At 39.3% G+C, this 65,000-nt stretch overlaps 4 protein-coding genes and 1 long non-coding RNA gene across 6 annotated transcripts; 2 read left to right on the top strand and 3 right to left on the bottom strand.

Moving 5' to 3' along the window:
- Positions 1-5,770: 5,770 nt before the first annotated feature.
- Positions 5,771-11,463, bottom strand: LOC135103054 (serine-rich adhesin for platelets-like). Its single transcript, XM_064008980.1, has 9 exons — positions 10,974-11,463; positions 10,624-10,848; positions 9,812-10,516; positions 9,476-9,700; positions 8,622-9,158; positions 8,259-8,483; positions 7,916-8,143; positions 6,869-7,432; positions 5,771-6,731 (listed from the first exon to the last, which is right to left on the bottom strand). The coding sequence occupies exons 1-9, from the start codon at positions 11,283-11,285 to the stop codon at positions 6,288-6,290; spliced, it is 3,465 nt and encodes a 1,154-aa protein (XP_063865050.1). The 5' UTR covers positions 11,286-11,463; the 3' UTR covers positions 5,771-6,287.
- Positions 11,464-15,635: 4,172 nt separating this feature from the next.
- Positions 15,636-25,063, top strand: LOC135103063 (uncharacterized). Its single transcript, XR_010269908.1, has 4 exons — positions 15,636-15,839; positions 17,957-18,107; positions 22,326-22,448; positions 24,907-25,063. It is a non-coding gene; the product is annotated as an uncharacterized LOC135103063 (long non-coding RNA).
- Positions 20,124-36,818, bottom strand: LOC135103056 (cyclin-dependent kinase 11.1-like). Of its 2 annotated transcripts, none has more exons than XM_064009006.1 (10): positions 36,635-36,818; positions 33,689-34,317; positions 33,287-33,414; positions 31,622-31,762; positions 29,362-29,578; positions 28,123-28,274; positions 26,782-26,874; positions 25,706-25,892; positions 25,081-25,164; positions 20,124-22,492 (listed from the first exon to the last, which is right to left on the bottom strand). In XM_064009006.1, exons 1-10 carry the CDS (start codon positions 36,694-36,696, stop codon positions 20,931-20,933), a joined length of 3,255 nt encoding a protein of 1,084 aa, XP_063865076.1. In that variant the 5' UTR covers positions 36,697-36,818; the 3' UTR covers positions 20,124-20,930. The 2 variants fall into 2 exon arrangements, with proteins under 2 accessions (XP_063865076.1, XP_063865066.1); XM_064008996.1 differs by having other exon boundaries at positions 33,524-34,317.
- A 2,303-nt stretch (positions 36,819-39,121) lies between these two features.
- Positions 39,122-43,604, top strand: LOC135103071 (T-complex protein 1 subunit epsilon-like). Its single transcript, XM_064009033.1, has 5 exons — positions 39,122-39,386; positions 41,341-41,566; positions 41,713-42,698; positions 42,884-43,064; positions 43,340-43,604. Exons 1-5 carry the CDS (start codon positions 39,282-39,284, stop codon positions 43,468-43,470), a joined length of 1,629 nt encoding a protein of 542 aa, XP_063865103.1. The 5' UTR covers positions 39,122-39,281; the 3' UTR covers positions 43,471-43,604.
- Positions 43,605-48,028: 4,424 nt separating this feature from the next.
- LOC135103065 (putative sodium-dependent multivitamin transporter) lies at positions 48,029-60,257 on the bottom strand. Its single transcript, XM_064009021.1, has 11 exons — positions 60,016-60,257; positions 59,329-59,550; positions 58,870-58,993; positions 56,969-57,182; positions 56,466-56,585; positions 55,829-55,979; positions 51,462-51,608; positions 50,925-51,146; positions 50,215-50,501; positions 49,456-49,654; positions 48,029-48,863 (listed from the first exon to the last, which is right to left on the bottom strand). The coding sequence occupies exons 1-11, from the start codon at positions 60,139-60,141 to the stop codon at positions 48,780-48,782; spliced, it is 1,896 nt and encodes a 631-aa protein (XP_063865091.1). The 5' UTR covers positions 60,142-60,257; the 3' UTR covers positions 48,029-48,779.
- Positions 60,258-65,000: the final 4,743 nt, after the last annotated feature.

Here is a 65,000-nt window from a genome sequence, read left to right on the forward strand (position 1 = left end):
ATAACCTAGAATTTTTTATTTATTAGAACATGGAAATAAGTTATTCATTATCAATTAAAATGAAATCAATTTACATGAATAATAAACCTTAACCATATGAAGTACATGAAAAGTATTATGAAAAGAAATTTTTTTATCAGCGTTAGCAAATTTCATATTTCATCGCTCACGTATTTTTTCCCCTCGTCGTATTCGGCTGCGAAGCCTTTAGGTCTTGCTCCAGTGTCAATATTTACCTTGAGATGGCTCTGTTGTCGCGTATTGCTACAGGTAACCTGATTTATAGTTGATTGATTCAGAATCAGTAAATGGCCAGGATAAAAGTTGTTAAGATATTTAAAGATTGCCATTCCTGTGTCGCGCGTTACTCTCTTTCATATTAAGTCACTGGATTTTATATCAAATATGTATGACATGATCATGTTTTGTCTTTCGTGTCAGCGACTTTAGCAGTGAAATTTTAAAATTTCTGGACTTCAGTCAGTAGACGTGTGTATAGTACCCCATATTATATCACAATAATTCAAAATGTTCAACATAAGAGATTATTATTATTGTGTGTGTCGTTTTCTTGAAATTACCTTTTATTCTTTTAATAAGCATGAGTGTCCATTGCCCTGCTATTGATTTCACTGATGTGTTTGTCAAGATCCTCTCCTCTAAGAAAAACCTTCTTGATTCCCTTTAGGTTATCCTCCCGTAACTCTATGTGTAGTGGTACTATGAAATTAATTTGCCTAATTTATCTATTAGTATATTTTATTAAATCTTATTTTTTTTTTTTATTCATTTTCGTGTTCTTGGCCACACTCCTTAACTCGTAAAAAAAAATAATAAATGCAGAGAATTTTTTTTTTTTTTTTTTTTTTTTTTTTATAGTTAAAATTAGCTATACAAGTTTCCTTCCGAAAAATGCTGCGTTGAGGTGTTTTTGTGTTCACTCTGTTGGGAACTGTGTACCTTATTACCCTGACCAGCAGAGACAGGGTAATGGCGATAATAATAATAATAGTAATAATAATAATAACAATAATAATAATAATAATAATAATAATAATAATAATAATGGCTGCATATTCATGTTAAATGCATTTCGTACAGTAGGATTCCCCATGAAGAGCGTGTCACCGCATCTCAAGAAAACATTTTAGCCTCCCATGCATACACGCAGTTTTCTTCTTATCTACAGAAAACTGTCAACCTCTGTTCAGTCTTGCAGACATACAGACATACATATATAAGCATTAAGACATACTACTGATTAACACGCACGCGGTAAGTTCGGTAAATGTTTACTGTATCTTTATGTTTATTCAGATTTATCTTTTGGTGTAGCCCGGCGTGGATGTACAGTCCTGTGCTGGGCAGAAGTTGAGTCAGCTCCCGTACTGACCTCGCTGTGCTGTGCGTGTTCCCTCAGTCTTCTTTTCCCTGATTGTCTTGGATTTGTCACTTGTTTGGTTCATATAAAGAATCCTAACAGCAGATAAAAAAAAAAAATTAGAAGAAAATGTTAGTCAAATTTTATGTATTGTGGAAAAGATTGTGTGACATTGGCATATTTGTGGGAAATATTTAATCCCACAGGAATAATGGTTAAATAATATGAAGTAATATAATATTATATGAAATCACAAAAGTGAGGCACAGAGAGGACCGAGGCGCAGGACCGAGGTTCAGAGTTGAGGTATCGACTCGTCTCGAGTCAACATTATAACGACTTACCCTCAATTACGTATTTATTGATGTACGTGTTCCATTTAGCACATAAGTACTATATTATGTATTTCAATATAAACGTAATTGAGGGGAAACAGCTATAATCACATTAATAAGTGGTTGTTAAGGTGAATAAATCTAGGATTACTTATTTAAATTATTTCACAATGGACTGTTTGTATAAATCAATGAAATGACTGTCCGGCTCGTTCGGAGCTTCGAATTGCACAGACGGCTGAGCGAGGAAGCGAGATTGTCCGGCCCACTCAAGCCTCTCCAAGGCATCATAAAAGCTTACCAATGGAATAGTCATACGGAGTGGACCATCATGAGACCGGCAGTACATACAGAACCTAGAGGCGCCGCTACAGTTACGTACAGCCTGCCAGGACTGCCCAAGAATCGCTACCCCATGGCTGAGTACACTGATGACACCACTGGCCATTAGGCAGATAAGGTGACTCAAAGGGTGGCGTTACGAGGCATGACATCCACTAAACCCTGGTGAGTACTACAGCATTACAGAGTCTAACTGATGATACGACAAATAGCTAGCGCATTTACGCCTCACACGGTAAAAGAATCATTTGGTAATATAAACTAATCAGGTTTCAGTATTTGGTCACACCTTCAAGTGATTTTTATGATTATTACCAATGCACTCTGTAGTGAAGAGCAGAGCCCATTCAGATTGTTTGTTGTGATAAATGTTCAGACATGGAAGGCCGACCAGGGCAGGGACGTCTTAAATTAATTACAGATCTTCAGTGGTGACTGTATTACTACTGAAGGATTATACATAGTTTTGTTTATTTGTTTACTTTTTTATTTATTCATTCATCCATTCATTTTTACCTATTTCCTCATGTGTTTATTTTTATCTATTTTATATTTTTACTTTTATTTCTTATTCTATTTCTTGCAACTGTTCTGTGTGCTTGTTATCCGCAGTGGTGTCTTTGTGAGCACAAGGTCAATTCCTTTCAAGTTTTTCTTTGTTATTCTGTGTGGTTGAGATCTTGAGTAACCTTTTCTTTTATTATTTTTCATAGGAACACTTCTATTATACACCTCTCCCACGGATGGTGTCGCTGACTTGTTGAGCATGCAGAGCGTGTTGAGTTGAGTAGGGAAGATAAGTAAGTAAAAGAGGAACTACGTATTTTAGTCAACCGTTACTTTATATTTAGTCGTAAATCATCCAGTCCTCTAGTTACGGTGAGGCAAGTACAATATTTGTTAAGTTCCTGTTGTGTTTTATAATGACAGAGAGAGAGAGAGAGAGAGAGAGAGAGAGAGAGAGAGAGAATTTTCCTCCCCAAAAAATGTTTATATAAATAGACAGAAGCTTAAAAATAAAACAACGGAAGCTAATATAAACTGGCAGTCTCTCTCTCTCTCTCTCTCTCTCTCTCTCTCTCTCTCTCTCTCTCTCTCTCTCTCTCTCTACTAACATTCCCCTTAATAGCATTCCTCTTGGCACGCCGCCGAGGGATACATGTATTATTTTTAGGGGCGTGAGTAGCACCCGTTACATTGGGCCCCCCTCCTCCCCTTGGCGAGTACTGTGCTGATAGAGACGCGCAGTGACGAGGGGAGCGCTTCACCGGCAGGGAAGGTGGTGGGAAGGAGGAGGAAGAGGAGGAAGAGGGGAAGCTGTCACACTGTATTCGTAGCCAAACATATGCGGCAATAATGAATATAAAAAAGGAGAGAAAGAAAGAACACACACACACACACACACACACACACACACACACACACACACACAACTCGTTTACGCGAAACTCCCTGCCAGATTTTCATGGCTAGGCACAGACTGTTTCCCCACCTACACACACACACACACACACACACACACACACACACACACACACACACACACACAATGGTCTTGAGATTGTTTGTGTTGCTTTTATTCATTTATCCTATTATCAATTCAAAGTATATTGGAGTTTATTGTGTATTTTCATATAACAGCAGCTACGTAAAATAACGGTTAGTCTTTGTTTCCATGTTTACTACTGTTCTCTCTCTCTCTCTCTCTCTCTCTCTCTCTCTCTCTCTCTCTCTCTCTCTCTCTCTCTCTCTCTCTCTCTCTCTCTCTCTCTCTCTCATTTTTGCGTAGATTCTGATGATTTGCTTTATTATAGTCGCTACAGAAAGAGAGAGAGAGAGAGAGAGATTGGCTGATATTGCCTCGCTTAATGGATTCACAGAAAACTGAAGAAACTCGGCGTCTCCTCATCTCAAGGACAACACTCGCACACAGATCATATTCACGGGTGTGGAGGAGGAAGGCTCGCTATATCTGGCCCGCGAAGGCAACAGATTATATTTGCTTGTGTGGCTTGCAGGCTTTCACACCTTGAGTTTTTTTATTTTTTTTCCTCTTTCCTTCTCTTTTTTTTTCTTGTTTTGGAAGTTCAGATGTTAGCATTAAAAACACAGAGAACTCACGGTATTTTTTTTTTTAAGTAGCTTTTTTTCTAGTTTGTCTGTTTGTTTGTTTTTTCAAGTCCATGAAAATATTATAGAAAAGACTAAGTTATACTGGATGTAAATCAGTTCAGTGCTATTGTTATTATTATTATTAGTGTTGTTGCTGCAGTTGTAGTTTACTTTCCAAATATTTGTTTTACTAATATGAAGGCTTTTTTTTTTATTATTTTTTTATCAAATTTTGAGAAATTATTTCATCATTTTACAGACTGATTAAAAAATTAAATAAATCGGAGTACAATTTTGTTTTAAAGTTTTCGGTACAAGTAACAACTGTCGCGAGGAGGAACCTTGAGGCGTCGGTTAGTGAAAAATAGATAAGTGTGTGTGAGTGTGTGAGTGTGTCCCAGAATATCCGTCAAAGACATTCTCGTGAAGCCTTGTGGAATTCTTGGCACCGGTGGGGTTCAATGTAACTATGTGGACGTCGATCGCTGAGAGGCGTCCGGCAGGTGGCAATATTTTTAGGTGGCGTCTTCATAACGAGGAGAGATCACTCAGAATTAATACGTATTCCATGTGCTGTTCAAGTGGAAGCGATGGTTCTCAAATTTTATGCAGTACTTTTGGTGAGCACCGTGAGATTCCGTGTAGCATTATTCACTGTTTTGTTGTATGGGAATGTGTATGAGTAGTTTTCATTTCTTTTCTTTTTTTTTTTCTTTTTTTTTTGTGTGTGTGCTTCTTCTGCCATCAGTTTAGCCTTCACCGCCTTGTTGTATGAGAGCGTGTATCGTATTTTTTTCAAGATTTAAAGTTTAAGTGTTTTGTATTTTTTTTTTTTTTTTTTTTTTTTTTTTTTTTGTGTGTGTGTGTGTGTGTGCGTTTCCTCAGTCATCAGTTTAGCTTCCACCGTATTTATGTTGGATGCGCGTATGAGTAATTTTTCAGATTTTTTTTTTTTTTTTTTTTTTTTTTTTTTTTTTTTTTTTTTTTTTTTTTTGCGGGGTTTTTGTTAGTTTTGTTAATCATCAGAAACATCCCCTATGCACGAGGCTGCAGTGTTGGGTCCCTCGCCGCCGCAGCCAACATGATCGCCTGCACTTTTTCCATTTCTTGCGAGGTTAATGTTTTGTGGCCCTCGCTGTCTGGCCTGGCCTGCTCTAGAATGCGAAGAGTAATTTAGATAACTGTTACAGGATTATATAAAACAGCAACAAACATTTCAGTCCTCACTAGGCTGTGTTGACAGAGAGGCTGTCTCGAAATTAAGACGAGGTGAATATCAAGTGCTTGGCTGGGCCGCTTGATGACAAGGAGCCAGGGCGTTTCATGGAACCTGTTAAATTGCTAACTAACCTCTCTTACCTCTTACGTAACCACAGGACAACACAATTGCCCTGATAGGGATAACAATATGAATATTTCACACCCAAGTGGGTTTGTTGTCATAGCAGGAATGTGTTTACAATCGCCTCATCTGTTAGATCCAGATTCCACACTTTTTAAATCTTGTCCATGATTTATGAATATGATTGTTTTCAGTTCTTTCTCTTCCAACATGAAGTGCTATTAAATTGATTTAATGAAAGCATTTAAAAACAGCATTACTATAATAGTGAACAGTTTATTTCCATAAATTATGTGAATCACAGACACCACCATAAATGAAAAGCCCAAGAAGGTTCAATAACTCCCTCGAGGCCACACAGATCAATAATTAAAACTGTCATTAGTTAGTTTCAAACGGACAAGTAACTTAAACAAAGATTAAAATTACATCTTCACATTATTTTCTTTACTATCAGAGGCAAGATTTAGTCGCGGTACTTCACATGATCACAATGTTTACTTGGAATGTTTTGGGTGAGAATCACCCAGCTGCACCTCCCCCACACCCTCCCCACAACAATCCCTCCAGACGACGGCATCGCCTCGCTACCGACTGAAAGGAAGGTAATTCGTGTAGCTACCATGTCCTGGAAGGGCTGGGCGCAGTTTTACCGCCCTCATGCAGGATTTATTCACACCAGTGTCTTCACGCGGCCTAAGCCTCTAGAGACTTACTGCCGTAAAACAGTAACGACAGGTACAGCGTGGAACAAGCTGCCTACCACGCGGCCGCCTCAAAACACATTATGAGACGAAAACTCTTGTGTGGTGGTGGTGGTGGTGGTGGTGCTGGTGCTACTGCTGCTCGATGTCTTGGAAAAACTGTTCCCGGACCTGGTGGTTTCCTGCTTCACCTGCTGCTCCCCCCACACACTCGCCGCGCCGCTGTCTTCCTCCTGACGAGAGTGACTTTGAACATTCATCTTGTGACTGGCAATGGAAGTGACGTCTTGCTGCAGCTTTGGGGTGAGAATGGTGAGGACGCCGTCTGAGGAGAGCGCCGAGGTGATGGCCGCCACGTTGGCTTGTGAGGGCAGCGAGAAGATGCGCCTGAAGGTGAGTGTGGAGGACGAGGTTCCCTCTTCACACGAGGCTTGGCCTTCCACCACGAGTGTTCGCTCGTTCTCCACCTCCACTTTCAGCTCGCCGCCGACAAATTCGTGGACATCGAGGATGATCTGCAGGAAGAAAGGCAGCGAGGCGGTGAGGGCGTGATCATCATCACCCAGAAAACGTCTCACCCTCATCGTCCATAGAAAAGTGAACACACATGTATGACAAACTAGACAGATTATAAGCAACAGTTGACCCTCACCTTGAATGAACTCATGTCCTCCTCTACGTGGACCGCCTGGTTTTCTAGTCGCCGGTTCGATCTCAGCTGGTTGCGGTAACTGATCATCTCGTCAGACAGGCAGGCCGCCTCTGACTGCTGCAGAACGTCCTGCACGGCGGCGGTGAACTGCTTCCTCATATCCTCGAAGAAGGAGTCGCTGAAGAAGTCTCCCTTGAGGCTGATGGGCACAGTCTTGCTGGATGGGAGACTGCCGGTAAGACTCCTGCTCTCCTCCGAGCGTCTTGTAGCTGTGGCAGAAATCCCCTGGAAACCTTTGCTGTTTGTCAACGCAGCAGCATTCTGCAGATGATTTTCGGCTACTGCAGTATTACACGACTTAGTCTCTGAGGACGTAGTCTCAGATGCCGCGGCGGTGGCGGTGGCGTTCACGGTACTGGCATGGGAGGACTCCAGCGATTCCCTGTTTTGAGTCATTTGAGTGTTCTCTTTCACAGAGGTTGTACTTCCCTCGCGGTGTGATCCTGAGACGTGCTCCTGCTCCTCAAGTACCACAGGAATGATGTGCTCCCGTGAACAAGCAACCTAGTGGAACACAAACTTGACATGAGCATTTGCTCTCTACTTTTTTTTTTTTTCTTCTTTTGTATAAGATGGGCTCTGGCCAAAAACAATAAAAAGGAAAAAATTGTAGGTCTACTGAGATACCAGTCCCCAAAGGAAAGAGTCCAAAGGATTACCGAAAATTGGAGGAGTGTCTTGCAATCTCCCTCTTGAAGGAAGGGAGAGTACAGAAGCAGGCAAGGCGTTCCAGAATTTACCGATAAAAACAATGAAAGAATAAGAATACTGGTTAACTATTGCATTAGAGAGAGGAACAGAAGAGGAGTGAGAGAAAGTAAAGAGTCTCGTGCATTGAAGCCGTGAGAAAGTGAGACATGCAATTCGCAAGATCAGAAAAGCAGCTAGCGTGAAAGTAGCGGTAGGAGAAAGGAAGAGATGGCGAAGAGAGAATGGCTGAAGACTGTCATTATGCAACCACTCGCTATGGAATGAAAGGAATGGCACCTTTTTTGAGGAATCCAAAGAAACATTCTGAGTCCGGGACCCTTCGTGTGCAGCAGATTTAAAACTTGTCGACACCTGCTGCTGCTGCTGCTGCTGCTGCCGCTCGTTGCGTGCCTCCCTGTGTGACTTTAGCGACTCCTCTGATATGTGGCTGAGACTTTCTGTCCGGTGCACTCCCTCCTCCACGGCCACTGGTATGATGGTTTCCCGGAAAGGCAGAGGCAGTGCCTGAAACAGTGAAGTTTAATACAATCATTGTACGTTCCTGAACGAATTCCTTCACTGTGGCATAAAACTGAAATACAAACTCATTGGTTACAAGTCACAGTGAAACGCTTCTCGCCTTCTTCGGAGCCGTAATGTTCAGGACTCCGTCAGCAGATATCACCGAAGACACGGATTCTGAGTAAATGTTGCTAGGAAGGACGAAACGACGGTGAAACTCTTTCTTGTACCGCTCTCCGCCCTGCTGTCTCTCCACATGACCCTCCACCACCAGCTCTCTGTCCTGCACTGATCTGACGGTGACGTTTCCGCCCTTCATGAAGTCCTCGACGTCCACAACAACCTGCAAGGACATTATTTCCCTGTAGCAATTTTTTGATAACATGTTGGAATTGGCACGAAGTACAACTTTTTTCCTAAGTCCTTAAACACACAAGAAATGCCAACAGGACCCGCAGCCCAGAGGACTCCCTCCCCTCACCTTATAATTGACTTTGTCGTCCGTGAGCTTAACTGCCTGGTTCTCGTCTCGCAAATCTTGTTCCCGCAGTCTCCGGTAGTGTGTGAAGTCGTCTGCAGGACAAGCGGGATCCCCCCACTTAGAGACCACGTCACTCACCGCCTCTTGGAAGTCCTTCCAGGCATCCTTGAAGAAAGAGTCACTGAAGAACGACCCACGAGTGGTGATGGGTAGCGTGACAGAGTCTGGCACGGACCGTTGCACCTCAGAGGTTGACTGTTTCTCACCGGCCTGCAGAATCGAAGACGATTCTTTCATCTCAGTTTTTGTTTCCTTACTTTCTTTCATTGCTGTGTGGCTTAACCCGCTGATGGGGGCGTCCGTTTGAGTAGAGACTGTCGATGTCTGCCTGGAGACGTTGGAAGAGGGGCAAGTCTCTGCAGGCGAGCAGCTGCCGGGGGTCGCCGAGAAGCTGGAAGTAACGTGCTCCTCGCGCTTCTGTTGCAGCCCTTTTGTCTTTATAGGGATTGTTGTCTCTCTGCTCTGGATCTGATTCACCTGTTGAAGGAGGTATTTCAGGTATTAGTTGAATATGGTGAAGTATATTGTTTAGCCTGTAACGTTAGTCACACCTGCCACGCATCAACAGAGTTCTATTTTTATTTATTTTTTTTCGGAACATATTTTCTAGTTACCGTTGATGTCCTTAACTCATGTTTGTTTATGATTATTAAATTATTGAACAACTCGCAAACTATAAATATAATTATTTCCCTGCTAAGCTAGCATTGGGTTGGTTTGGACTGCTAGAATGCATGATCTTCCTGGTCTGTCATGTCGTGACGGCGTAATGCCCTCGCGTCCTGCACACTTACAAGTCTTGGGACGGTGATGGTGAGAATACCATCATCGGATATCACAGCAGACATGGCTGCTGTATCGGTGCTGGCTGGCAGACAGAAGCGTCTGCGAAAGCTGTTGCTGGACACTGCCAGGTCATCTGTTTTGGTGTCTGTGCTTCCCTCAACCACCACCTCCCGCTCGCCCTCCACCCTCACCCTCACATCGCCACTCAAGAAGTTGTGCACATCTATCACGATCTGGAAAATACGAAGATCTATGAAAGAGCAAAACACGGTGATCTATAGAATAATGAACAGCACTGTAATCAACGTCACACAGACAAATGCCATGGTGGCGTGAGACTGCACCTTGTGACTGGTTTCGTCGGCGGTGATCGTCACAGCCTGACTCTCTACATTGAGGTTGTGTTCACGGAGCTGCTTATAGCGACCCAGGCAGCTTGCGTCGTCGCGATCATTCGTCAGTATTTCACTGTCACCCCAGTGGCCCAACACGTCGTTCACGGCGCTCTGGAAGTCTTGTCGCATGCCCGCAAAGAAGGAGTCATCGAAGAACAAGCCTCGTCTGGTGATTGGCAGCTGGTTCCTTATATTAATCGGAACATAATGGGTCGAGGACGATTGAGTCTGATCCTTCTTTTCGCTGGTGTCCTGAGAGGTGACACTGCCGGCTTGGGAGAAAACGGAAGAGCTTTCAGCACGCTGGGACTGTCTTGAACCCTCACATGTGTTTCTCTCAGAGGACTCAACCCTCTCTTGGCTCATGAATTCTCGGCTCTGTGACCCTCGCGTGGCCTGCGTGCCCATGTTGGCTGGTGACCTGCGGGAGGTTTCTTCAAGGTCTTCATCTAACTTAATTGGAATTATGTGCTCTCTTCCTGAGCGCGCGGCGCTGTTCTGAGCCTGCTGCCCGAGGCGACAGGTGCATGTGGACTTTTGCGTAGAGTTCGTGTTCAGTGAAGAGAAGCCTGCACGCTGATCACTGGAATTGGCAGCACGTGCACCTTGCACGAAGAGAGGCACCTCTGTTTCCTTCTGTCCCCGAGCCACGCTCTGAACGAAAACACAAATAGTGATTTTCTGTTTGCGAAGTGAACTGTGAATATTACACAAAGACAAGATGAATTTAAGAATGTTCATTATAATGTAGTTTACTGTACCCGGAGTGGCGCGCTGACGGTGAGGATGCCATCGTCAGACAACACGGCAGACACGGCAGCCAGATCGGTGTTGGGTGGAAGACAAAAACGTCGACGGAAACTGTTGCTCGACGATGTCCAGCTCCCTGTCTTGGTCTCGGTGCGTCCCTCGACCACCAGTTCCCGCTCGCCTTCCAGCCTCACCTTCACATCGCCACCCAGGAAGTCGTGCACATCCATCACGATCTGCAGCAGATATAGGAAATTATTCACAATAATTGGGACTTACTTGTGTCAAGAATAATATCCATCATGTTCGTGGCATCTCCTTCACCTTGTGCGCGTATGTGCACTCGCTCACGCTGACTGACCTTGTGGGTAGTTGCGTCCGAGGCGACAGTCACAGCTTGGTCCTCCTCCCTCAGGTTGTCGCGCCGCAGCTGCCTGAAGCGGTCGAGGCTGTCGGAGTGGCGAAGTTTTGAATCACCCGATAGATCACTAAGAAAGTCCGTCTCTCCCCACTGCTGTAGAATCCGCCGTACGTTGTTATTGAGCTGTTCATATGCATTCTCGAAGGCAGAGTCCTGGAAGAAGTGTCCCCGGCGGGTTATAGGCAGCTCGAAGGTCCAGAAACTGTCGGGAATGCCTTGGTCTGAAGAAGGTGGCCCTGATATAGGAGCCATGGCGCAGTCTGTAGTGCACAGTCTATAATATAGATCTGAAACCCTCGTCTGTGCCGCCTCGTCGCTGCCCGAGGAGCACACTGTAGTGGAGGGAGAGAGAGAGCCTGGCTTATACCCTACCTTCGCCCACGTCCCATTGCGTAGTCTACCCGTCACCGGATATTTGCGGAGGCTCGTGCGCGCCAAGCGATGGTGCGGTGGTTTAGTCAGCACACATTCCTATCGCTACTGTCCTGACATCACTCATTCCCATCCCCGCCAGTGGTGCACCAGAGGGGGCGCCGGGAACACTTCCACTGAGATGTGCTGCCACTGCTCTCTCTCACATGTGACCAGGAAGATAACATTGTGGAGAGGACTACATTAATGATTTATAATATACTGTGCTCACACATACCGCATATATTGAGAGAGAGAGAGAGAGAGAGAGAGAGAGAGAGAGGTCCCTTCCAGCTGTTTTCTGTGTTCATTAAATCATCTTTATTGTCACATATTTATGTTCTTTAACTCAATATAATTAACTTTACCGGTGTGTTGTTTCTTAGCCGGAGCGGCATAATCTCATTGCACTGTATAATGGCAGCATAACGATGGAGACGCGGCAGTGGTGAAGGTCAGCAGGTGCTGCAGAAAGGCTGCTGTTAGAATAAGGACGCGGGATTTTGTATTAGGTAGGGTAGTGAAAAAAGACAATTTTCAGTAAAGGACAGAAAGGGATGAAGGAAGGATTGAATTAATCAAACTTGAAACAGCGCGAGACGCGCGCCGCCCGTATCCTTAATATCAATTAGATGAATTTACGAATAGATGAAGTAATACATTAATAGAGGAAAACCATAAAGGTAAGATCAAAACATGTCAGAATAACCTAATTTGTTTAGTAATGGAAAGAGTCTATGGAAGATAGGGAGTGGTGGTGGTGCTGGTGATGATGATGATGTTTATTATGATTATCATTATTAATATTGATAATAATATTAAGAAGAAGTTACGGTTTATTTGTTTTGGCAGTCAACTGACTGAAAAATTACAGTGAAAGATTAGTTGATAAAGTATAAAGCTTCAGGACATTAAAGTATTGATGCATTTATCATCAAAACAGCTCGTGATGCTGGATATGGTCAGGACTCAGGAGTTCCCGAAGGTGTTCCCAAGCGCCGTGAGTGGACAGCTGCAGCCATTTCCTAGCTCAGAGTTTCACAAAGCAGAATGCTCGTTTATTCATTACGCACAAATAACATTTTAAGCGATGGCAAGCTTAATATAGATAATGAACGGGTAGTTACCATACGCGTATATAATGTATTTGACATCACTAATGAAATGATCGTGGACGTTCTTAGAATGACTCATCCACTGTCTCCTCTTCCTCCCATCTACACTTGCCTGGTGACTTCTGGTGGCAGTAATGAAAAAAAATAAAACTCACCGCCCACATGACACTCTCTCTCCACATGATTGTCACCACTACTCCCTTCTCAGTCCGACACTGTACCAGACTCTAGAGACCGGTGCTGATGGAGGATATAGGTGAGGGGAAACTGTTTGTTGTGTGAATCTGAAAATTATGTTAAGGTAAACATTTCGAATTGACAATTTATATTCTGCGGCGAGCGTGAGCATAGATACAGCAAGTACGAGCCACATCCGCGGATATGGGTTAGGGCACCGCACAGATCTGTGGTCTGAGGTGAGCGAGCGCCAGCGTGCGGAGATACACCACCGTGAGCCACAATACCAACCAGACGCTGTGATGTCAGGCTTGTTTGGGTGTCTGGGTGCACGGGTGTACTTAATGTAATTGTGAACATAAGGGAGGTCACAAGAAGCCAGTAAACCTACACGTGACATGGCTTGAATTAAATATATATAGAGGAAGATGGGGGAAGACGGACTACTTAACAAAAGAACGAGTCTAGAAACCACATTTTTTTTTTTTTCTTTTCTTTTCTTAGGTTTTAGGTTTTAGGGGATGTGGTCGTGCCTCAGGATGTTATGTTTACAGTACACACCCTGGTCATGGTTTTTGTAGGAAAAGACTGAAACACGAAATTTTCCAAAAAATGTTTTGTTTTTATTGTAACAAAATCAAATATGATAGTAAGACGGACCACAGGGGCTCATCCTACCCCTCAAAGGGTTCATCAAAAAACTCAATTTTAAAATAAACAGAAAAAATTTTTCGTCATCACTTTCTACCCCTATACATTGTTCATGTCACCATTTTACTCTTGTATGGGTCCTTCACAGTGCTGTACCATAACATAGAGAAACTGATCATTACTGGCATTAATCACACACAAAAAACTCTTCCTCATCATTTTGTATCCCTGCACATTTCTCATGTGCCCATCTCTTGCAAATGACACAACAAACTCACCCTTCACTTCTCAAAGAATTGCCAAATGCCACTGCAATTCAAGCAGACAGTTGAATGTGCCTCCTCACTCTCACAGTCACTTTCATGAACACAGAATGGTCCAGCTTTTGCTTGTTTTTTTTTTTTTATATATGCTCTTGTTAGTTGTTGTTGTTTTTTTATGCACTAGAGTTGTTGGTTTCATTTGGATTTCTCTCCTTTTACGTTTCTTTGCTAAAGTGAGATTTTTTTTTTTTTTTTCAGAGGGGAATTCATCTCATCACATAGGTCCGTCTTCCCGCACCTTCCCCTACCAATATCCATTATCATTCATAACCATAAATTATTTTAATCCTCTGCGGAGTCTATTTCATTTACGTATTTAACTTTGACAACCATTTTATATATATATATATATATATATATATATATATATATATATATATATATATATATATATATATATATATATATATATATATATATATATATATATATATATATATATATATATATATATATATATATATATATATATATATATATTAGCTTTTAAAAGTCTTTTACTAAATATGAATCCGTTACTTCTAGTCTTATCCTCATTAGTCATTACTTAGCCAAAGGACCGTATCTATGTATATACTGTATACCATTGTTATAGTCCTTAAGGTACTGAGATGCTCTGTATTTCAGTTTCACCCAACCAACGATTTTCTGATGTGGCTTATGTGTTTCTGGTGAGATGTGTAGTGTATTGATTGGTGGTCTACATCACTTCGGTCACAAATGCGTAGTTTTCAAATAATGAATTTATCAACTTATGCCTACATCTCTTCCACAACGAAACATGTGTGAAGCTCTAAATAAGTAGCTGTTAAAGTATTTCATTCCCAAACTTCAACTCCAATATTACGCTACTAATCCCGACTTTTAGTTTTTTGCAATACACTACCACCGCTATCACTACTTCAGTCAAATTGTAGCGACGCTACCGCTTCAGCTACTTATTTCTAAATGTATCGCACTAATTTGGGATTAGTAACCCTTGGGCGGGCCTTCGCTAAATGTAGCGGATAAAGCAAGAAATGTAGCGAATCGTTGGCAAAGCTGCTCAACAATAACAGCAACGCTCGCCTCAGCCGCTGCCGCCGTCAAAGGTATAATTTATGTATTTTCATATATTTTTTTATGTGATTTTGTTGATTTTCGACTTGTTTTGCAACGCGCGTTACTCGATTTAATGATCCCCCACCCAAAAACCCCCAGGTCCCCCAAGATCGTTGGGGAAGAGATTTAGGCAAAAGTTGATAAATTCATTACTTGAAAACTGCGCATTTTGCGACGGAAGTGATGTAGACCATCAATACACTACACATCTCACCAGAAACACATAAGCCACATCAGAAAATCGTTGGTTGGGTGAAACTGAAAATTGACCGTTCCCTTTAAAGACCCATCAAGTAATCGTTGTCCATGCTGCACTGGCTTGTTCCGCAGCTTCAGGTTCGTCTTAGGATTGCCTGTGTTGTGAAGAAGGTTCCAGCACTGAAGGATCTCCCTGATAACAAAATTGGGTCTCGCTGTTCCCGATAACAGGAAAGAGGAAGAAGAAAAGGAAGAATCAAAGGAAAGCCACAATTAATGCGTCAGTCTTGATAATGACAGTACCTATTTTTCTTTTTTATGTAGGAGGGACACCGGCCAAGGGCAACAAAAATCCAATTAAAAAAAAAAAAAGCCCACTGAGATGCCGATCCCCGAATAAGGTCCGAAGCGGTAGTCAAAAATTGAAGGATAAGTGTCTTCAAACCTCCCTCTTGAAGGAGTTCAAGTCATAATAAAGTGGAAATACAGAAGCAGGCAGGAAGTTCCAGATTTTATCAGAGAAAGGGATGAATGATTGAGAATACTAGTTAACTTTTGCATTAGAGAGGTGGACAGAATAGGGGTGAGAGAAAGAAGAAAGCCTTGTGCAGGGAGGCCGCGGGAGGAGGGGAGGACCTAATACACCAGTTAAATTATTTAGGACCGGCCATGTCTTATTGATCATTTGAAACATCCGACATGTGTTCTTTCAGGTCGAAGCAGTGAAGTGTTCGGAACTTCGAAGCGCCAGCAGACTGGTCACTGGAGTCGTTCTGAGCCAGTACCAGCGTGACGCCTCGGCAGGTGGTGGCGCAGCGAAACTCTCACCGGTAAGTTTATCTAATTCCGTTCCTTTTTTCTTCACTCATGATTTTATACACATTACTTGACGCCAGTTCTTCATTTGGACCACTTTCATCTCTTCCGAGCCTGGCAAGTGGGTGGGGTCCTTGCCGACAATGAGAGAGCTACTGCAGTGTGTAACCATGGCCAAGATTCCTTAACCCGAGAAACATCATCGTTGTATCTTCCCAAACTGCGGCTATAATAATATTTGATTCTCATATTCGTCTTTTTTTTGCTTTTTTTACCGAAATCAATACTGAATCAAAAGACCATATATGTTTCAAAATTAAAATCCAGAAAGTTTTTTTTTTTTTTTCTCTCACCTGACAAGATAACACCTGGTGACTGATTAGTTGCAAGTTTCATGGCCACACCAAGGTCACTGTGGACGTTACACATGGACGTGGGATACTGGAGAAAAAAAGCAGTAAAGAAAACGTGTTGCTTACTTGATTGATGGGGGTGATTAAACATTATACTTAATAAATGAAACAGCAGACCAGTATATACAGTTCCCCTTAGACTGAAGGAAATCACAATCTTTTTGGTATTATTATAGTTTAAGCCATTACACACTACGTGGTAATAACCTACCTCATTTTGTTCTTCTCACTATTCACATCATTTCTAATGATTACACTACTTGTCGGAAATTAATAATAACGCCACAATAGGCCTGGGAATGCACAGCGCTCTCAGCTTTTTCTAAGTCCACAGGTAAACATAAATGGTGTATTGTTGCCTGAACTTTAGTTGTTAGGTTAGGGTTAGGTTAAGTTAGGTTAGGTTAGGTTAGATTAAATTAGGTGCTTCTCAATGTCTTGTCAAATTGCGAGAGGGAGAGTTTGGGGTATTTTCCTAGATATAGAGAATATCCCTAGATTAAGGGAAATTTCCCTAGATTTCTCTAGATTTTGGGGAAATTACCCATTTATGTTTACCTGTGGACTTGGAAAAAGTTGAGAGCGCTGTGCATTCCCAGGCCTATTGTGGCGTTATTATTAATTTCCGACAAGTAGTGTAATCATTAGAAATGATGTGAATAGTGAGAAGAACAAAATGAGGTAGGTTATTACCACGTAGCGTGTAATGGCTTAAACTATAAATTTACCATCTTTTTAAACATGACACAGCAATTGTCCGCGTCACTGATGTAACGAGCTTAATGAGTATCATCCCTTTCGATAGTTGGGAGTGCGGATATGATAGTTGTTATAGAGATGGTTAGAAGTATATTGTGTAATTATAAATTATAAGTATTTACCTCAGTCCAGTGCAGAGTTGTGCGCCTCTGATTTGGATACGCCATCAGATTGGTAAAGTAGCACTTATACTGAAGGTGTATATTTTTGCTAAAGAGAAGTGATGCTGATAGAGGAAACGTAGATTAAAAATGTAAGGTAAGGAAACATATTTCCTTAACTGTTGTGCCTCCCACGGCCCTGCCGACTTACGTTAAATTGGCAGTGGTACACAGATGGCCAAATGTACTAATGTACTAATGTAAGAAGACCAATGCAGTGATACTCTTCACCGGCGTATTGAGAGACATGACCTCCACAACAAAATGCAAGCCTCATTTTTGTTTCGCTTTAGTTATGTTTAGTTAATGTTCATATCATAAAGTAAGAGGAAATAGATATTGACTATCGAGAGGAAGAATATACGAGAGAGATCAGTAGAATATAACGGAAGGAAGCACCTCCACCAAAATTAAGGAGTTGAGTGCAGGGTCTTGTGAAAGTGGAACTCAATCTGGTCTACTTCAAGCCCACCCATTCATTGTTCCTTAAGCTGACCTTGCGACTGATGTAGTATTCCTTGCCTTAAGGTAGAGGACAGAAACAGATGTCAGGTGTTTAGATGGAAAACTCTGCTCCACTCTGAGCCCACCCAGCGTTCCCCCAGCTGGTGGCTTCATTTGTAGGAATTGTGGCTTAATGAATATTGTCGTATTGTTTGTATTGACGTAAAGGAGAGAGGTAAAGATTTATGTATAGCTGTAGGGGAAGATGAATACATTTAGTGAGGAGCAACACAAAATGAAAGTAGCGACGCGAGTGAGTACTTATTTTATTCTACCCACGTGTTTCATCCGCAGTGTGTGGGAGCAGGATAAAAGGATTATCCAGGTGTTATTAGCAGCCTTCAAAACTTCAGGCTTAACTAACGGGCACTTGACTACTCCACCTTATCCATGAGGACGAGGATCTGAGGGAAGCTCCGAAGCACCCACTCCAGACCAGCTGATGGTCGGTGACGTATTCAGCCCATTGTAGTATTCTTTTTTAGTTTATTAAGTTGGAGTGTTTGTAATTAATTCCCATTGCATCTTGACTTCCTTCATATAATTATATAGTGTTCCTACGTCCTTTGTACTATACTGAGGTATTTTAGATTCATCCTCCTCAAGTTTACATTCTTCTTGGATAATGTCTCCAATGCATGCATCATTGTTGGTCTTACCAGTTTTAAATACTTCTCCTTTTACTATTTTTTTCTGGTGTTTTCTTATCATAATACCTTTCTCCAAATTCTCCACCTGCTCAATTATTGTATTTCTTCTGTTCAATCTACTGATGTAGTGATTTTCTTGTCTTATTCTGTCTGACTTTTTTTTTTTTTTTTTTTCATTACCCTGTTCTCCAGTACCAATCCACTCCTACAGGCTGGATTGTCCCAAAATGCTTTGCCTATCTGTTACATCAGCTTCCTTCTCTGTCAGCATCCTCTGCTCTCTTACTGTCTTCTTCCCCCAGTGTCCCCTTCAGCGTCCTCTTCTTGTTAGTTTCCTACTCAACTTCTCATCACCTTATTTTTGCATCATACACTATACTGTCAGCTCCTGTTTTTTTTTTTCTTTTTTTTTTATCATTATATTTCTACTCTGCAGCCACTTTCCACATACAATGGTGTACTTGGCTGACAACCACAGTCCATTCATCACTAGCAAAACAACGGTTGGATGGCAAGACCTATCTCTAAAAACATTTAAAAATGGAATTGTCACTTAAAGTGCCGTAACACGTCTGTAAAGAATGCAGAAGAAAAGTGTTTTTTACTCACCCAAGCGACAAGTTGTATACAAAGCTAGTCACTGTAAGCAAAAAAAAAATAAAAAAAGAGGAGGGGGGCCGGTTTGGATAGTGCATTGTGCGCAAGTCAAATACATTGTGTGCCCAGTGCCCCACTGTACTGCTACCTGCCTCGTTACAACTCCAGCCGTACTTCACATAACTCTTCACTGCCCTTTCTCAGTCAACTATCCATTTGTACTAAATTTTAAAACTAATTCAAAGATGTATGTAGAATATAATAAAGTATGTGAGGACAAGATGTGAGGGAATGCTTGTGGGTGTCAAACAATGTGTGCATGATGTGCTCATCTGTCTCCTATCACAGGGAATATGCTGAACATTGATAGAAAATCTAAGGGCATTTTTCTTATTCCATAATTATCATTTTTTATAAATCACTTTGTATGTGCAGAACTGGACCAGTTTTATAAATATCATATTAATTTCTCTCTCTATACCAGGTTGAGAAGGATGAGATATATGTCTCAAGAAATTTAAATACAGAGGAGTGCATCTGCAGTCCCCTTATTCTGCGTCTAGTCATCTATTAACATGTGCAAGCAATATGTTGACATTTTTACAACCTAGCCACAGAATGTGCAACAGCTAGGTCATGTCAACTATTATCACACAAGTGGAAAAAAATTAGGATGCAATATAAATCATTGCTCAGCAGCTGAAATTCTCAGTCATGTGTTTAGATGGTATTTACTGACACATTTCAGCTCAAGTTCATTTTAGGTCTTTTCTATTTTTGGATAATGAAATATATTTTTTTCTCAAATAATCAAATTATCTCCATCAAATACATGTACAAGACATTGGCAAGAGGCTGGTTTAAAATTATGTGAATTCTGGTGTAAAAGAATATTAACTATTACATAAATGGGCTTGACAAGAATTCCATGTTACATTGCACTAGTCTTTATACATAGAACACCAACTTTGACCATGTGGAAGTCATGTAAATTTCTTTAAATTTTAAAGAAAAATATCCACATAACCAGCCTTGTCACTGAACTCAAGTTCAGATTTCAAGAAAAAATACTTCCAGCTCGACATGAAAGACTTTAAACAAAAAAGCCTTCATTCCTCCTTGTACGCAAAATGTTGAGAGGAAGCTTCTTCTCATGATAAATCCACAAATGACAGACCCATTCTCACTTTGACATGAGGGCATGAAAACACTAATTTTGTTCTGTATCAATATTTGTATGAAAGATGAAGACAGTAGTACTGTTAATCTTCAGCTTCAGTATTATCTAAAATATCTAAAATATCAAGCAAGCAAGCCATAGTCTTCCCTCATTTACCATAAAAAAATTCATATATAAAAAGTTTAATATATTAATAAATACAATCTGTTGCTTTGTAATGATCCTACATAAATTACTCATACTGTATTTGTCAATGTCCCAAACTTTAGTTTCAAATGAAGTGAAACTGTAAACACAAAACAGACTGTACAAACCTGTACATTAAGCAAGAAAAAAAACTTTAAACATGGTACCAGCACAGCTTGGTGAGGTCAACAGTTCTAACATGAGAAAGTGAGTTTCATGTTCACTAATACCATCAACAGCTTCCTGCACCATGAGAAGTCACTTGCTCCAACCCCTAAACCTGCATGCATTGTACTCTCAGGTGCTGCGTGTTCTGCCAAGGGACTCGGACAAGAGCTTGAGTTACTCTTTGGATACATAAAGTTCACTATTGCCATTAGGTTTTTGTCTTTAATTCATCAAGATTTCTGAGAAGTAGCCATGTCTGCATTGCATCACAGTAAATTAATTATATTAATATTCAAAATTTAATGATGTACAATTTGAATTACAACTTGATTTTAAAATCCATGTATTCCATAAAAAAATTTTGTATAAACAGGACTAAAGTATTATTAATTTAGGACAGTTTTCAGTAGATGAGCCTGCATTTCTCTCAGTAACATCAGATCTTAGTTCCACAGTTTGGTTTAGTTTATCATGAGAAGCTTCCTCCTTACAAGTCTTCCATTTCTTCTTCTTCCCCATCTTCCAGATTTCCACTAAGGAGCTCTTTCTCTAACTCTTCATCTATCTCTTCTTCCTCCTCATCCTCAGCTGTATTGACATCATTAGCTGCTGATTCACCTACTGCTGCTTCTATAAGTTCACCTAAGGTATCTGCAGTTTCTTCCTTCCCATCATCTTTTTCTACATTTGTGTCATCAGCATTTACAGTTCCATGGCTTTTGTCTGCCTCTTTACGTTCATTTTCGTGGTTTGTATTATGATTGTTTTCTTGCTCTTCATCCTCCTGTAAGTGGCTAGCATTTTCTAAAATATCCCTTAACTCTTTAGTATCTTCATTTTCTTCAGCAAGTGGGTCATGTTCTGGTTCCCCTGAATGATTAGATGATGCTTGATGGTCACTGAGCTCAGCCATCTCCACGTTGGGAAGAAGGGGAGTTATGTCACTAGTACAAGAATCTTCATTTCCTTTATTATCTGCTCCTGTACTGCTTAACCTCTTGCCCTTCCTTGGAGACTTCTTGTTCTGCTGCCTCCTCTTCTTTCCTCGAGGATTATAGTCAGCATCATTCTTGTCATCACAGTCAATGTCAAAATCTTCATCAAATACTTCATCTTGAACTTCCTCAATTTCCCCAATTTGGCATTCTAAATATTTGGTCATGTCCTCCCCGTCATCATCAGAGTCCATATGGCTGTCATTTTCCATATCTGACTCACTATCCATCATACCTCCCTGTGGCCTCATTCCTGAAGCATTGCGTCGACAGGTGATGGATATATTGTAATTCTTTAGCCTTTTAAGCGTGTCTTGGACTGAAGCCTCTGGACCAATATCCTGCTCATGGTCGTTGCGGTAATACATCATGGGGCGAGCATTTGATCTCTTGGCCTGGGGCTGGTTGGTTAAGGGTCGATTTGGCCTCTTGGCTCCCCGATTCACCTGTACTGTTGTCCCCATTAGTTGGAATTGTTGAGGGAGCTTGGGTGCAGGTTTAGGCACATCAGGAGGATCAAGAATGACACAGTCATCATCATCATCCTCCTCTTCATCATCATCATGCCCAATATTTCGTGTGTTGCCTGTTCTCATATAGCTATACTTTGGAAGTTCATTAGATTTTACATTTTTCAGGCCTTTATTGGTTAGCAATGCTACTTTATCTCTACCCTGAAGATTATTTGGAGTTACTTCAACTCCCTGTCGTTTTAAAATTGCATGAGCTTGTTCCCTTGAGTATACACTAATTGTGAAGTCTTCACACCTAAGTCCCATTGATTTAAGTGTCTCCTTAACATCTGAACGTGTAGCTGTCTTCCCTCCTGCACCTGAAACATCCTTGCCATCCCTGTCCTTATGATTAGCACACTGTCCCTGTTTCAGTGATAGCCCCCCAGGGTTTGAAGACTGTGGTCGTTTGTGCCGGGAGAAGAGAGCAAGTCGCTTCCGTCCATGGGCAGAGGCAGAATCTTCATCATCATCATCAGGCAACCCAGGCAAATATGGGTATGTGGACATATCCAGCAATACTGTTGGGTATCTGATATATCCTGCAAAAGGAAATTTATGAAATACTTTTTATTTTTCATTTCAATAGGTTTTCAGTGCTAATCTTTAATTACCATATATTTTGGCATGTAAAATGACACCTGAATCATCCTAAAAAAGAAAAAAAAGTGGGTTGCCCTATATATCAGATACAAAAACAATGACCTTAAAATTGTACACAAAATAACATAAATAAACAGCAACCTTATATTACAACTTTTGGGGAAATTAGACAGTAAAAAAAATGCACTGAAACATATTCCCATTGAAAAGTGTGCAAACAAAATTTAATGTAGTGCAACTACAACTCCCTGCTGACATTGTATGCGAATGGACAAAGCAGGAAGCTGTGTGAATATTCCCGTTTTTCCCAAAGCTAAAGGAGGAGCTATGTAAAGGCATGAAATCCCGAGTTAAGCAGCAAAGGAAAGCAAACTGGGGAGAAGATGAATTTCCCCAGCTTGCAATGTTGTATAGGGATGAATTCCATTTACTGAGAAAAATTCAACAATGTTCAAAAATGTCAGTGTATCTAATAAAAAGAAACATGATATATGGAAGATTATGGCCGACAGCCTAACACACACAGGCGGTGCAAGACAAGGGTTTGTTTATGTTTAAGAAACCTGATCGTACCACACATAATTTTGCGGTCTTCATCCATCCATCCTTTTCCATGAAATTGTACAAAAACCCCCGGCGGGAATTTTATCTTAGGTTCAGTTTTACTCTTTGAAGATGGTACCTTATTACTGGTAATACATTTTATTCATTGTACTGGTATATCACCATCTCAGTTGTCTGCTGCTCACTGATCCAAACTTCACCACAGAAGGTTTGGTAGTTTGGGTGTCGTTTTATAACACTGATATCAGCTAAAACCATTAAATTCAAACTGAAATTTGAGGGTCGTCTTACATGAAAGTCATCTTATCTGCCAAAATATACGGTAAGCACTGAAAATCTACTTAAGTAAGAGTTTTAGTAGAATAAACAAAGGCAAATAAAAAATTAATCTAGACCAAAGCGAATAGGAAAAATACTTTATTAATTCATTTAAGGGTTGCTTCCAAGAGAAATTTTTTGCAAATTACTTCATCTTAGTTTCTCACCATAATTCACAATCCTTCTTTCTGCAGCCCACAGATGTACAGTATGTTTCCCCTCCCTCTGCAGAACAGGGTGTTTTGCAATTGTTGAAACAAAACAGTCAGGTACAAATCAAGGACTGCAGATATGATAGACTAATGGTGAACCATATTTTAGTATCTGCAACCTCTCAAACATTACCAAAGATGTCAAGAGGCACCCTAGAGGGCATGCTCCAGATGACCACAATTCAGTTAAAGGCGAAAGGCATTGATGAATATGACAACTGAAGTTGTTTGATAATGTGAGCTCCTTTCTCCAGTGTGATCACCTGAATCTTCTCTGTGATGGCTGCCTTCAATGAAGTAATGGTGAGGGGGTTACCCCGGAGGATACTGTCCTTTAGGAACCTACAAAGAGGAAGAACTCTAGGGGGTCAGGCAAGTGAGGTACTCGCTCCACTTCAGCTTTGTGACTGATGAGATGATCCCCCAACATTTCATGGAGCTAGACCATTACCAGAGTGAGGAGGAGCACCACTCTGCTGGAACCACTGCTCCCCCTCAAAATCCCTGCATTCCTTAAACTCTTGCTGGAACTGCTCAAGCACTGAGGTGGAGCAGGAACCTCCCTCACCTCACCTGAACCTATTAGAATTCTTCCTCTGAGGATTCCTGAAGGATGTCTAGCAGGGTAACCCTTGCACCAATGCTGCATTCAAGGCTGGAAAGCAGCCATCACTGAGGAGATTCAGACAGTCGCACAGGAGGAATAAGCACATTATCTATAACTTTGTTGCCCCATGTTCAATAATGTCTTAAACTGAATGGTGGACATCTGGCACATGTCATCAAGAGCTCCTCTTCACATTTTAGGTTCGTTTGATGCTAAATAGTTAAAAATGTAGTATTTAATTTTGAACTTTTCAGTACATTGTAATGTAGTATTTAACTTTGAACTTTTCAATACATTGTAATCACCATTACTCTACCATTTATAGAGCTTGATTTATGCCCAAATGTTTTGTTTCAACAATAGTTAAAACACCTTGCAGAGAGAGATTAGATGGGGAGGTGGTGGTAGATGATTTTCTCTCTCTCTCTCTCTCTCTCTCTCTCTCTCTCAGCTTCACAGTATGTCCTCCCACAGTATGTTAACAAACCCCACAGTCACTCACCACAGCCGCTCATCATAATTTTCTTCTCTCACCACACCCCTCACTTCATCTTACTCCACAGACCCACAGTATATTCATCAATTCTACAAACCACACACCATCACTCACAATGATCACCACCTATAACATATCATGGTTTACTTCCTACAGCTTGTTTTCAATGGACCCACCAAGCTTCAACCACTTTATAACACATGTTGAAGTCATTCATATCAGTGATGCTCAGCACCTCAGCACTACTACTACCCTGCACTGTAATCCTACAAACACAGTACTTGTATTTTAAGTAATAAAATTTTATAACTGATGACCAATATATCTTACCTGGGGAAGGGGTGAGGTATAGAAAGGGGGTTGAGCACGCCACAAAAGGATGACACGCTGCCTCAAATGGAGTAAACCGTCGATCTGAGGCAAGAGAAGTAAGCATTATTTTAAAAAGTGTGTATATATATTTTATTACATATAATGGTTATTTGGCCAAATGACTACAATGGACATTCTTTAAGAATGTCATATGTTTTCGAAAGAGATAGGAAGAAATTGGTTCTCAAACAGAGTGGTAGATAAGTGGAACGGACTCAGTAATCATGTTGTTAGTGCAGTGGAACGGACTCGGTAATCATGTTGTTAGCACTGGAGCTTTAAGAGAAGATTAGGCAGGTTTATGGATGGGGATGATAGGTGGAAATAGGTAGGTATATTTCATACAGGGACTGCCATATGTAAGCCTGGTCGCTTCTTGTAGCTTCCCTTATTTCTTGTTCTTTATATGCACAGCTTCCCTTATTTCTTTTGTTCTTTATATGCACATAGTCACATCCTGAACATTTGCATCCTCCTTAATTAAAAAAGGGTCAGCAGAGACAAAGCATCAACACACACATTTACAATCATGAAACTTAAGGCAGCCTTATCACCAACAATTCATCAACCTGTGGACACTCACCAGGTAAGTAGGTGAGAAGCCTCTCCACCAGCATGAGGAACATTGAATCCTTGCAGTCATTTAATCTCTTCCGTAAGTTCTCCAGCCGCTGATACCGTGACATTGGCCGACCAATAAATTCGCCAAACTCTTCAGCATACTCCCCATCATTAAACTCCCGAGGAAATGGTCCCATTAATTCAGTGATCTGGAAAGACAAACACAATAAGAAAGAAAGAAAAAAAAATCAATTTCTATCATTACAACTGTGATCAGAATTTCTATCATTACAATTGTGATCTGACAATTGAATGTGATTTCTTGTGGCACCCTTCACAACCCAGAGAAACAAGTTAACTTTCCCTTGTCTATAGTATCCCTTACTTATCTTTGTCTTTGACCACTATGACAACTTTGACAGGTTGCATTCTCAACATGATCCTCTAGAATCTTTCTGAACTTTGTGTCAGGTTATATTCTCAACCTGTTCCTCTAGAATCTTTCTGAATTTCTTTGTCTCTTCTTCCTGTTCCTTCCATTTTCTTTTGTTTCTCTATTGTATCACTAATTTCCTTGGTCAGTATTGATTATTGACTCCTGGCAGCTAACTTTTTTTTCCAAAGCCTCATACTTTTTTTCTTGTGTGTTGTCTTTACATAGCTCTTTTACCTCTGCTCTCTGTTCTCCCTCTCTGGTTGTTCACATTTTCCTTTTCTTTATAGGTAATCTTACAAGTTCATTGACTATCTCTTCCATAATCATAAATCCTTCAACATCAACATCTCTGTCAGTTCACTGTAACTTTTTGTGAATCTAATAAATAAACCTAAATGGTACCCCTCACCCTCATTTATTTTGGCTTAAATTCTCTTATTATTCTGTAAATATTTTCATTTCTGTTATAAGGAGATAGGACAGTAAACATCACATAGCTTCCCTTTGATATTTGTTTACAACACAAGTTCTGGCCTCAACTTTGTGGTGGTGTCATGGTGTAGTCTGCTATCTGGTATAAATACATCTGTTCTCTATGGAGGCATACACATCCTTCCACATATGTGTGTGTGTGTGTGTGTGTGTGTGTATTAATATCATACCTTGCTCAAAATTTCCTTCTTTGATTTACCCATGAAGAGAGGCTCACCCAGGTAACACTCAGCCAGGAGGCAGCCCAGACTCCACATGTCCACCTGTAGAATAATATTTTTTTTTATGAAAATAGAATGAAGTCAAAGAGCTGGGATCCAGATAATAGACATGAGTTATCTATACATCCAGACATGCCGTGCACAATTTGGGATGGTTATTGGCAGGATTACTGTATGCAGAAGTAACAAAAAGGGACAGAGTAAGAAATGATGAGTTGAGAAGAAAATTTGGCTTTCTGAAAGAATTGACTGACAGGCAGATCAGCGCGTGTTAAGATGGATTGGGCATGTGATGAGAATGAAGGACAGAAAACTGATCAAGAAAATAATGGTCAGAGGTGCACAGTGAAAGGTTATGAAGGCCACACCCAGAGTGAGTGAACTGCATGAAGAGGGCAAGAATGATTGTGCATGATAGAGGTGAATGAAGAGCAAAAGCTGAGTGCATAAAAATAATATGATCTTATCAGCCCCCAGTGAAGAGGTGTGGGAACATTTGGCAGGGTCCATTGGCATATGGACCTATTTACAGTGCAGTCTGTAGGAAGTACTCTGTATCTGCTGTGGTCTAAGGAGTGGAATAGTTGTGGGATAGGGCAAAGTCCCCACTGTGAAGGGGTGGGGGTAAACCAGTGTATGCTGTTGGACCTTGCTGTGGAAGATGTGGCCAGCTGTGCTATACCTAAGCTCCTGTGGTGTAGCAGAGCAGTCAATGAGACTGTCCCTTTCCACCAAGAGCCAATGGGGCTAAGAGTGTGAATGATGAGTGTACAAGTGTGTGCTGCTTTGTCTGGGCCACACCATGTGGGATTGCCGACCTGATACATAGATGCATATAGATAAATAGAACACTACCACACATAATTTACAATACACTACAAAAATCATCTCTTACATTTAAATAGCAGGTAACATTAATCACTTGTATGGGAATTCTCAGCCTATTCTTACCACCAAATTAATACGATCAACTCCCATCCTCTCCCTCAGTTCACCTAATGTTATCTCAGATCTGTTGTTCCGTGATGCACTACACGTCCATCTAATCATCTTCATCTCCATTCTAGAAATAATCAGAAGCCAGTTTGTAGCTCACACAGCTGAAACAGGATGTGCTTTCTACACAGATGCTCATAGAGCCTCATGAAGAAGTAAATCATAATCATGCCATCCCTAACACAATCTTGAGTGTTGATGTGGTTAACCCTCAATCAGAAGGTACAGCTCCTTCTCATTCCCAACTCCAGCTTTCTGATCTTTAAAGTACAAAGTACACATGTAAATAAATACCTCAAGACTGAACTTCATCCCAAATATGACTTCTGGTGCTCTGTAGAGAAGTGTCTGCAGTTCAAAGTCTGAGTAATAAAGGGAGAGTTCTTCATCTGTGTTCCTTAGGGCATTACCAAAATCCACCACCATCAGGGAAGACAAGTCATCCTCTGCAATGAAAACCAAATTACATAAAAATAATTATCTTACTGACATTTTTTAATTACATGTGTGCAAAATTAAGAATCAAACTAGACTGAGTGAATCAATTAATTGAATGGAGCAGACAATGTGTTACAGTTTGATCATAATGAGTGAAAGAATGACTGTGAGACATGTCAAATGTTTAAAAAAGAAAAAATGAAGAGCCAAAGTGCCAGAAGTGCAATAAAAAATACAAGAAATTGGATTCCGAAATGTAAAGGACTTGATGTACAAGTTGTTAAAAAAAGATGTGCCCTGGTGAGTTTTTTTGTCAATATTTACCTTAAACACCTTCTACTACATGTAGGAAATAAGATGTATATTATTACTATATTATATTATTACTGCTTTAAAAGGGAGATTTCATCTCTAGAGATCAGCCTCTGACAATTGATGATACCTTGCCAAGACAAAAAAAAAAAAAGTTTAGCAACTTTCCTATCAGGTTTCTATACCTGTAGGATCTTTACATAGGATTTCATCAAATGTTTTCACTTATCTTTCAAAGTAAAATGTTTTGTTTGACACCTTTCATCCAATCACTTTCATCCGTTTTTTCTACACGACTAACCATCCCAAAAATTGTTTTTCCAGTTTACTTTATTGTTGCTTTCTATTCAAAATCTCCTTTACAGTCCTAGATCATGTGCTACAGCAGCACTGTACATCACTTCATGATGTTCTTTTCACTACACTACAATCTGAGAGAAATAAATAATTTGCAAAAAATTAAAACTTTACAATCACCATCATTTAAATTCAAGCTTCCTATTCAGACAGAAGAAAGTGGATTTACACTTCAGGACTACTGGCAAATACCTGTTAAGTAAAATGTGCCACACAGCTGTACACATTTTTCCTCCTACTCTATAGAACTATGTGAACCCATTTGGCTTTAATGTGCTAGACAGTTATAGAAAACCTCATAATAGAATTCCTCATCTTTACCTATTTTATGCAGTATTAATTCAACTCACACATGTAAAGCACAATTTATGCAGCAACATGGAAAAGGGTAACCTAACAAACTGAACAAAAATATAAGAACATTACCACTTTTCAATAATATATTCTCAGGCTTCAAGTCAGCATGTATAACATTCTGCTTGTAGAGGAAACCAAGCACAGTGAGAAGCTTGACAGTGAGATCACGGATGTGAGGCAGAGCCGAGGCTTCCCGAATGTCCCTCTGGTCGTAGTGGGTATAAAGTGGTGTGGGGCTCAGGTACTCAAACACCAGGCAATAGTGTGGCCCATACAGAAACTGGTTCTATAGAAACAAAAGGTAAATTAGACCCAGATCATATTTTTAAAAAATGAAAAAACACCTATTGAGACTTAATCTTAAAAGACAAGCACACTTGTCACTTGACAGACACACACACACACACACACACACACACACACACACAAACCAGGAATGGATTACCTATACATATTTGGTATTTACATCTAAACAGTCAAATATGTATTCATTATTTTTCTGTAATATAATAACTTATTTGAAAACAAAATATTCTCATTCATATTTCAATACTTATGAAAAGTACATGTATGCTTGGAAGATGATAAACATTCCTAAATCTATGTTGTTTCAAACAATTTAAGTTTCCTAGCTGTCAGAGCAGCATCTGGTGAGTGACCCTGTTGCTATCTGCAAGTAGACGATGACTGGGTTGTTGGGTTAAGGTTGACTCATTGCTGGATTTATTCTTTACTGTCCTGTTGTCCCCAGGATATTATGAATATTACTGAGATTACAGTGAATTCAGAGCCTATGTGAACAGTATGCTGGTTGTATCAATGGCAAGATGGTCAGGTGTTCCCACAGTTCCCATAGCCATGATGAACCTGTCTAGTGTGTGTAACAGACAGCATTAGCCAAGAACTCTAATGTTGATACATAGTAATTCTTCCCACATGGCTTTTCTGTGGTGGATACTGTGGCAAAATAACAGTCATGGTGGCTGGCAACATGCAACTCACCGCAATCATGATGAGTGATGCAGACTCTACATTACTGGCAGATCGAGTTGAGTCCCACCAGTTAGAATCACCAGTAAATGGCCCACACCTCCAACTGCTATAAAATGGTGAGCACTGGTAATTCCCCAATAATAGTGTGATCACATGACAACAACAATGCTTCAATACCTCAAGGCCACACAAGGCTGTAGCATTAAACTTATGTTCCCGAATTTACTCACCTGTACATTTTTGCCCTGTGGATTATAAAGATCCACCATTTTTTCACAAAAAAGGACAAAAATGATTGGGACACTAAAGGCAAGGTGGAAAAAGCCTGTATCATCATCCTGAGGGAATGAGTCAAAATCAACAAGATTGTTGTCTGTGTTGACTGTCATAAAGAAATTTTACTGCAGCTTTGCAATCGAGCAGGTTAGGGACACAGTGATGGTGCTCAGTTGTTTTTCAACAAAGTATTCATGAATGCATTCCAACATATTTTCATGAAGTTTTCATATGTGAATTATCAGTATTTCTGAGTATTTGTATTTGCATCTGAAGAAATTTGTACTCATATTCAAATAAATAGCTCTTATATTTACTCCATCCCTGACACACACACACACACACACACACACACACACACACACACACACACACATAAATTAGCACAAAAGCAGAGGAAAAAGGCATAGAACTGATGGAAAAGAAAAGGAAGAAATTAGTGATAAACATGATAAAATAATTAAGAATAAATATGCAAGGATTCACAAAGAGCAAAAATACAGATTAAATAATAGCTCAAAGTACAATTGGCACTGCTAGGTGGGGTAGTCAAAAGAGCATTAATATCACATGAACATAGCTTGAGATGAAAGTCATAATAAAATTGCATATATTAGTACAGCTTCCTCATGTAATGACATCACAAACTAGTTACATAATTTCAGTTTATTACAGAATAAAATTTATAATAAAGCACAATCAACAGTTTTCTGAAGTTTCCCAAAGATCAAGAAAAACTGCTTCTCATGGGTGGAGGTACATGTCAGTTACTGATTTATTTCTGAAACATTTTGTACAATGATGTCATCACTTTGAGCAACTGTACACACCTACATATTCATAATCTTACATGCATAAAAGTCACATTCAATGTAATGCCAGATTTCCTCCTGAAAACTTTATATCAGGCATCCTTCACTGGTATTGCTGCTGACCACTGTGAGAAAGGGTTATTTAAGAGCAGTGCAGTCCAGCTTGTACTGAAGATCCTATAAAACTTGTCAGCTTTAATCACAAAGGTATTTCCCTGATCCTGAATGCTAGTTTCCAAGGTACACACCAGAAGCCTGGCAAAGGGGACATGCAGCCAGGGATCGGCACGATGCAACTCCAGCAGGATGTCAGCCTCTTGTGACCCAATGGGCTTGTACACACGATGCAAAACTTTGATCGCCAATGGCCGGTTCTTGTGAAATGTGTCCTGAGGTGAAAGGAAAAGGGGGACACTTTCAAAATCAAAGGCAAAAGTGTTTTTTATCAGATTATTCTTATTGTCAAAGATAAATGCAGCATTATAATCTTACTCTCCTTTCAAACAAAGACTGAACTTGCCTCACACTCATAATTCTTATATATATATATATCAGTAATTTATAGTCAGTACCATAATAAACAACCTGGCATTAGTCATTAAAGTTCACAAGACTCTAAGAGAAGGTATATTTGAGTATTTCAGCCCTGTGTTAATAACTCTAAATAAAAGTGAATTTGGATCCCTGATAGATTTAGGAGTTGCTGCCAGATGGAAAGCTAGGGATAAATTTGCTTGCATTGGTCATTCTGAGTTCAGGGTGTCCCAAAGAAGATTTTAAGAAAGTTTCAGGCACAGGTTTCTTACTCAGAATAAACATCAATTTGAACACAACTTTCAGAAGTTGCCATCCTCAACATTGCTGCCATTACTCATTCTATATCCAGGAGACTCTAAGGAAGGTTTGGGAAGAGTTTCAAGCATGTATTTTTCACTCTGACTAAAATTTCTTTAAAGCTTTTTATGTTAATTTTTTTATGTTCTGATCTGGCAGCAACACATTTTTGAGATGTAGATAGCAGGCACTATTTATCCCAAAAATCAAATGTGTTAAAAATTCAGAATAAACCATTTTGGTCCCTGCTCTATCAGCCAGCTAACATTCTTTCCATACACATTCTCTTTTCTTCTTCCTCATTTCTTGTTCTATCAATAAATGTTACTCCACACATATTCCTCAGGCAGTTGATCTCCATTATATTCAACCTCTTTTCTTCTGCTCCTATATTCCACATCCTAAAGTGATATCAAAGTTATATTTGGCATTAGTCATACCTCATCTGGTCCCCAAATTACCAAATGATATAGGTCTATTAAGTATAAAGAAGAATGACTAAAAGGACACAAGGGATGCAAAATTATTCCATACACAAGGAGATTTAGACTTTTGAATTTATGCTCATTAGAGAGGCACAAATTAAGCGATCTGATAAGAGGCTTTTAAGTGGCATGAGATATAATAAAGGTGAACAAAATCCTCTGAGTTATTAATTAGGGTAAGACTGGAAGTAACAGGTTCAAACTTGATAAAGTCACATAGAAAAGAGATAAAATATTGGAATAGATTAAGTAATCAAAATAAGAAAAGAAGTAACAAGTTCAAACTTCATCAAATTAGATCTAAAGGAGATAAATGACTGGAATGGAATAAGTAATCAAGTTATTAGTGGCTGATATGTGAATATAGGCAGGTATGTTTCATACAATGGACTGCCATATGTAAGCCTGAAGGCTTCTTGTAGCTTCCCTCATGTTCTGGTCTTTTAAATCCCATCTCATATCACAGTTACTAAATATATAAACTTGAGGATAAGTGGTACATCTTTTGAAATTGATTATGTACAAGTTTGAATCTTAAAAATGTGAAATCCTTCATGAAAAAGATAAAACAGTTGTCACATAGGTGATGCTTACCAAAACCTTAATGATGATGGCTGACTGTCCTCTGGCTAAAACCTGAGTATACTTGAATCTTTCAGCAAGAAGAGGCATGTCTTTCTCAGGAGAAAACTCTCCTTCTTCATCCGTGTAGGGTGTTGTCTCTGTGGGGAGACAAGTCAAGCTTAGATTATAATAAGAAAAACTGATGGGTATTAGACACATGTAACATACTTTCAACTCTATCCTGGACTACGACAAGATCTGTCTTACCTTCATCTTCCATATCGACGTCATCATCATGATCATCATCATCATCATCATCATCATCATCATCATCATCATCATCATCATCATCTTCACTCTTCAATGTTGCATCCTTACCTAGCTCATCACCGTCAAGGACACACTGCTCTGCTTTCGAAAGGGTCTCCTTACCTTCTTCCTCTTCCTCTTCCTCCTCTTCCTCGTCTGCCTCACTCTTCGCTTTGTCCTTCCCTCCTCCTTCGTCATCTTTCTTCTCATTTTGGCTGTTCTCCTCCTTTTTGTCTTCATTGTTTTCCTCACCCGCACTCTCCTGCTTCTCTGGCTTGTCCTCAGGTGTGTCTGTTGTAGATGCTTCTTCCTTGCTTCCTTCTTCTACATCCTCCTTCTCTCCCATTGCCTCCTCCTCCTCCCCCTCCTCCTCCTCCTCCTCCTCTTCCTCCTCCTCCTCCTCCTCCTCCTTCTCCTCCACCTTTTCCTTCACTTCTACTTTCTTGTCTTCCTCCTGCTCCTCCTTTTCAACCTTGTTCTCCTCCTTCTCCACTTTATTTTCTCCTTCCTCCTGTCCATTCTCACATTCACCATTATCTACATGGCCATTTTTTGCCTCCTCAGCTTTTTCTGCATCAATCCGGCAGTCCTCCTTGCACTGTTCTCCCTCATGGTATGGTGTCATGAACTCCTCAGCACCCTCCTTCTTGGTGAGCTTGACCGCATCATAGAGGTGCACCAGGCCACCTGTCATGTGTGCAAGCATATGGTGCCTTGGGGGCCTGATCAGTGGCAGGTCATCTGTCGACAGTCTGCAAGGGAATAAGATTAAAATCATTAAGTTTCTACTATTGCTCCTGGTACAGACAAAATCTTATTGAAAGTAACTACAGTGTTTCCTGATAAAGAGTTTAATAACTAATGTAACCTTTCATTTCATCATCATCATCATTTTGAAAGGCTCCATACATAAACAAGGAAGAGGCAGCAGACACCAGTCAAAACATAAATGACTCAGAGGGATATTATCTTACACTGGAGTAGGCAAGTGCTGTCAACTTGCCTCTAACCAAGTTGTAACCTCTCTTTGAGTCTCAACACAAGAGGATAATCGCAGCCTACCATCTAAAGAAAATTCTCCTCTTTCTTACACTACATGCACCTGATACACCTACACCCTTCACTCAAAATTCAAAATTAAAACTGATACAATTCTAAAAGCCTCAGAGTCCCCACCTAGGGAGTGGCCCAGAAATATTCCCATGTCAGCCCACCCAACTTGTATCAACCCAAAGTGCCTTGATGCTTCCCTCAACTGCTTCTCCATTAATTACAACATTTATGACTTTGAAGCTAAGTTTCAATCAGTGGAACATCACCTCTCCTCTAATAAACCTAATCTTTTCCTCACTGAAAGACAGGTGTTAAGGGTGATGCAAGTGGAATCAGAGACATTCTGCCTCAGGAATGGGCCAGACAGGTTCTCACTCAGTGTATCACCAAATAGTGCTTTTGCTCACCCTTAGGGATTTCTTCACTATTTAGCTAATTTTTTTGCTAGTGCAATAAGAAAAAGGAGATTGTGAGGTGAGTGCAAAGAAAGTGGATGTACCTGGTGTGGTGAGGGGCATTTAAATCCATGCAGGTGAGGTCTTTAACAGCCTTTTAAAAGGTGTTTTAAATACTCATCATGATAATAGTTTCCCTTCTTATTCCTCTAGACCACAGCTTTCTGATGTGAGTTTTGAGAAAACAAAAAAGTTCAGCCATATCTGCCTGAACGTCGCCTAAATACCACTGCTTGCCTTTTCTTCTTTCAAGCAGTTGTAAGTAAATTAATACTGTGTCAATTCCCTGTGAAGTTTATCATAAGGGTTTTGAAAATTGCACACTTTTTGTTTTTACCCTTCAATGGATGGTTGTAAGTATTCTTTGATTTTTTTTATTTGTTTCACTAAAGTTCTCTGAGGGCTGTTTATTTTTACTGTGCTAAAGAATTTGGCAAATTTTCATTCTTAGTACATATGTATGTCCAGTCAATTGTTTGCTTTTTCTCAACTGTAAATGTCTTTATTCAGCATTGGTAATAATTTGACATTTTGATATTGCATACATAATTTTTCTGCATAAACACAGTTATATTCATTTGTAATTATCACATTTCTAATTTGTTATGATATATATATATATATATATATATATATATATATATATATATATATATATATATATATATATATATATATATATATATATATATATATATATATATATATATATATATCATGATAATAAATATCTAAATGGGCATCCTCACAAGACTCAATAAAATATTAATTGAAGACTTATCTTCCTTGGCTTGCAAGGATGTGAAAATATGTCATGTGACAATCACTGAAAAGGTTGAAACTCATGCTTAGGATACATAAAAATGTACCTACATAAAATTGTATGACTTGCTAACCACTCCATGCAATTAGGTTGAGGCAAAGAAATCTTACAATCACCAGAAGAATACCTGTTCACATCATAATGGTTACAATACACAAGAAAGAATTTATTCTAAACTACAATGTAGTTTACAAATACAATACAGTGCTTTTGACAAGATACTTAAAGCTCGAAATGATATTCTAAATTCAGAATTAAAATAAGGAACTGCAATTGTATAGCTGCTTAGAGCTAATATTTGTACAAAACAATTCAAATGTAAAGAAACCACTTTTCTTTCATTTAAATTACAGGGATATGTGGAAAATCATAAATCCGATTTAAGTCTAATGACAAATAATTCCGAGAAATAATCATCAGAATTTCTACCAAACCAGCAGTGTTCCCCTCCAGAGCAGCCTCCCCCTGGGCAGCCCTCCCCGCTGCCTCGACACACCCCAGGTCGCCACGGGGGACAGGCGGCAGTGATGCGCAACACTGGCAACAAACACTGTAGGGGAGCACCAGGATCCTCAGGCTCCATGTGGGCCGCATTCGGAAGCATGGCAACCACAGAGAGAGTACAAAAGGACGATAGTGTTAGCGTCGGAGGATCTGCCATGGCCGCTGTTTGGCGCGCACCTTCCCTCCGCCCCGCTCCCCCGCCTCCCGCCCTCCACTTCACTCCCCCACACTCACTTCACCCAGCGGTGGAAGCCTCCATGGCCCGCGCTGCCCTTGGATCTTTGGACTGTCGTCATCTTCTTGTACACCGAGGATGGAAATAACTAGTCGACTCCCCTGCCGCGGGAAGCTATCCTTCTATTGTTTACAAACCAACTCTGTCAACAAGTGAGGCTCGCGGGGCGCGCGAGCGGCGGTTTAGATTTTTTTACACTACATGGCCACTTCTTATAATTATCATATATTTTTTTGCATGTCATCAAATTTTATGCATCCATGGCCAGAATGCAATATTTTAACAAAAGTTACTCCCTGAGTACAAATATGCTGGCTACACAGCTGAAGGCCGGTGGAGTCGCAAGTGTACCCTTAATGCAGCTGATCACAGCTAGAATTCCAATGATAACAGGAAGGTTAATCATCCTCCGTATACGAATTTGAAAGATTTTTACATTCAAAAGAAAATATTTGCGATTAGGAAACGACCATTTACAAGATGTCCACTGATACAAGAACACCGGCTTGGAGTTCTTTATGCGGGGTGGGGAGTAATGGAATTGCGCGCATATTTCAAACCCCATTTTATAAACAATTATGTGACAAGCCCAACGGTGAATCAGAGAATCCTAAAAATATACAGTGTTTCACTTCTTTGACACCTAAAGAATAAAAATAGAAAGATATGTAACGTATTATACTTAAATACTTTTCTTAAATGTGTAAATAAGCAATAAACACGAATGTATAGTTTTTAACTTTATTGTTTTCTTGAAAAATGTGAAATGATCGATATATGTTATTAGTAATTACTTAGCATTACATAAGCGACAAACTAAAGACAGCTATTTCGTTAAAATCACTATACATTCTTTACTTCAGTTCACATTTTCGAACTGTACCACAGCTGATGGTACTTACGTACTGCAACAGGCCAGTAGTGAATGCCTCCTGACAATGACGTAGAAGCAACACAGAGCAAGAGCCCTGTAATCTGTCAGGCCTCCCTCTTGTATAGTCTCCAACCAGCGCACAACTCGAATGCATTCAGTATTTGAACATACTAAAGCTCAAATAAGTCTGAGGCTCTGAGCTTTGGGAACAAAGATGATGTGTCGGAAATAGAAACCTGACTTGAGCATGAGAACCCGCAATAGGTGTATCCAAGGATGCACCTCATTGCAATGGGTCGTCACTTTACGTAGACACATGCCCCATTAACGGGGGCAATCTTAAACAACAACAACAACTCGTGCTCCTGCGAGGTTGTTTAGGTCATAACAATACACACTACAAAATCATTACGTACATCACCACGATATTTTTTTATACCATAGTTGATGTAGAGGGGACAAACAGCCAGACAGATAGAGAGAATGAGTAAAAGGTTTCCAAACTCTTCTTACATGAAAGACGCAATCTTCTCCATTACTTACCATGCGTGCTTTAACTCTTAATCAAACACAAGATGAAGCATACTATATTAATATTAATACACCACTTCTCACTCATTTTTCTACTGTAACTCACCAGCACCATAATACCAGCAGAACAAGACTATATGTCCATACACAAGATACATGAAAATAAAATTAGATGAGATATATTCCTAAGTGTGACCACCATTACTCGCGTTTACTATAATTTGCCATGAAAATATTACGTTTTCTTTAGTTAACGTGACTATTTTCCTTATGCTGGAACAATGGAAATAGAAAATCCGCCTATATTTCACTTGTCAAGGAAATCAATAACAATCTGAGGCAAGTAAAATTCAAATTAAGAAACAGATATGAAGTTAATTAAGTCATAGTCTTGCTTTCTTCTTCAAGGAGCTTTTCATAAAAAAATGGAACTTCGGTAGTAAACACGATCCTCACGTAACGCCATTAATTAAACTATACTCAGTTTGTCGATTCACGTCAAGGAAACAAAACGAAAACTGTATAAAGGGAATTCTTTGTTTCTCCTTCTCGATGATTCTATTTTGTTCGGGAGCAGCCGGTCAAGAGCGTTTTCGTCTTGTCACGGATTCGGATAAAATTAATTTAAGTCTGTGAACTCAACAAAATGAACATAAAAAAAATAAAGAAAGAAAGTTCTGATCAGCAATTCAAACTACTGAAGGCAAAATAAAAAAAAATCAAGAGAATATGTATTAGTGAAATTCCATATATGGCGATTGTAGTGTTTTATAGATCGAATCTGATTTGATGCCTGATTGTTGCTATAATGCACGACAATGTGTTATTACTTACTGTGATCTGAAAACTAAATGTTAGATTAATTCGAAAACATAAGATTGTAGATTCTATAGATTTTATATAGAAATTTTTGCGCACACACACACACACATTCTCTCTCTCTCTCTCTCTCTCTCTCTCTCTCTCTCTCTCTCTCTCTCATGAATTTGGACTTACAGACTAATAAACAAACAAAAGAAGAATAAATTCATAACTAATAGTACTCATCAAAATCAGAGCATAAATTAGCCAGGAGGTCAAGTGAATGTAAATAGAACTGCTGTCAATTTGAGTACCGAAGCCGAATCTGAGCCGCCCGTGCCGCCTTGAGTCACCGTGCAGGGTCCTGGTGCTTCGTCTTGCGGTGGCCTGATCTGTGAATATCTGCATCATCCGCGGCCCGGCACGGCTCTCCCTCCACCATGACGGCCCTGGGGCAGCTGGTGTTCGATGAGTATGGCAAACCCATCATCATCCTAAAGGACCAGGACCAGCAGAAGAGATTAACTGGTATCGATGCTCTGAAGGTACGAGTGTATTCCTGGCTGACTGGCAGGTGTGGTGCATTATTAATGTACTGGCTGAACTATGGCCTGATGGGATTCCAGATCAGTATGGGTTTGCATATTATGCCGATATGTATCTTGCGCGGGGTTAATAATGCCTGGTTTCATCGAAAATTGTGTTAAAATAGAGGAAGGAGTGACAGGAGGCAACCGTGAGTCACTGACTCACTCCACCCACCTAGACCGTGTTTATCTATTCCCATTTTTCGATTTTTCTGTGTGAAGTTCCAATTCTTCTGCTGATCTCGATAGCCTGGGTGAGTGGAGGAGTGGCCAAGGTACGGGATCAGTGAGGAGGCTATATGACTCATTTAATGGGTCACGATTTTCGTGACATTTTTGTTCAACCAGATAATAGGATGTGGATTTTTCCGAAAATAAATCGTTGATATATGTAGTGGCTTCATTAAGTAGATAATGTAACGTTGGTAATAATGCAAGTGACTCCAAATCAATATCTTTAATGATTGTTTATTGTATTAATTTCCCCCCCTATTGGAAAGAATTTAAATCTTTTATATATTTATTTTTTAAGATTGCTATTGTCTGCTAAGTGATTTTCTAGAGGGAATGCAGAGGGCCCCCAGTCTATGGCCCCTTTCACACAGGCAGTCAAAGTGTGTGACTGGGGTCACATCAGTGAGTCACTTCTGTGAAAAGGATCACTGCTCAGAAGTGCTGCTGTAGGCTCAGTCAGCTTGGTTCAGTTGCATCATTGATTCTGATGAAGAAGCTGTTGCTATTCTACTTGCCCTTTTGACATTATCAGCAACAGTGATCACTATTGATGCATTCCATAACTTTTGAGGGGTTGACAGTGGGCCAGGTTTATACACTAATGAACAATCTTAAAGCAGTGTTCCCTCCTCCACCATCCTTTCTTATTTTGTTACATTGTCTTTTATAATTTCACAGTACTCCACTCCCTCATCCACTTTTCCATCCCCTCTTTCCATCTCATCCCTTGTGGTTGGACGTTCAAACTCCACAAAGTCACCTCTGAAAAGACTCAAGCAACCAATTGCCGTAATTGGTTGCGGGGACAGGCTGCGTCAGTCATGTGCATTGAATACTTGTGTGAAGGCTCACTGACAAAAACAATGGGAAGCCACTCCCCCACTACTCAGCAGTGCTGCCAAGTCACACGACACAAATGGCCATGTGAAAGGGCCCAAAAAAGTTATTAGTGGTGGCTACATTAGTAATCCTTTGAGAGTCCTAGGGGTGGTATGTCCACTAAGTACTATTAACATAATCTGACATAATACCATTTAGGTTGAGGGATCTGCATTCTCCTTGAACATCTCAACTAGGAAGCGGTCTTTGAATTTTTTATGAAATTAAATAATGATACTCCATAAAGAAGAGATATTACAACTTATTCAGTAGGAAGTGGAAATATTTGATAAAACCTGGTGGTTCTTATAAATTACAACTAGCCCACACTGGTTAAAATGGTTAAATTAAAAAAAAACATCCAGTGGGATGAAAGGGATGAGATGAAGTGGTTAATTTGCTTGTTAACATTACCTATGTAATTTCAGCAAATATAAAGAAATCTTGACTGTCACACTTTAGTGAATGAATGAAACCTAAATTATTTTCTATAAAGAAAGAAAAGAAATTGCTACATTTATGATATATACAGTTTGTACACACACACACATACAGTAACAGTGAATCATATTGTTACCAAAGCAGAAGATATTTGTATCCTGAATGAGAAGAGTCTCTCTAGATTACTGAGGCCACCAATAATGTGTATGATGGAAAGGAGATGGTTTAAAACCCTCTATTGTTTGTGTGTTACTCATCACCTGCCATGTATCTACTATGTGCTTTGCTGTATATAGGAAGTAATATCAGTACTTATTAGTGATACTGTTGCACAGAGTTAACCAGTGTTGCATTACAGTCTCACATTTTGGCGGCCCGGAGTGTTTCATCCATCCTGAGCACGTCCCTGGGACCTAAAGGTCTGGATAAGTTGATGGTAAATCCTGATGGTGATGTTACTGTCACCAATGATGGAGCCACCATCCTGAAGATGATGGATGTGGAGCACCAGATTGCTAAGTTGATGGTGCAGCTTTCCCAGTCACAAGATGATGAAATTGGTGATGGAACAACGGGAGTTGTAGGTAAGTTTTGCATTGTCAACTGATGCTGACCATGTGTGGAGTGTAAATTATTTTGCTCTTCATATATATATTCCTCAATTTTCCGATAGTATTATTGCCAATAAGTAATTTCAAGTTTGTCATCTTACAGTTTATTTAATTTTCAGTGCTGGCTGGAGCATTGCTGGAAAAAGCAGAATACCTACTGGACAAGGGTATACACCCTATTCGTATTGCTGATGGATATGAGCTGGCTGCTAAGAAGGCCATTGAAAATCTAGAAAAAATTGCTGAGGAGTTTCCTGTTGATATCAACAACTTGGAGCCCCTAATTCTTACTGCCATGACCACTCTTGGGTCCAAGATTATTAACCGCTGTCACCGGCAGATGGCAGAAATAGCTGTGAATGCAGTCATGGCTGTAGCTGACATGGAAACACGAGATGTTAACTTTGAGCTGATCAAAGTGGAGGGCAAGGTTGGAGGCAAGCTGGAGGACACTATGCTGGTGAAAGGAGTGGTAGTAGACAAGGACTTTTCTCACCCACAGATGCCTAAGGAACTCAAGGATGTCAAGATGGCCATCCTTACCTGTCCCTTTGAGCCCCCAAAGCCAAAGACCAAACATAAGCTGGAGGTGAGCAGTGTAGAAGAGTACAATGCACTCTATCAGTACGAACAAAAGCAGTTCACTGAAATGGTGGAAAAAGTGAAAGCTGCAGGGGCCAATCTTGCTATCTGCCAGTGGGGCTTTGATGACGAGGCCAATCACCTTCTCCTCCAGAAGCAGCTTCCAGCAGTGAGGTGGGTAGGAGGACCTGAGATCGAGCTCATTGCCATTGCAACAAATGGCCGCATTGTGCCTCGCTTTGAGGAGCTGTCACCAGAGAAGCTGGGAACATGTGGAACAGTGCGTGAGCTTTCCTTTGGTACGACCAAAGACAAGATGTTGGTGATAGAAGAGTGTCCCAACACTAAGGCTGTCACTATTTTCATCCGTGGTGGTAACAAGATGATCATTGAAGAAGCCAAGCGAAGCATCCATGATGCCCTGTGTGTTGTGAGGAACTTGGTGCGCAACAACAAGATTGTGTACGGTGGTGGTGCCGCTGAAGTGTCTTGTGCCTTGGCTGTATCCGAGGAGGCTGATAAGGTAAGCTAGTTATCTAAGTAATGTTTAAAATGTTATATTTGTCCCAACAGTTGTGCTCATGCAAACATTTTAGTGTATTTTGTTATCAGAAGTTTGCAAGCAAACCAAGAAAAAAAATTTTGACTTTTGCGAAGGAAGACTGGCAACATTCAATATGACATGTGAATGTTTTTCTTAATCTACAGATCTCCACCTTGGAGCAGTATGCATTCCGTGCATTTGCTGATGCTCTGGAAAGCATTCCTCTGGCACTTGCTGAGAATTCTGGCCTTTCTCCCATCCACACCCTTTCTGACTGCAAGGCTAGACAGGTTGCTGAGAAGAACCCAGCGTTAGGCATTGATTGCAACCAAAAAGGAACATGTGGTTAGTGCTTTTATGCAAAACTTACATTTTTATTTAAAAATATTCATGAACAGTAGGTACACTTTGGCCTTTGTATGCTGAAAGCTTTATAGGTACATTCAGAATGACTAAATCTCTAGAATGTTGCTTAAAACATTATTTCACACTATCAGCCATCCCTATTTATGGGTTGGCACCCAAGAAAATCAAAATGCACTCCTTCATATTCTTAGAATTTATAAACTAAATAAGAATGCCAAGATGAAAATTATAACATGCCCTTTTTTGGTTTTCAGACATGAAGAATCAACATGTGATTGAGACCCTTCACAGCAAGAAGCAACAGCTCCTCTTGGCTACTCAACTTGTGAAGATGATCCTCAAGATTGATGACATCCGCACTCCTGGGGAGTCCTACTCTGCCTAAATCTCTTTGACAACAGATAGTCCACCAGAGAACTGATGATTTTTAATACACTAATCTTGGCTCTTCTGCACTCCTAATATAATTTACAACTATGAAACTTACGCTAAGCTTGATAAATAAACCAAACCAGTTTATTTTCCATTATTTTTGCCCTTTATTTGATAAAAATTGCTAAAAGGGATAATGATAATATTGCAACTCAATTCTACATACCTTAGCCAGTTTCTCTCTCTCTACAGTAGTTTCAAACCATTTCACAACACATACACAATAACATACAGGCTAATGAAGGTTTCAAAATAATTAAACTGTATTTCCTGGAGCTGTCAAACACAAATACTCACTTCATAACATACTCAAATTGGAATAAATATGGTCACACATTAATTCTGTTTACACTTAGTAACTAATCGTGTTCTCGGTGGGCACATGTACAACAGTAGCAAACAGCATCATATTGACAGGCGCTATTTTGTTCAGTCTTAAATTATGCAATCTATTTATGGTATGCATAAAGTGACCGCTCTACCTAATAAATGCTAATGTTTTATTTTAGCCTTCTCTACAGCACTACTCAAATAACACAGATAATTACATCATCTTGTATCACACTAAATGGAAGACATGGTTGTGCTTAAATCTAGAGCAAGGCTACCTTTCAGTTAAATGTATGTTTGATTATGGCTATCACTGAGGTTCTGAGATATCTGTTCTTTTCTCCTGTATAGGTACTCCCTAGATCATTCATCTTCCCTACCTGGACAATCATTCTAGAGAACTTTTCAAAGCAGATGATCACAACAAAGATGTCCATTTAACTATTCAAATACTCCACTCCAGCACAATCCATCCCTCCTCTCAGGTATTCAACACTGTCCTGTTTTTTAGAGATCTTCCTCTCTTATCCACAGCATCCACTCCACCCTTGTATATCCTCATCACCCTCCCATTCTCTCCAACTGATCATCTAAAGGTATTATATTTCCCAATTTAGCTTCAGTTTTTCCTCAAATAACTATTAATTAAAAAATTTACCATTTTGTTTTTACATTTGGTCTCACTTCCATTCCAGCAGCAAAATTTTCTAGCTCACCCTCCATTCTCTTGCATCCTTTAAAATTACTGAATTTCATCCAGTAGCTGCCTTTTCACACCATAGATGTTTAGAACCTTTTAGAAAGCTTCCTATGAACCCTATTATGTTTTCTCTAGGATAATGAAAGCTGTATCACTTTTCTCAAAGTACTGCTGTACCTAATTGCAAGTGTCTAATCCACATCAAATTTTTCTTTTCTAAATCCTCCAGCTCCTTACCCTTCCTTTTAGTTACTTCCACTTCCAGTCTCCATCAGGACCCTCCCATTATGTTTACCAGCACATTATACAAACTTATCCCACTGTAATTTTAACATTTAGCTTTCATGCTGAGGGACAATAATTGCCTTCACTTCTCTTTGTCTCTATACAAGATCATATAAAACATATCCATCTTACTACTTTGTCTCCATATTTCACTTCCACATTTATTTAATCTATAACAGCAGCATTACCACACTTCAATATAGCAATAGCCTTCTCCATCTCCTCCCTATCAACTTATCTCGGCACACCCAATCCCTCCATCTGCTTCCATACCCATGATGGACACTATGCTTCTTGTGCTGTCTCTCTACAACTCCACATTTTGTTAATTTGCCTGTGATACAAACACTGAACATCCCTGTAGTAGTTTTATAGTTTTTACCATCCATTCTATTTACACCATAAGCACCTCAAGTAACTCACTTCCACTACCTCAGTCTAGATCTTTGACCTTCATACCATGTCCACATCTAATGGGTATATTTCATCTGGTATAAAGTTTACTCTTCATCATATATTCAAATATTTTACTTTTTATGTTGCAATACTTCCCTTGATATTACTCCCTTTATACTTCATGCCTGCACATAATTCAACAAAGACTGCCTATCTGTTGGGGACATACTTATGGGACTTCATGATACCCTACACATTGAAGAGAAGGAGAAATAGAATGTTGAGATAAATAGTGATGAAAGAGACTAGGACAAGAACAAATGGACACATATTTGTTGGCATTATCCAAAAGGAAAGTTCCAAAGAATGAGCATCAGAATTGATTAATATGAGGATCTATATTTTTCCATTTATCTACAATAACTCTGATCTCACATTAACTCATGCCACATGAAAAATCATTCCTGGCCAGGAGTAAGTTAAGTTACTCTTTCAGTTTGAAATGCCTTCCCAGACCTAAACAGTCCTATATTTACATGTAAGACATGAACTATATTCAGTAACTCCTTTCTACTACTGAAAGAAAAGTTATTATCAAGAAACAGCTTGCTACCATGTACTCTATTCCTCCTTCCTTACTATGGCTTCCTTTTCCTAAAATACCTATACAACCTATACCTATAGACACAGCTATAGTGGCACAAATCCATCACACAAGCACAACACTCTTAATCCATCATAACACAGGCACTAGTTTCTAAATTCAAGAACCATCCTTATACACAGTACATTTCCACATTACACAAAGCATTCTAATTAGCTCCATGTATTTTTTGCAAAGTTCAAATAGCAGATTACAAATAAATGAAAGGACAGGAACAAATGGAGAGTACTGTCATGGCCATCTTCAAGGGTGAGTTCTTATTAGATGCAGGCAGCCATCAGGATACCGATAGGTAAACAGACAAATCGGTAGCTTAAGAGTCTTGATCAGTGTGTGATGGCATCCTCACTTGCCTCACAGAAGGGCAGCTGTATGAAAGTATCCATACTAGGAAACTGAATTAATAGAACAAAACATTAAAAACCATGGTTTATATAAAGTATGGTAAGTGATCCCCAAGGTGCAATATTTGATGAAAGTAGGGACATATTTGTAGACTTCACAAGGAAGGTAAGTGAATTTTGAATACTTTAATGTTTTCTATTTTGTAATGATAGGATTAGACTTAAAAACAAAGCAATCCTTTGTAGGACTAACCTATCTTATTATCCTTGCTTTTTTAGTTGCCAAGTTTATTAATTATGTATCATGAGATACAGTGTTGATGAGGATAAACATGAAACTTTTCCCTTTCATCTCAACAATCTCACCCTTGGTTTTCCATTTACTGTTTGTCTTTTCTTCTAAAACCTGATCTTTTGCATTGTGGTGCCAGGAAAGCCAAGTTCAACCAAAAATCACTTGGAGCTTGGTGGTCACTTACAGCCCGACAGGTAACATGTCAAATAAAAGCAAGGGATTCAATCCCTGACAAGAGTGCCTCTCATAGCAAATCTATCATATCATGCATTTGCATCAGTTTCCCAGTGTTTCCATGATGCTCTACAATCAGACATCACAACATAATGCTGCATTTATGCCATCGTTAAATCAGGCCACAACAGAAAGGAACTCACCATTCCACTAGATTACCAACACGTCAAAACTATGGTTGTCTTTTGTTACTTAGGCCAAGAGGTTAAGATGTAAAGGAATACTTATGAATGTATTCATGTGGATGCCTTGACTTGGCAACCTTCTTAGAAGAGGATGTTAGCCTGGTATACAGACAGACAGACTTAGCTCTTTCTGCTTGCTTTCTTTGCACCACCAGGAGTTAGCCTAAGGCACTGGTTTCTTTCAGTTTGAGAAGATAACTTGTACTGATTTTCAGAAACTTCATCTATCTAATGACCTCATGTATCTAATGATCTTATTGACATTCCATAGCATCAGCAGTATATGACATACTAACCTAAAAAAATTTCCATCACTTTGCCTGAAATATCTTTTATATCCACCAATAATGCTGTGGTTCTGTTGCATACTCAGGATCACATGTATGTACTGTACTGGGAGGCTCCCATTCATGCAGTGAGACTTTGGCAGCACACACAGGCACCAGATGAGCTAAGAAGCCTCACATCTGCTCCTCCACTTCATCCACAAGTATGAATGGTTTGAGATCCTGATTATTCCTCCGACAACATGTCCCTGTCTCTGCCATCCCATTTCCTCCTTAACTCATCATCCCCACAAAGAAAGAAAAAGAAAAAAAATCAATAGTTACAAAAAGATTTTGTAATAAGTCACACTATTTTGAGCAATTTATACATGATCAAAGCAATAATAATCTTGAAAAACAATACAAGATATGAACTGACAACTGTTTGTCACTCTCACTTGGGTAAAATGAATTGACATCTTTCATTCATACCTTAATGGGAGGTGGGAGTGTCTTGAACGCCAGTGACTGGAACCACTTAACCACTTTGTACTTTATTAGTGTTTCTCCTTCATAATAAGCCATAGGGAAACAATTTCCACCTAAAAAAAATAAAAACTGACCAGCACTAAGGGATAACATGTGCATACACTGGCTGATGCTCTGTGGGTTAAGTTAACAGTATGAGTAATCATTCCAATTCATGAAAGTAAATAACAGTTCTCAGTTATCACTTTCTGTAGGACATCTGTGATGAAGTGGTGAACATGAGTTGTATGAAATCTCCATCTTCATTTCTAACATAAAACTGCTAGAATTTCATATTTATTGTATACCATCATCTATGATGGCATGCATACAAAATTTCAATAGGGCTCCTCCAAAATTAACAGATTAACAACTACAATATTCTTCTATGAACACATAATGGTATAATTAATGACTATATATTTTTTCTGGAATGGAATTAAAAGATTAATCAAAATTAGGTCCATAGCACCTCTCTACATAGCAAGTTTTGGGTTGCCATAGTATGACCAGCAGATCCATTACCAAATCAAAAAGAAACAGCTCAAGTGAAGAAAACAAAATATGTTTAAGATAAAGAGATTATCCAGTGTCTTGGAACTAATCTACAGCTTATTACAACTTATTCCCACATATATAAAATCTAGTTGCTCACAACTTGTCGAACTTTAGTCCTTAGTATTTATGCATCATAATCTTATCCAGATGGGAATACATTCATGTCCTTCCTCACATTTAAGTTGTACCTTAAATCTAGAAGTGTCAATAAATTATATAAAAAAAGTAAGATAAATATATTACACATTTTCCGAGTTGGTGGCAATGCTGAGCCACAGCTGCTCACTCAATGATATGACTCATGTGTGAGATCTTTCATGGAAATTTTTGGTTAAGGTGAGATATTTCATTCTAAAACCTGTAATCTATAAGTATAGCATAAATCTACAGTATCCTGGTGAATATGTACTGTATTTGTGAATGAATGAACCATTACTGTTGCACTTTGTGTGTTGTCAGATTTAACTCCCACAGTGATCAAAGATGAGACATTTCTCTTTCATCTGAAGTGAGCTTGTCACATGACACAGAAATAATGTCCCCAGCAATTGTGTGGTCTGACTGTAAAAAAAAAGAAAGTAAATATTATTAAAACAACACATCATAGACTTGAAAAAAAAAAAAAATGAAAATATGGATATTACAGTAAAATAACACAAATGACCAATACAAATATATGAAGTTAACATTTTTATATGAAAGAAAAGCTAAAATGTCCAAAGGCTTGTATTCTCTGTCTGAAATTATTCAGTTACTAAATTCATTCTACATCCAAATAATACCTCCATATTTGTATGTCCTGAATGTACTCCTCATGGGGAGTTCCAGGTTTTCACTCATATATTATCATTCTAATTTTCAAGGCTAGCACTGTGAATAAGGTGAAAAAAAAAAAAATCACCTGATTAATCAAAATTTAGAAATCTCATTAATAAAATAAATTATATAAAAACTTTAAAAAGTTATAATGCCTCACAAGAGCATAACATGTGGGAGTGACTAACCCTACAAGCCTTGGACCCTTAGTCCTTCTAGTCCAGGTCAATTATGACTCCCTTCAACTATAACCTGACAAGGACAAGAGAAAAAATAATTATAATTTCACCATAATTAATTCATGGAATGTGACCATGAAAAAGGTAAGTACACATACCTTCTCAGTGAATAAGTTTTCAGTGCCACTGGCTGCAGTCCCTTCGATGTGGACCCACGAAGAGAAGAGCTCCCTCTCAAGCACTGTATTCCCCCCAGTGGCAACGCTCACCAGGACACCCACCAGCATGGTAACTAGGAACCCAATAGCTGCCACCCACATGTAAGACACTGCATACAGGTTGTGCAGGAAAGGAGTGCTGTGGAGATATGATGCATGTCAAAATCATAGGTGAACAAAATAAGTAAATATTCACAAAAACACCAACAAGGCTAGTCTATTGCAATACTTGTTAAACAATGTCCGTATCAGAAGGTACCACTAAGCAGTGCTTCTCAACAGCACTACCACATAAAAAGGGAAGAGATAAATGGAGGCCTTCACGCACAGCCATGACCACAAAACATACCACCACAGATGGTTTAAGTAGTAGCCTTCACCACTGATGGTTATGATGCTTATGACTAAATGCAGCACTGCTCATCATGATACCTGCCATTTGTAACTTTCACACATTGCTGCAGCCACACCACCATCTTAGTAGCAGTATGTGTAATAACTGTAGCACAACTCAATTCGACACTCCCTACCACGACACCACCAGTCAGTTATGTCCATTCACATGTTGAGATAAATAATGTTCTTTTTACTTTACAAGATAGCAGCAAGAAAAAAAAAAAAAAACTTTAATTGTGCAGTTTACCAAGCAAATATGTGCTAAAGAGCTTGACATGGGTGCAGTGAGGACAAGCTACATACCTCTCCTCATGTAATGTGCTGTTGAACTCCAAGGGGATGGTTGCTGATACTCCTTCCTTATCTTCAAGAGGTAAAGTTAATGATATGTTACTAAGGCCATCAAAATAAAATTCATCTCCCTTATAACTTGAGTTTCTGGTCATCTGAATATTTTCTATGTTCAAGGAAGCATTGCTGGCTGGACATCCTTCAACAGACACAGGCTTGAAGGGTGGTACTGGCTTGGGTTGGCCAAATCCAATCCACAGTGTGATGATCAGCCCAAAAATAAGACCCACCATGGCACCCTGCAAGACACGTGGCTGTAAAGAGTATGCTTGGAGGGCAATAAATTCTAATATGAATGCAAGAGAGAAAGCTAAGAGGTGAACTTTATAAATGAAAGACACTTCAGTTGGCATGGAAATAAGTACATATTTCACAGAAATAATATTGTTGCTTGTGATAACAGTTATGAGATGGCAGTTAATGAGAAAGAGCCATCAAAGATCAGGGTAGTAAAGATGTCATTCCTAAGAATGACTGAGTAATTAAGACAATAAATATAATATCAATGTAAACATAAACAGCAGTAAATTTCCTATTCATATCTTGATGTCTATATCACAAGTATTTTGGAATTTTGTTCTTTAACAGCTTTATTATTGTTTTTATATAGCGATCTGCCAAAGGAATTAAAATTTAAGAAATCTTGCACCTCCTTAACTTGCCTTTTGGTTAGCACATCTACAGAGCATCCCCAGAGTGAAGAGTGCCAAGAGTGGTCCCCCAACAGCTCCAAAGATAGTGAGAGAGGCTTGCAGCACTCCTGTTCCCACCAGTGGGATGAGGAAGGACATCATAATGCATATCAAGCCATACACACATGCAAGAATTTTGCTGATGCGTGTAGCATATTTCTCCCGGAAGCCACTGTGGGGTGGAATGCATGGCTGGAAAAAATTCTCAGATGAATAAATAATCTTATGTATTTCTCCTCCTTCTCTTCCTCTGCCACATAATTTGAATTACTGGTGTCATCATCATTGAATAAATCTATTTCTTTCATTGGTGAAAATGAGGCAAGTTTCAAACTGCAGTGAAAAGCCACCTAATTTAATAAAGACAATAAACAAAGATTTTAACAATGTATAGCCATTTGAATTTCACCAGTCACCAGACAATGAGCAAAGATTTTAACAATGTATAGCCATTTGAATTTCACCAGTCTTACACAATAATCAAGTTACACCCAAGAGGCCACCCACCAATATGTAGTCCTGGTAAGTCACTGCTGCCAAGGAGTTGAGGGCTGAGGAAACTGTAGAAAGTGAGCCACTGAAGATGCCAGAGACAAAGAGGCCAGAGAGACCTGGTACCATTCCCATTGTCTCAACAACGTAGAGTGGCAGCAGCTGTTGGGGTGGAAAAAGGTCAATGATGAAGGAGGCTAGGGTGACTGCCAACTGAGGAGTCTTCATCATAATCATCATTATTATCACTACCACCAACACCACTATTATCCTCACATTAGCTATTCATCTATCTTTCTGAAACTTTCCAAATTTTGTCTGCAATTCTCTGTCTATCCCTATGCAACCTTCTACATATATACTATGAAGAAAATAATGATGATATTCAGCAATTATGTAAGTAGTAGTACATGTAGACCATGAAGAACATCAAAGTGGTCTGGTGTTTTGATAATGTTCAGACACCATCCTATGTTAAGATAGAGCCCTCTCTCCCCCTACAGTCATGTTGTCTTCCCCCTCGAGGGACTCACTAGCAGCTGGCAGGGCTAGTGCAGATTATCAATTAAAAAGTTCAATATTGTAATGGAGGACAGGAGTGAAAGAGGTTTTAACAGAGGATGAGCACTTGAGCAAGCAAGAAGGAAATGCCTGGATAAAGAAAGATGAAGGTTCTTCTGCCCCTTCTTGGGGGATGCTTCCACAAGGAGCAAGGCATGAGAGAGAGAGAGAGAGAGAGAGAGAGAGAGAGAGAGAGAGAGAGAGAGAGAGAGAGAGAGAGAGAGAGAGAGAGAGAGAGAGAGAGAGAGAGAGAGAGAGAGAGAGAGAGAGAGAGAGAGAGAGAGAGAGAGAGAGAGAGAGAGAGAGAGAGAGAGAGAGAGAGAGAGAGAGAGAGAGAGAGAGAGAGAGAGAGAGAGAGAGAGAGAGAGAGAGAGAGAGAGAGAGAGAGAGAGAGAGAGAGAGAGAGAGAGAGAGAGAGAGAGAGAGAGAGAGAGAGAGAGAGAGAGAGAGAGAGAGAGAGAGAGAGAGAGAGAGAGAGAGAGAGAGAGAGAGAGAGAGAGAGAGAGAGAGAGAGAGAGAGAGAGAGAGAGAGAGAGAGAGAGAGAGAGAGAGAGAGAGAGAGAGAGAGAGAGAGAGAGAGAGAGAGAGAGAGAGAGAGAGAGAGAGAGAGAGAGAGAGAGAGAGAGAGAGAGAGAGAGAGAGAGAGAGAGAGAGAGAGAGAGAGAGAGAGAGAGAGAGAGAGAGAGAGAGAGAGAGAGAGAGAGAGAGAGAGAGAGAGAGAGAGAGAGAGAGAGAGAGAGAGAGAGAGAGAGAGAGAGAGAGAGAGAGAGAGAGAGAGAGAGAGAGAGAGAGAGAGAGAGAGAGAGAGAGAGAGAGAGAGAGAGAGAGAGAGAGAGAGAGAGAGAGAGAGAGAGAGAGAGAGAGAGAGAGAGAGAGAGAGAGAGAGAGAGAGAGAGAGAGAGAGAGAGAGAGAGAGAGAGAGAGAGAGAGAGAGAGAGAGAGAGAGAGAGAGAGAGAGAGAGAGAGAGAGAGAGAGAGAGAGAGAGAGAGAGAGAGAGAGAGAGAGAGAGAGAGAGAGAGAGAGAGAGAGAGAGAGAGAGAGAGAGAGAGAGAGATGGATAGGTAGATGGGATATTTTTAATAAACAAAGTAGTGCTATGAAAAGTAATCTCCGACCAACACTAATGAAAAGGGTAATAATCAATGTGTTCTACCAACAATTACACATGGACAAAAAACCTAAAGCCTCACAAAATAGGCCTGGAAAGTAATCTTAAATGCCTAAATGGGAACAGAAATTGTATGTTAAGCATAATATAGTGGGATAAGGAAAAAATATTATGGATTATGGAAAAGGTCAAGGTTGAAAATATTTTGACAACAATTAAAAGAAAAAGAAGGGAAAGATAAAGCACAGTCCAAACAGGCAATAGATGGACAACTGAGGGAGTGGAACAACAACCTCAGGATGGTAAGAAGAAAGCACGGCAGAATGAATTAGATGAAGAGATCAAATAAAAAGCTTTCCATGTGTGGCCCACAGCAGACAGGCAGTCAGCAGAGTTAAGTGGAGAAGATTGGGAGAGGCCTTGTCTTGAAATGGAATCACACAGGGTAGTGATAATAATGATACTAAGGATGATGATGATGATGATGATGATAAAGATAATTTTCAAGTCTTTGTGGGATTTTGCAATGTATCCCCTTTTAAAAGACCACTGATCTGTTCTAAACATATAATTGTTATCAACATATAATTGTTATTAACAATAAAATTATGATGGCAAGGAGGAGGAGGAGGAGGAGGAGGAGGAGGAGGAGGAGGAGGAGGAGGAGGAGGAGGAGGAGGAGGAGGAGGAGGAGGAGAAGGAGAAGGAGAAGGAGAAGGAAGATATAGAAACAAGAGCAGCATTCAAATAAGGGGAGAACAAAATGTATATTTAGGTGCAACAGCTATCACTATAACAAGGATGTGTAAAGTTGACATGAATGCATAAAGAAGAAAAGTTTGAACTAAGAAGAGACTCACAAGCAAGTGTTGTGAAGGCAGCCAGGTGTCTTCATAAAGCAATCCTGGTGCTGACCCTGTTAGTATACATATATATGAATGAGACACTTGTGAGACACTACCATGAAAATGTTCGGTAAAGTTTGTGGTAATAAACACACCAATGCAAATAACCATGGCACTTGGATGTTCTCAGCTCACAAATATCACAATGAGGTAAAATTAAATGTGTCATTATGAAAGGAAAAGATTTTCAATGCTTGAAAGGCAAGGTATAGTTGGTGGATATGTGAAGGGGTAAGGAATGAAAGTGACCTTGTGTGGGAAATGGAGTTAAAGTTATAACAGTGACCACGGCCTGGTATTTGTTTGTGACATATCAATGCCTCTTTGAATTTTTACAGCACAGCTGCCTGCCAGAAGAGTGAGGAAAGCACAGTAATAATTCCTATTCACATCACTGGTGCTTAACCTCTCCCATAAACTCACTTCATGAAAGGATGGCTGAAAAACAAATTCTAATCTAAACATCTCTCATCTAGTTACCAAACTGGTTCTACTACCTCATCTTTACTTCTTCCTTTTATATACTAGTTCTACAACCTCACCTTTACTTCTTCCTTTTATATATACATGTACAACTACTTATTCACTCAATTAAATCTTACCCTTACAAATTAACATAACCAATCGTGTTTTTTGCTTCACATTTATATCACAAACATTTACCTCATCTAAATAGCTTTCTCTCTCTCTCTCTCTCTCTCTCTCTCTCTCTCTCTCTCTCTCTCTCTCTCTCTCTCTCTCTCTCTCTCTCTCTCTCTCTCTCTCTCTCTCTCTCTCTCTTCCTTTGGTGGCTTGAATAATACATTTGTTTCATATATCTTGCCATGAAACTTTACAGGCTTGTATTTCTATGGATATTAAATACATAAATTATTTGTTTCACTTATGCAATTATTTCTTTATCCCAATATATATTTTTTTGCTCCCACAAGAGATCTTACATGCATCTCAGTGTCTCTGAGGAATGAAGCTGCCTGTGAGAATATAATATGAAAAATTCAGCACCTAATATGAAAGAGGACAATACTCTAACTGTACAACATACTCTGGGATGCTAAATGCATGGCTACACCTGTGAAACAAGTAAAAGAATGGAGAGACATGTTACAGGTGGTCTCAGGCTTCAGTTATGGAGACACCACAAAGTGACCATCATAAATTTAAATAGTTGTCAAATAAAAAGAATGGAATGAGGAATAAAATAAGAAATAAATATATATTAATGAAACTGAAACCTTACTTGTAAAAAAATAAATAATAAATAAAAAAAATAAATAAAATACTGTAAACAAAAAAGCATGATACAACCAAGAAATGAAGATGTGCATTTTCATAGATTGAAAAGGGGAAAGGGACAACCAGGGCCAGTTCTTTTAAGTCTATTTGACCAATTTTATTAAATTGGGCCCTGCACCTTAAGGGGCCTGGCATCAATGGCAACAGAATTACCGCTTGAAGCCTTTTCTGTATTCTAAGAGGAATAAACCACTACTGAAAACGTGAAATGAAGAATGAGAAATTATTATTCCTCATGGAATATAAATATACATAAATTTTTACTTTTGCAGAATAGGGGCCCTGCCATTGGTTTTCTAATTGGGCCCTGCAATTCCTAGCACCGACCCTGGGGACAACAGATACCACAACAAAACAAAGGAAGAAAAAAGTTTGGGGGTAAGTTCAGAGAAGCAAATTTCTTCCACTACAGAATATACACTAGCAGTAAAACAGATAAACTTGTACAAGTGAGTAGTCAAGGAAGTATATCAGCAAATTAACAGGAGGTAAACACACAACACATCAGTACCTGATCTGAGTTGGCAATGCGACCACTCTTCATTGGATCACAGTTGTGGTACTGTGCATACACCACAAGGCCAGCAAATGAGGTAGACAGACTCAACACTGTGAGAATGGGCCACTGGATCCAAAGGGAGGCCTGGGCACGATGCAGGTCCCTAGAACACAATATATATTGCCACTATACAAAAAATAAATGAATAAAAAAATAAATAAAATAAATAAATAAATAAATAAATAAATAAATAAATAAATAAAATAAAATAAAATAAAATAAAATAATAATAATAATAATAATAATAATAATAATAATAATAATAATTATAATAATAATCCTGTTCTTACTACACTAAGTAAAAAGTTGCTAAAATGGAAAATGTGTCTGAAAACACACAAATGCCACACAAATATTACAAAACTATTAAGAATCCATGAAAATTATGACATTTCCTATTCAGAGTAATACTTATTTTTTTTTGTGTTTTATTGTAATTTTCATCAACTTGAGACCAATAAAGTGATTTAAATCACTCCTTTGTATATTGCTAATTTATATGACTTGAAGTTCTGAACACATAAGACTAAATCTCTGATCATTTCAGCAAGTCAGTGCTGACAGTTAAGTCACAACTGGTGCCACTCACTTGATGGTGAGGAGCCGCTGAACCTGTGCCTGGTTCACACCATACAGGGAGCAGTAGGTGAAGCACCCGCCAATACCAAGGCTCCACAGAGTGTGCCTCTCACGAGGATCAGGTGATATGCTGCTCAACAAAAGTTGAAAAAAAAATCAATGGTTTCAGCATATACTACTTGTATTATTGAATTTAAGACCATTCACTTCATGTAATGTACATTCTTTAAACTAAAAATTTTCAAATAAAATGAGAGCATTTCAAAATAATTTTTAAGAAAATAGTCTACAACTGACCATTTATTGGGCAGCATGTTGCATTTCTGTGGCTCAGCATCTAACTTTCTTTGTACTGAATTACATTCCAGCATTCTGCTTTTCTCTTCAAGTACTATCTTAAACAAAGGTATTCACTGACATTTTAACTAATAGCAATTGACACCAAATAGCTGTCATATTATTAAATCATAAAAAGTTCAAGTTCACATGAATAAGTGAAGGAATAATACATACTTAAAGAACTCCAATCTTTCTCCTTCATTAGCAATCTTGAATATTTCAGCCACAGAGAAATCCATCACACCTCGAGTGATCACAGCAAATATTGCTGCAAACATCAGCAGGGACTGGAACACATCAGTGATGAGAACAGCCTTGATGCCTCCAAGGGCTGAATAGAATGTGCACACAACACCCACTGCCATGATGGACACACTGAGTTGTATTCCTGAAAGATCAAGTATGTACATGTCAATTTGGCTAACTTCTTCACCATTAATATTCTAATCACTAGTACCATTCCAAGCCTTTTTCTCACATTATGCAGGGAGGGAGGCCTATGCACAGCTGACTAAACTGAAAACACTGTTCAGGCAAGAAGGAAAATGATCAGAATGAAGCTGTCTATATACACCCAACACCCTCATTCATCCTTAATTATTACAAAATCAGTAACACCTACTTAGTGTATGGCAGATCCTGAGAAGGAATAATACATTCACACAACAAAGAACACATACTGCATATAATCATGATTGTGTGAGGATCATTTCACCTACCCTGTGTAAATTCATACATCTTGAAAATATATTCTCAATTAAAAGGCTGCATTTACATCAGCTACTTGAAAACTTGAAGGATGTACTTTCTTTCTTCATATGCCATGGGCAAATCTGTGCAGTCATGATGGAGTTAAAGGAGTAATGCAAATCAGCTAAACTTTCTTATATAAGTTTGAATTCAAGGCACATGAAATGCAATCAATGAAACACTAATCCTTGACACAAGAGTATTCCTGCCAGTGTGATAGTATCGGAGGTATTCTCTATTGGCTTAGTGTGTGTATACTGCCAAGAGTACAGTATTGGCCACTTGTCAATGATACTTTCAATACTTCTATGTGCAGATACACCTATGAAAGACAAGATTACTCCTGTAACAATACAATGGAGAGCACATTGTATGGACTAAAAGGAAAAAAATCCAACTGAGATACAACTGCTTTACATCCTGCTTACTCCTCCACTGCTTGAGAGTCACATGTGGAGGTGCTTACTCATCTGGCCACAACAAAAGTGCTGACCCTAATTTATTTTCTTCCCTACAATTCAAGTGGTAAATAAGCTTTAAAATATAATATGGGCAATGTGGTGGTGTTTATACATATGTGATGACACAAAACAACTGTGGTGCTGCTTGACCCATCTTGGAAACATAACCACTTGAAGGTGGTTGTGGCATGGTAAGTAAGTGCTGTGTTTTGCATAATGGTTCCATCAGATAAGTACGAGTATATTCTGTGTTGTGATAATAAAGGCATCATGAATTTTAATGTGGTGATAATGATGACTGCATGAGTATATTTTGTCATAAGGTGGTGATAATGGGTATATGAGTGCATAGATCTATTTCATCATTTGATGGTGATGGCTACATTAGTGACTTCCCTCATGCAGCACTGGTTGATGATGACATAAATATGCTAAAATGAAAGGGTGGAGTGTGTGGAAAGGAACATTATTATAACACACCCTTGTTGGGGTTCCAAGAAACAGGTATCAAAATGCACAAATAAACAAGTAGTCCTTACAGAGAGAGAGAGAGAGAGAGAGAGAGAGAGAGAGAGAGAGAGAGAGAGAGAGAGAGAGAGAGAGAGAGAGAGAGAGAGAGAGAGAGAGAGAGAGAGAGAGAGAGAGAGAGAGAGAGAGAGAGAGAGAGAGAGAGAGAGAGAGAGAGAGAGAGAGAGAGAGAGAGAGAGAGAGAGAGAGAGAGAGAGAGAGAGAGAGAGAGAGAGAGAGAGAGAGAGACCAAATAGTTAGACAGATGGGAAAATAAATAGGTTCAGTGGCAGGTAGATATTTGTAAGTGATAGACAGATAAAAAAAAATAATAATATCACTATGTTAATAGCTGACCTGTGACAGCTGAGAGTGCTAGTGCTGGAGCATAGAGCACAATGCCCATGTAGAGTGTCATCTGAAGGGAGAAAGCCAGGGAAGCACAGATCCGGGTCAGCTGTCCAAATCTTCGCTCCAAGTACTGTTAAGCAAAGAGGGTTGATAATGACTCATCACTCATCCTCCAACCAAGCCACACAGTACTGAGTGTGTGTGTGTGTGTGTGTGTGTGTGTGTGTGTGTGTGTGTGTGTGTGTGTGTGTGTGTGTGTGTGTGTGTGTGTGTGTGTGTGTGTGTGTGTGTGTGTGTGTGTGTGTGTGTGTGTGTGTGTACTGAATCATCATTATTGAACTGCTGACATGTGAAATTTCACCCTTCTGCCTCAGTGTCTTTGAATTAATAACACAAAGCAAAATGAGTTGATTTCTTTATGCCTACTTCCTTCTAGTGATGTAAAGAGTGGTTCCATCCACATACCTCATAGACACTTGTGTTTTGCAGCCTGAAGAACACAGGAAGGTAGAGGTAGCACACTATGGGTGTGGAGATGAGATATGAGAAGTTGATGACAACGAACTGTGTCCCAAAGGTGTAATTTTCTTTGGACACACCCAGGATGGTAATGGCTGACATGAAAGAGGCCATGAGGGAGAAGGCAACAGGTAGCACTGACATATTGTTGTCAGCCATCATGTATTCCTGTGGGGGAAAGGTAGTCCTCAATAAGACAGACTCAGTTACATGTGGTGTTCCCAATCTGAATGGTTACTTAACATTTCTTGAAGAATACCTTTTAAAAGCAATCAAACCCATACTATACCTGTTCTCTCTCTCTCTCTCTCTCTCTCTCTCTCTCTCTCTCTCTCTCTCTCTCTCTCTCTCTCTCTCTCTCTCTCTCTCTCTCTCTCAAACAAAAACACACACACACACACACACACACACACACACATATATATATATATATATATATATATATATATATATATATATATATATATATATATATATATATATATATATATATATATATATATATATATATATATATATATATATATAAAATTACAATAGGAATATTTAATGATCTAAGAATGGAGTATGACACATGGAACACTAATAAATATCCACCAGTAAATGTTAGAAAAATGCAGCTACACAACTCACCTTGAAGGTCTTCTGCTTGCCTCCCGTGAATCTGTAGTACAGACCGATGGCAGAGGACACGCCCAGCACCAGTGCAAAGATGACGTAGTCCGTGAGGCCAAAGTAGCTCTCCATGATTTGCTGCATTTTTCTCTCTCTCTCTCTCTCTCTCTCTCTCTCTCTCTCTCTCTCTCTCTCTCTCTCTCTCTCTCTCTCTCTCTCTCTCTCTCTCTCTCTCTCTCAGAGGAATGGATCAGCTGGTGCTTGTGTCTCACTCCCTTTGTGCTTTGCTTAAGGCCTTAAGTCTATTGTCTCTTCAGTCCCTTCTGAAATTCAGATGACCAGTCAGTCATAGTATTTGATTAATTTTTAATTTCTTATGATTTCAAGTCATTTTCATTGTGATGTTGATCACACTGTAATTATTACAAAAATACTTTAACAATCACATCAATAACTCTTATGAAACAATTTATGCCTTTGAGACCTCCATATTATTTACAGGTTTGAATAATGCCACATCATTCTTCAATTAATTTATCATTGTCACACACCTTAAATCAATACATCCTCAACATTTCAGTCAGTGCAGATGAGATTCATCCTTTTCAACAAGTGGAGCCTTATAGAAGCTCTCACACTAAACACATGTAATCTTGCAGTGCATATGGATGATACATGTACTCCTGAAAAAGACAGGATGGTCATTTACTGGTGAGGAAAGACATGAACTGTGGATAATCAGCGTACTTCCAGGTAGTACGACATCTTCTTCACTGCACTTCTATTTACACTACCAAGCCTGTGTGAGACTCAGACTTGAATTCTATCAGAATTCAATAAATGGCAGCCACATATTTATAAAAATAACATTCACATGAGGTTATGTTACCAATTCAAGACTGGCCAAAAGTGAGGACAGCTTTGGGAGCCTATATGTATATGAGTATGGTAAACAGTGTTCAATGAAATGTGTGGACATTGTGCTGGAGCATGTGAACAAAAGGAATGAGAGACAAATAAAATATCAGAGCATGCAAGGAGAGAATAAAATGACAACACTGTTATAGCCATCCTGCTGAGATAGTTCATAAGAAAAGGTATAAGATATAAAAATATGTACACTACTATAATGTTTTAAAACTCTCTCTCTCTCTCTCTCCTCTCCTCTCTCTCTCTCTCTCTCTCTCCTCTCCTCTCTCTCTCTCGCTCCTCTCCTCTCTCTCTCCTCTCTCTCTCTCTCTCTCTCTCCTATCATTTACTGGATTAATGCCACCATGAATTTACAGCTAAGATTCCAGTACCTATGTACTTTATAATAAAACAATACACACATGAAATTATTCTAATTGTCCATGATTGTGTAACTCTACAAGGGATTGGAATGCTGGTGACTCTGGTAACTTTATCTTGTTGAAAGGGTGAACTATGTAATATCTCTTTGTGGCTTAAGAGAAATGTCCTACACACAGTTGCCAAGACTGTATAAACCCTGTTTTTGTCCCAATCATCTCTCTCTCTCTCTCTCTCTCTCTCTCTCTCTCTCTCTCTCTCTCTCTCTCTCTCTCTCTCTCTCTCTCTCTCTCTCTCTCTCTCTCTCTCTCTCTCTCTCTCTCTCTCTCTCTCTCTCTCTCTCTCTCTCTCTCTTAATTCATTAAGTCTGATGCATGTGTTAACACTTGCTAGTCACAATCACAACCACTCAAGGTTTCAAGACTCATTCTTGGAATGACTCTTAATTCAATATAGAACAAAGCAATATAAGGGAGACAAGATTATTGTTATTAAAGCTTTCCACCCTCAATTCTACCTTTACTTCTAGACTTTTAAATTAGCAGGAGAGACATAAATAGATATTTTCTTCTTAATGCCAACAAGCATACATTAGCAGTGGAGAAAGGTAACAAACTACAAGGAGCTGGCATGATAAAAAACCAGCAAATGAGTGAGGAATTTATGTTAAGTATGCAGTGGTGGGGTAGTCAAGGTCATCCAAACTCCACTTGCACCATTGTGATCATTGTGGTTACATCAGTAGGACGTTGATAAGTTGAAGTGTCCTGTCTGGGGCTTGATCCCTCCCAAGGCTTAACTCTTTAGGTCACTGTCTTTTAATATAATCTCTAGCAAATCCCTCCCAAAGCTCAACTCTTTAGATCAATGTCTTATAAATGTTACATCTACAGGTAATGACATGTTAGGCTAAATAGTTTTTAAGGAGCCAAAGATGAGCCCCAGTTATATAAGGTTAATTTAGGCAGGTCATGACTGGGTCAAACTCTGTAATATTATTGGATGCAGATAATTTTCTAGAGACAATTAATAATACACATTTCTCAGGATTAGTTGCAGTGATGAAACAGATGATTCCAACCTTTAGAGGTATTTTCAACAGGACATAATGAAGCTATTTTAATAGAATTTTTTATTCAATGGTTGAGTAATGCCTGTATTGCAAAACATTGAGAAGATGATGATATGACTCTCAATGTAACAAACTATGGCTGCTTAACAATCACATCATGATGATCAGTCTGGCACAAGATGATGTTGGTTGGCCTTGGCTGTCCTGTCACTACAGCTGTGGTCTTTAATTTTTCTCTTCTTTGAATGTGTAAGAAATTGGAAAAAAAAGATGCCTGTTTGCCAGTCCTCTAAAAGTTAATTAAAACAAAAAAAAAAAAACAAGTTGGCTAATTTAGTTTTGGAAGTGTCTTGGAACAGTTCAAACTGTAGGAAAGTGAAAAACAGTAGCAAGAAGAGAATTCCAGAGTACATCAGTGATGGGCATGAAAGAGTGAAAAATATTGCATTAGTAAGGTGGACAAGATAGGAGTGAGGTCACAGAAGAGGAAAAGGCATGCAGTTATCATGTTCAGAAGAGCAGTAATGATGGAAATAATGGTAAAAAAAAGAAGAGAGAAAAAGATGAGTTACAAGACTGCAATGGAATATGAGATACAAGGACAGTAAGTGAATAAAAGGCAGTTTCTATACTGTTATTTTACACCACATAGTTTTTCCTGGTCTTCACAAGGCACTGTGCCATCCTGTACCTGGGGAATTAGATCCTTCCCCCAATTCTATAAGAAAGATTTAACAGTATGTAATGAAAAAAGACAGAAAAGTTGAGATATCAAAATAAGGTACATTTTTACAAATTTACCACAATGAACATATAACAGATTTTTCCTGTGAATTTATAAGGCTTTTGATAATTTTGACACTCATTTTCATCACAAATCCTGATGTTATAAAATATACCACATCTCCACCAAGCTCTGAGATTTATGAAAACACAAGGTTTTTGTGTGTAGGTGATGAAATTCACCCATCACATAACCTACTACCTATTACATGATGCTCTCTTAGCAGTCATATAACAATGTTATAACCACCACATAACGGTCTTCAAGCTTTTTTCTCTTTCTTATTTTATGTAGGAGGGGGCACTGGCCAAGGGCAACAAAATTAAAAGAAAAAAGTCAGAAATAATTGTAAAACATTGGATAATAAGTGTCTTGAAACCTCCCTCTTGAAAGAATTGAAATCATACAAAAGAGGAAACACAAAAGCAGGCAGGGAATTCCAGAGTTTTCCAGAAAAAGGAATGAAAGACAGAGAATGCTGTTTAGCTTTTACATTATGGAGGTGGACCGTATAGGGATGAAAGAAAATAAAGTATTGTATGCCAAGGCTGCAGGAGGAGGAGAGACATGCAGCTTGTAGGATCAGAAGAACAGTCAGTGTGAAAATAGTCAGAAGATAGCATGAGATGCAACATTGTAGCAATGTAAGAAAAAGGTTAAAAACAATCTGTTGGAGGAGAGGAAATGATGAGGTGTAAAGCTTTTGATTCCATTCTGTTTGAAAGAGTGGTATGAGTGGAACCCCCCCCTATATAAAGCATACTCATACATGGACAGATAAGGTGAGAAAAACTCTCAGAGACAACTCAGAACACCTAACTACATAGAAGCTGTCTTAGCTAAAGATGAGATGTGAAGTTTCCAGTTTAGATTAAAAGTAAAGGACAGACCAAGGATGTTCAGTGTAAAAGAGGAGGACAGTTGAGTGTCAATGAAGAAGAGGAGATGGTTGTCTAAAAGGATGCCTTGATAGCCAGAGGAATTGAGTTCTTGAGGCACTGAACAATACTAAGTTTTGCTCTACCACAATCATAAATCTTAGAGATCAGAAGTCAGGCATTCCGAGGTTTCCCATCAGTTAAGTTAGGTTAGATTAGGTTAGTGTTCTTAAAGGGGGTGTCCACACAATGGGGGGGGGCAAAGGTTTCCAGTTAGGTAAAGTTAGGTTAAGCTAGAAAGTTCCCGTTTCTAAAACATGGCACCTCCTCCTCAAAACTTTTCATGAATGTCCCAATTTGACATAATTTGGCTTCCTCCATCCTAACAGCCTGCTTTCCCACTACTCTCCCAAGCTTGTTGGGGATAGAGAAGGGAAAAAAAATTGATGTATTGTGTTAAACTGCAATTTTACCTGTTAAGATAGCATATGATGGATATGAGGGGCAGAGTTGCCCTGATAGCAAGGTTAGTGACTTCAAAAGCTTAGGACAGTGAAGCATTATGAAGGGAGCAGATATTCCTTGTTTGTTGACTAATTATTAATGATTTTTCCAAAATTCCCAAATTTCCCAAATTTGGCCTCCCCCACCATAAAACCTTGCTTTTCCCATCTGGTCCCCAAGCTTGCTTCTCCTGGAGAGGGGGTGGCAAGAGAATACATAAGGAGCCAATATTAGTAGATTACCTATTCCAGTCTTTCCTCAACACAGGTTCTGTTCAGCCTGACTACATCTCAAAAATCAGATGTGCAATTTCATGCTTGCCTGTCAGTGACTGTGGTGATCAAAACACAATGCAACTATGCAGGTGATGTTACTTTTGTTCAAACCATATCCCTGGTTTCTCATAAATAACCAAGATTTTTTTTTTTTTTACTGTCGTCTGCATAATGCTACACAAGCCAATCAATGTTGTGTC

The sequence above is a fragment of the Scylla paramamosain genome, chromosome 1 (assembly GCF_035594125.1).
Source record: "Scylla paramamosain isolate STU-SP2022 chromosome 1, ASM3559412v1, whole genome shotgun sequence".
Taxonomy (NCBI): domain Eukaryota; kingdom Metazoa; phylum Arthropoda; class Malacostraca; order Decapoda; family Portunidae; genus Scylla; species Scylla paramamosain.

Coding starts and splice junctions, on each gene's coding strand:
- LOC135103054 (XM_064008980.1), bottom strand. CDS start 11,285: ATGGCTCCTATATCAGGGCCACCTTCTTCAGACCAAGGCATTCCCGAC. Junction 9,159..9,475: donor CCATCACCGTCCCAAGACTT/GTAAGTGTGCAG, acceptor CTCCTTCAACAG/GTGAATCAGATCCAGAGCAG. Junction 8,484..8,621: donor ACGACAAAGTCAATTATAAG/GTGAGGGGAGGG, acceptor ATGTCCTTGCAG/GTTGTTGTGGACGTCGAGGA.
- LOC135103056 (XM_064008996.1), bottom strand. CDS start 36,696: ATGACGACAGTCCAAAGATCCAAGGGCAGCGCGGGCCATGGAGGCTTC. Junction 28,275..29,361: donor GAATATATTATTGAAAAGTG/GTAATGTTCTTA, acceptor TTTTCATTGCAG/AGGATGACTTGTCTTCCCTG. Junction 25,165..25,705: donor GCTTCTCACCTACTTACCTG/GTGAGTGTCCAC, acceptor CTCTTGCCTCAG/ATCGACGGTTTACTCCATTT.
- LOC135103071 (XM_064009033.1), top strand. CDS start 39,282: ATGACGGCCCTGGGGCAGCTGGTGTTCGATGAGTATGGCAAACCCATC. Junction 39,387..41,340: donor CTGGTATCGATGCTCTGAAG/GTACGAGTGTAT, acceptor GTTGCATTACAG/TCTCACATTTTGGCGGCCCG. Junction 42,699..42,883: donor TATCCGAGGAGGCTGATAAG/GTAAGCTAGTTA, acceptor CTTAATCTACAG/ATCTCCACCTTGGAGCAGTA.
- LOC135103065 (XM_064009021.1), bottom strand. CDS start 60,141: ATGCAGCAAATCATGGAGAGCTACTTTGGCCTCACGGACTACGTCATC. Junction 58,994..59,328: donor AAAACACAAGTGTCTATGAG/GTATGTGGATGG, acceptor TTTGCTTAACAG/TACTTGGAGCGAAGATTTGG. Junction 50,502..50,924: donor GTAGATGTGCTAACCAAAAG/GCAAGTTAAGGA, acceptor CGTGTCTTGCAG/GGTGCCATGGTGGGTCTTAT.